The sequence below is a fragment of the Cherax quadricarinatus genome, chromosome 16 (genome assembly GCF_038502225.1).
Source record: "Cherax quadricarinatus isolate ZL_2023a chromosome 16, ASM3850222v1, whole genome shotgun sequence".
Lineage (NCBI taxonomy): Eukaryota > Metazoa > Arthropoda > Malacostraca > Decapoda > Parastacidae > Cherax > Cherax quadricarinatus.
In genome coordinates, this window is record NC_091307.1 from 45,613,022 (window position 1) to 45,685,110 (window position 72,089).

The window sequence follows — 72,089 nt, forward strand, 5'->3', positions numbered from 1 at the left end:
ATTGGGACCACATTTGCTGTCTTCCATGCCTAAGGCAATCTCCCTGTTTCGATAGATGTATTGAATATTGTTGTTAGGGGTACACATAGCGCCTCTGCTCCCTCTCTCAGGACACATGGAGAGATGTTATCTGGCCCCATTGCCTTTGAGGTATCTAGCTCACTCAGAAGCCTCTTCACTTCTTCCTCGGTTGTGTGTACTGTGTCCAGCACATGGTGGTGTACCCCACCTCTCCGTCTTTCTGGAGCCCCTTCTGTCTCCTCTGTGAACACTTCTTTGAATCTCTTGTTGAGTTCCTCACATACTTCACGGTCATTTCTTGTTGTCTCTCCTCCTTTCTTCCTTAGCCTGATTACCTGGTCCTTGACGGTTGTTTTCTTCCTGGTGTGGCTGTATAACAGCTTTGGGTCAGATTTGGCTTTTGCTGCTATGTCGTTTTCATATTGACGGTGGGCCTCCCTTCTTATCTGTGCATATTCGTTTCTGGCTCTACGACTGCTCTCCTTATTCTCCTGGGTCCTTTGCTTCTATATTTCTTCCATTCCCTAGCACACTTGGTTTTTGCCTCCTTGCATCTTTGGGTGAACCATTGGCTCATCCTGGCTTTTTCATTATTCCTGTTACCCTTGGGTATAAACCTCTCCTCAGCCTCCTTGCACATTGTTGCTACATATTCCATCATCTCATTAACTGGCTTCCCTGCCAGTTCTCTGTCCCACTGAACCTCATTCAGGAAGTTCCTCATTCCTGTGTAGTCCCCTTTCCTGTAGTTTGGTTTCATTTGTCCTGGCCTTCCTGCTTCCCCCTCCACTTGTAGCTCTACTGTGTATTCGAAGCTCAAAACCACATGATCGCTGGCCCCAAGGGGTCTTTCACATGTGATGTCCTCAATATCTGCACTACTCAAGGTGAATACTAAGTCCAGTCTTGCTGGTTCATCCTCTCCTCTCTCTCTTGTAGTGTTCCTTACGTGTTGGTACATGAAGTTTTCCAATACCACCTCCATCATCTTAGCCCTCCATGTATATTGGCCCCCATGTGGCTCCAAGTTCTCCCAGTCGATCTCCTTGTGGTTAAAGTCACCCATGATCAGTAGCTTTGCCCTGCATGCATGAGCTCTTCTGGCCACTGCAGCCAGTGTGTCAACCATCGCTCTATTGCTCTCGTCATACTCTTGCCTTGGCCTCCTGCTGTTCTGTGGTGGGTTATACATCACTGCAATTATCACCTTGGGACCACCATAGTGAAGTGTTCCCGCTTTGTAATCACTTTCTTCTCCGCTGTCTCCTCTCTCCAGCTCATCAAAATTTCATCGGTGTTTGATCAACAATGCCACTCCTCCACCCCCCCCTGTTCCTTCTGTCTTTTCTCAGGATCTGGTATCCCGCTGGAAAGATGGCATCTGTTATCATACCTGTAAGCTTGGTTTCTGTGATCGCTATGATGTCTGGTGATGCCTCTTTGACTCTTTCGTGCCACTCCTCCCACTTGTTTGTTATTCCATCAGCGTTTGTGTACCATACCTTCAGTTTCCTTTCCAACACTGTGGTTTGGGGGGCCTGTGGGGGTGGGAGACCTGGTAGCATACTGTGGGATTCTATGGTTGGGGGTTGGGTGGAAGCTGTGGGTATGGATTGTATTGTGTGTTGGGATGGTGTGATAGGTTGTGGGGTTCTGAGGATAGTTGTGTGCGTGCTTGCCCTTGCTGCTCTGTTCTGCTCTGACTGACCTCTGCTGGTTCCATCCTTGTCTCCTTTCCTAGCTCCTTTCGCTTTTTTGTCCTCTCCCTCAGCTGCTGTCTCTCTGTTCATGTTCTGTCTCTGTCTAGGAACACCTTGTACTCTTCCAAGCTTTTCAACCGTGGTTTCTCCTGGAGGATCCTGTTCCGCACTGCTTCTGTCCTGAGAATCAGCTTGATTGGTCGGTTTCTCCCCTTCAAGTACCCCCCTATTCTCTGAAAATTTACAATCTCATCCATGTCTTCTCCCCCTATTTCCGTGATGATTTTCTCAATCTCCTTTCTTTCTTCCTGCCGTCTTTCAGTGTGTGTCCTTTCCTCTCTCTCCCGAAGCCCATGGATAATCACTGATTTTGCCCTTTCCTCCTCCCATTGCCTCTCCCTCTGTGACTCTGGTTCCTGTCTGTATGTGGTCATTTTCTCCATTGATTTTTCCATTGGCTCTTGGTAGCATGGTTGTGCCTCAACATTCAACCTATCTCCCTCTCCATTTGCACCCATCTGCTCTTCCCTTTCACTCCCTGGCCCTTCTTTGCAGGCTGATATGACCTTAGCATAATTCAAATCTCCTTCCTTCCTGTTCAGCCTCTCAGCTTCGTATGGTATGTCTTCTCTGGTTACTACCCCTGAGACTTGCTTCAGCCTGTTTACCTCAAATTCTAGAACCTTTACCCTGGCTACTGCAGTTTCGACTTGTGCCTCCCAATTCTTCATCTCCTTCTCCAACCTCTTTTCCCATTTCACAGAGAGCTCTTTCTCCATTTTTTTCAGAAAGCTCTCCTAATTTTCTCTCCCATTCTTGCTCTATCCTTTTCCACTGTTCCTCCATCCATTCCTCCCTATTAGTACCATTGTCATCTGATCCCTGATTCCTGCGAGTCCCAACCATTTTTTTTTTTTAGTGAAAGAGAGAGAGAAAGAAAAAAAAAGAAAAAGGGGGAGAGAGTGAGAGAGAGGGAGAGAGAGAAGGGGAGCCTAGAAGGAGGGGAAAGGAAGGGTAAAAAGGGGGAGAAAGTGAGAGAGAGGGAAAAGGTAAGAGAGAGGGGGGGAGTGACAAGGGAGGAGAGAGAGAGAGAAAAGAAGAGGAAGAGAGAGAGGGAGAGGGAGAGAGAGAGAGGAAGAGAGAGAAAGTGAGAGGAAGAGAGGAAGAGAGAGAGGATGAGAGAAAGGGAGAGATAGAGAGAGAGAGAGAGAGAAAGAGAGAGAGAGAGAGAGAGAGAGAGAGAGAGAGAGAGAGAGAGAGAGAGAGAGAGAGAGAGAGAGAGAGAGAGAGAGGAGGGAGAGAGATGGGGGGGAAAGGAAGGGTTACAGTGTCACTTCACAGGAAGGTGTGAAATCCTGTATATATGTGTGTTTGTGTTTGTGTGTGTGTGTGTGTGTGTGTGCTACAGCTATTCAATTGCCTAACAGCAGAGTTGTTCTCACCAAGTGTGTGTGGATATGTTTATGTAAATAGTCCTTATTTCCCACGTATGTACTACATATGTATTGTATATGTATCCAATCTCTTGGTTCCCACTGTACTTTTATGTGTTTAAAATTACGTTCAAAAATAAATACACTAGGCTTCGCCTACATGCCGCTACCTCTAAATTCTATTATATACCAGTAAATGTTGCTTATTCTAATTCTGATAGCTCGAGGAGAGTGACCCCCAATTCCAGCTAGAGACAGGTACTATTGACCCCATGCAACTCAAACTAGGTGAATATTACTTGCGGCTGGCAGTGCAGTAATGTTGCTGGTCTGTCCTGTCTCCCAGAAGTTGAAGAAGTTTGATGCTTCTCGGTAATTTTTCCACTAACTTCCTGTATGCACTATAGTCTCTACCTCTTCTAATTTTTTCACTCACTCACTGTATTTACTGACACATCTATACATATCTCTTATCTCCCTGGTCTTGAGTCGCACTTATTCTTCAAATACCCCACTGCATTATTATGGCAACACTATTTAGGCCTGACACAACCGTTCACCCTTCCAACGGCCCCCAATAACACTCAGCCACTAATTTCCTTCGTTTTCTTTTCTGTGATCACTTATATTTCCTTTTTTCGGGGCTTAAGTGATTATATGCACTCTTATGCGTGCACACACCTATATCCCACACTCTATTCCTTACGGCACAGTCAGAAATTACCACCAAAACACGAGCTCAAACCGCGTGACTCCTCCACGAGTGTGTGTGTGTGTGTTTGTGTGTGTGTTTGTGTGTGCGTGTGTATGTGTATGAGTGTGTGTGTGTGTGTGTGTGTGTGTGTGTGTGTGTGTGTGTGTGTATGAGTGTGTGTGTGTGTATGAGTTTGTGTATGTGTGTGTGTGTGTGTGTGTGTGTGTGTGTGTGTGTGTGTGTGTGTGTGTGTGTGTGTGTGTGTGTGTGTGTGTGTGTGTGTGTGTGTGTGTGTGTGTGTGTGTGTGTGTGTGTGTGTGTGTGTGTGTGACTCAACAATCAATATTTGCACCAATAACTCACCTTCAAGGACCATAACATTGTATCAATCGCATCTGCTAGAAAAATGACAGGATGGATAATGAGAACCTTCAAAACTAGGGAGGCCAAGCCCATGATGACACTCTTCAGGTCACTTGTTCTATCTAGGCTGGAATATTGCTGCACTCTAACAGCACCTTTCAAGGCAGGTGAAATTGCCGACCTAGAAAATGTACAGAGAACTTTCACGGCGCGCATAACGGAGATAAAACACCTCAATTACTGGGAGCACTTGAGGTTTCTAAACCTGTATTCCCTGGAACGCAGGAGGGAGAGATACATGATTATATACACCTGGAAAATCCTAGAGGGACTAGTACCGAACTTGCACACGAAAATCACTCACTACGAAAGCAAAAGACTCGGCAGACGATGCACCATCCCCCCAATGAAAAGCAGGGGTGTCACTAGCACGTTAAGAGACCATACAATAAGTGTCAGGGGCCCGAGACTGTTCAACTGCCTCCCAGCACACATAAGGGGGATTACCAACAGACCCCTGGCAGTCTTCAAGCTGGCACTGGACAAGCACCTAAAGTCAGTTCCTGATCAGCCGGGCTGTGGCTCGTGCGTTGGTTTGCGTGCAGCCAGCAGCAACAGCCTGGTTGATCAGGCGCTGATCCACCAGGAGGCCTGGTCACAGACCGGGCCGCGGGGGCATTGACCCCCGAAACTCTCTCCAGGTAAACTCTCCAGGTAAACAGTTGTGACCGGGTGTGGAAGTGTGAATTGCTCATTACTCTAAAATTTGTTCATGATTGTAGCCATGTATAAACGCAAGTAACCATTCTTACAGTATTCATTACCTTTGTAACTTGTGAGTTCATTACCTTGTACCTAGTTCAGCCATCAAAACTTTGGGGCCCAGTCCCTGGACCCATTGTGTACCTCTATAATCTGTTAATACCTTTGTAACTTGTCATGATTGTGACTAGACCTACCTGGAGTTCATTACCTTTGTAAATTGTGAATTCATTACCTCTGTAACTTGCTCAGCCATCAAAACTTTGAGGCCCAGTCCCTGGACCCATTATGTACCTCTGTAATCTTTTGACTACCGCCCACAGTAAGACAAAATTAGTCAATCCCCAGCTGTTGGTGTTGTTAATGTAGTTAATATCATCAGATTTGTATGGTATCGTTGATTGTTTTTCCTATTATGATCAATGTACAGTACCATGCATTGTTCATTGTTCCATTTTTTCTCCTTGATCTATGTATCATATCCTGCATGATCAACTGTTCCCTCTATTTCTTGTACAATGATCCATGCTTGGCACCACTCGCACAATGCGTAGCACCATAATTACCTTATTGCATTGTACCATTCTTGGAACATTGTATACTCCTTTCTCCATACCATCATCTGGGCATGGCGCCATTGTTTCCTTCTTTCCTCTTACCATGAACAATGTAGGTACCATGGTAAATCGTTCCCTCCATTCCTGTTACTTTGATTCATTCATGGCACCATCAACATTCATGGCACCATCAACATTCATGGCACCATCAACATTCATGGCACCATCAACATCCATGGCACCATCAACATTCATGGCACCATAAACATTCATGGCACCATCAACATCCATGGCACCATCAACATTCATGGCACCATCAACATTCATGGCACCATCAACATTCATGGCACCATCAACATTCATGGCACCATCAACATCCATGGCACCATCAACATTCATGGAACCATCAACATTCATGGCACCATCAACATCCATGGCACCATCAACATTCATGGCACCATCAACATTCATGGCACCATCAACATTCATGGCACCATCAACATTCATGGCACCATCAACATTCATGGAACCATCAACATTCATGGCACCATCAACATTCATGGCACCATCAACATTCACGGCACCATCAACATTCACGGCACCATCAACATTCATGGCACCATCAACATTCATGGCACCATCAACATTCATGGCACCATCAACATTCATGGCACCATCAACATTTATGGCACCATCAACATTCATGGCACCATCAACATTCATGGCACCATCAACATTCATGGCACCATCAACATTCATATCACCATCAACATTTATGGCACCATCAACATTCATGGCACCATCAACATTCATGGCACCATCAACATTCATGGCACCATCAACATTCATTGCACCATCAACATTCATGGCACCATCAACATTCATGGCACCATCAACATTAACAGCACCATCGACATTCATTGCACCATCAACATTCATGGCACCATCAACATTGTTGTTCCCTTCACTCCTCTTACTTAGAGGTTATTCAAAAATAATTAATTAAAAATAATTCAGTGATAATTACTGAAAAAAGTCTTATTTTTTTCCCTGGTGATTGTTGCAGTGTTTATATAATGTAACTCTATAAACAAATGTTAATGAAAGTCACACAAGTTATTCTCCAATGAAAGGTCACATACAACAGTAATGTAAACAATGAAAGGTCACCTACCACAGTAATGTAAACCATGAAAGGTCACATATCACAGTAATGTAAACAATGAAAGGTCACCTACCACAGTAATGTAAACCATGAAAGGTCACATACCACAGTAATGTAAACAATAAAAGGTCACATACCACAGTAATGTAAACAATAAAAGGTCACATACCACAGTAATGTAAACAATAAAAGGTCACATACCACAATAATGTAAACAATAAAAGGTCACATACCACAGTAATGTAAACAATAAAAGGTCACATACCACAGTAATGTAAACAATGAAAGGTCACATATCACAGTAATGTAAACAATGAAAGGTCACATACCACAGTAATGTAAACAATAAAAGGTCACATATCACAGTAATGTAAACAATGAAAGGTCACATATCACAGTAATGTAAACAATGAAAGGTCACATATCACAGTAATGTAAACAATGAAAGGTCACATACCACAGTAATGTAAACAATAAAAGGTCACATATAGTAATGTAAACAATAAAAGGTCACATATCACAGTAATGTAAACAATGAAAGGTCACATATCACAGTAATGTAAACAATAAAAGGTCATATACCACAGTAATGTAAACAATAAAAGGTCACATACCACAGTAATGTAAACAATAAAAGGTCACATATAGTAATGTAAACAATAAAAGGTCACATATAGTAATGTAAACAATAAAAGGTCACATACCACAGTAATGTAAACAATAAAAGGTCACATACCACAGTAATGTAAACAATAAAAGGTCACATACCACAGTAATGTAAACAATAAAAGGTCACATACCACAGTAATGTAAACAATAAAAGGTCACATACCACAGTAATGTAAACAATAAAAGGTCACATACCACAGTAATGTAAACAATAAAAGGTCACATACCACAGTAATATAAAAAAATAATAAATATTTAAAATACATGAACAATATTTAATATAAGTTTTAGTTTCTCAGAGACAAAATATCTTGTAAAGTGAATCAAAACTGACGAATTGTTCACTTGTATTATTTTTAAGGTTTGTTAAGTTTTTCAACTTGATGTTGAAAACTATTAATTGTCTAGACAGAGAATGACATTCCAACATTTATATTATTAAAATCAATCAATTAGAGCATAAAAACTTCTCTCTTGCACTAAGACTATGAAAGTTCCCATATATACCTCGCTGTGTTCCTGTATTTTGTAACGTCATGACAAAGCTGATGGAGACTCAGACGTTGCCACAGTAAAATGTTGTGCCATGTTATATATATATTATATATGTTGCAGTGCGACACATGTTGTGATATATCATGTTTCCTTAATTCCCTTTACTGATGAAATTTCCTGAAATATTTGATGATATTCTCATCACTAATAACCCAGGCTAGGCAGGTCCTACTCATGTCCTTCTCACTTATATACCTATAACCTATTTTTTAACATCTTCGTTACTTTAGTTTCAATGAACCAACTAAGCAAAGTGTTTCTGTATTTGAAAACTTTATTCCAGTAGACATTAACTTTGGTAACTATTAAGTAGATGGTAACAGTGGCAAAACTGAAGTAAAGAAAACTGAAGTAGACACATAGAGATTTGTTTAATTGTCTTGTTTACAAGTGCACCTTTCTTGTCTCTTCTTCCCACCTTTACTTCTCTCACTGTCACTGTCTTCACAATACTCTTAATCAACATTTACCATCGATGTGTATGTGTCAGTGTAAGACATAAGTGTTGATGTTACTATGTTTAACTATATTTAAAATGACATAACAGCAAAAGCCGAGGCTGAGACAAAATTATCTGGCAACCACATCAGAAGAAAGACAACAATGAAAAAACAAATAATTTGTGGGATTCTCTGACATTATCACTCCCAGGTCCTTCACATTAGTTTTTCGCTCTATTCTGTGGTTACCTGGAGTTTACCTGGAGAGAGTTTCGGGGGTCAATGCCCCCGCGGCCCGGTCTGTGACCAGGCCTCCTGGTGGATCAGCGCCTGATCAACCAGGCTGTTGCTGCTGGCTGCACGCAAACCAACGCACGAGCCACAGCCCGGCTGATCAGGAACTGACTTTAGGTGCTTGTCCAGTGCCAGCTTGAAGACTGCCAGGGGTCTGTTGGTAATCCCCCTTATGTGTGCTGGGAGGCAGTTGAACAGTCTCGGGCCCCTGACACTTATTGTATGGTCTCTTAACGTGCTAGTGACACCCCTGCTTTTCATTGGGGGGATGGTGCATCGTCTGCCAAGTCTTTTGCTTTCGTAGTGAGTGATTTTCGTGTGCAAGTTCGGTACTAGTCCCTCTAGGATTTTCCAGGTGTATATAATCATGTATCTCTCCCTCCTGCATTCCAGGGAATACAGGTTTAGAAACCTCAAGTGCTCCCAGTAACTGAGGTGTTTTATCTCCGTTATGCGCGCCGTGAAAGTTCTCTGTACATTTTCTAGGTCGGCAATTTCACCTGCCTTGAAAGGTGCTGTTAGAGTGCAGCAATATTCCAGCCTAGATAGAACAAGTGACCTGAAGAGTGTCATCATGGGCTTGGCCTCCCTAGTTTTGAAGGTTCTCATTATCCATCCTGTCATTTTTCTAGCAGATGCGATTGATACAATGTTATGGTCCTTGAAGGTGAGATCCTCCGACATAATCACTCCCAGGTCTTTGACGTTGGTGTTTCGCTCTATTTTGTGGCCAGAATTTGTTTTGTACTCTGATGAAGATTTAATTTCTGGTTTTTATTTCCTCATAACGGAGTAATTTATTTTTTTTCTAATTAAACGTCATACTGTTGTCTTGGTTAATGTTCGCCTGGAGATTTACAGTGTCCTCAATGGCTGACAATGTCTTGCAAATTTTAGTATCGTCAGCAAGAGAAGACACGGTTCTATGGTTTACATCTCTGTGTCAGACATGAATTGAGGACAAGGATGGGAGAAATTACTGTACCTTGTGGAACAGAGTTTTTCACTGTAGCCGCCTCGGACTATTACTCTTTGTCTTTTGTTGGTTAGGAAGTTATAGATCCATCTACCCACTTTGTTCTGTTATTTCTTTATCACGCATTTTGTATGCTATTACACTATGATCACACTTTTTGAAGATTGTTGCAAAGTGTGTGTAATGTGTATACTACATCTGCATTTTGTTTGTTCTCCACTTCATCCAACCCATGTCATAGTGGTCCAGTTCTTCTGAGTGGCAGAAGCCACCTGCTATAAATACATGCTACCCTGGGTAGTGCAATTATTGAGAGTTCAGGTGGTTGGCGATCTTGCTTCTTACAACCCTTTCGAAGATTTTTATGATGCGGAATGTTAGTGCTATCGGTCTGTAATTCTTTGTTATTGCTTTACTGCCACCTTTGTGGAGTGGGACTACATCCGTTGTTAATGTTTGTGAGATGACCCCCGTGTCTAGGCTCCCTCTCAATAAGCTCCACAAACTCTCGTGCTAAGCAGACTTGCTTCTTTCCCTATCTAAGATCTCCCGTGAAGTCTTCTATTCTTTGCCATCCCTGTTTCCAAAATCTTAAGAACAAAATCTTAAGAACACCCTCCGTCCTTTAGATATATAAATGTTGCTGTTTGTTTAACTAATACACTTCGCAGTGTCACTGATGTTTCTGAGACGTCTCTGTGTCGTGTTCCTCTGAGACGTCTCTGTGTCGTGTTCCTCTGAGACGTCTCTGTGTCGTGTTCCTCTGAGACGTCTCTGTGTCGTGTTCCTCTGAGTCGTCTCTGTGTCGTGTTCCTCTGAGTCGTCTCTGTGTCGTGTTCCTCTGAGTCGTCTCTGTGTCGTGTTCCTCTTGTCATCTCTAATACTTTGGCGAAACTCGCCGCTCTCTTTCTGAGGGAATTAAAAACTAAAGATGTTACGTGCACTTATATTATTATCACTATGATTATTTACTTTTGTAAACTTAAGTTTACTGTAAAACATTTATGCAGCAACATAAGAGTGGACAACCTGCATCATCGACCCAACAAGAACATTTGTGAAAATTTGTCTGGGCTGCCTCCAAGTGAGTCGCCTACCCTGGCAAACTCTGTTGACACCGAGCTCTGAGATGGGTACCTCAGCCTCACAAGTGGCTTATAGGACAGATTTTTTTCACAAATGATTGGTATTGCAAGAAACCTCGCCTGCATGCACGTATAAAGGACTAACTTACTTGGTGTTGCAGCATATATCCTGATCTTCAACTTCCTAAGCCTAGCTTTAGCCCCCTTGGACTTCCCCTTGGGAACCACGTGCAACCGGGAGCATTAATTCCTGCAATATTCAATCGTTATTAGTGTCCTGCCTGCACCTCAGAAATTCCTATATCCAAGAGGGTATGTATCCCCTAGTATAACTATGCAGACTCAGACGCTAGCTTCAGACGACTCTGAGACGCTGGTACTTACTGGGCATACTCTCTCTGTAGCACGCCAAGCCCTCAGTTAACTCAACCCACAAATCTCCTAAGTCACTGGCCAGATCCTACGGAAAAAGGTGAATATCTCGTCTTACTGTATGGGCTGATGGAGGAGATCATCTACGGTACATCGAGGTGTCTCTACCAGATTTCCCCAGGTCTCAGATGTGAAGACACGTGGGGGCGCCGCCTGATGTTCACGGCACGTCTTGTCTAGTCGAAGTCTATCGTAAGAAGGACGCTATTCTGTCTTTGTGACCTGCGCCCCGCCATTCAAGCTAGGGCTGCCAGTTCTCCCTAGCTAACTTATCCTAATGTTTGCCTACATTATCGGCCTATTCCTACCTATGTTAAGGTCTTAGGTCTACTCTATCATTATCTACAGATGCCTTAGTAAACCTAATATTAGTGTATTACCAGTAAACCTACCTACTCCTTCCCTGAAGAGTAAATCTATAAATTAAATAAGCTTACCAACCGCCAACCAGAGAATGCCTTGCTTGTTTGGGAGGGTTTAAGGGTCGCTCGGCTCAGACGACCAGACGCTCATGCTGGATCTGAGCTGTGGAACTATTTGGACCAAATAAATTTCCACATCCTCCCGCCGGCGAAGGTAGGCGCTAAGTCTAGATCAAGTCTGCCTCCCGCAGGCCCCCCCAGTGGGCCCTGGACTCGAGCGCCGTTCGACGGGTCGTCCGGCCGCTCAGCTCGCTCAACCTCTGGTCTGATTTCTCATGTCCCGGTCCCACCGTGTGGACCTCGAGAGGCAAAAGCCTGTTGATGGGTCTTACAGTCTCGACACCGTTCATTCTCACTTTCACCATTCTCAACCGCCCAGCCTTGTCTGGGTGGGTTGACACTACCAGGCCAAGAGGCCAGTATGCCCTCGGCGCCTCGGATTCTACCAGCACCAGGTCCCCTTCACTTAGCATCATCTTATTCGCCTCGGGGTCGGCACCATAGAAATGTTCCCGCAAGGTTGTCAAGTAATCCCTGCGCCACACCTGGTTCCATTTGTCCAGGATGTTCACCAGTCTGTTGTGACTCCTGTGCAGTTCTTCATTGATGGGGGGACCATCTGGCCCATAATAATCCAGCTCCTTAGAAGACTGACTCAAAATTGCGGGGAAGGGCTCAATCCTTCTTCCAAACAGCATGTGATTGGGGGTGAGAGCTTCTTGCTCGTCAATCCCATTTTGTACGTAGGTCAGAGGCCTGTTATTAACTCTTGCCTCTATCTCAACTAACACTGTCCTCAGTTCATCACAGCTCACCCTCCTGCCGTGCAAGACCTTCCGAATGCACCTTTTGACTGTGCCCACCATGCGTTCATAGAATCCCCCTTGCCAGGGTGCCCTGGGAGCTATGAACCTCCACTCGCACTCTATTCTCTTCAGGTGTTCTCGTACTTCTCCGTTGTCCCTAAGATTCCTGAAAACTTTATCGGCCGCCCTAAAGCTTGTGCCATTGTCCGAGATAATCAATCGCGGGCACGAGAATCTGGCAGTAAACCTCCTGAACAACTTCACGAAAGTCTCTGTCGTCATATCTTCTGCCAACTCCAAATGCACCGCTCGAGTAGTGGCACAGGTAAACAGGCAGACATATACTTTCTGAGGGCCCTCCTTAACGTCTCCTGGGTTCTTCAATGTGATAGCCCCCGTATAGTCTATTCCTACAGTCTCAAAGGGCCTGTCACTATGTACCCGCTCCTGAGGCAGCGGTGGTGGACCTGGGTAGGGTAGGGTCCTCCCATCGTACCGCCGGCAGACCGTGCAACTCTTTAGCACCCTTTTGACGGCAGCTCGACCCTTCAGTACCCAGTAATTCTGACGTAGGCAGGTGAGGGTATCTCCAAACCCCCCATGTAAGGTCCTCTGATGGGCATCTTGTATCAATAGCTCTGTCGCCCATCCCTCCTTTCCCAGCAGCACGGGATGTTTGGCCCCATAGCTGAGCTCAGAGTTTTGTATTCTTCCCCTGCATCTTATTAGCCCCGCATGATCTAGGAACAATCCCAATGAGTGAACCAATTTGCTGTTCCCTGAGTCGTCATCGTTGGACACGCGTCCTGACGCCATAACCTGCTGCCGGGTCGCAAGTACTTCCAGCACTCCTGGAAACCTCCCCCTTTGGTACTGCCTTATCCAATATTCTCTGGGACCCACTAGAGACAACTGTCGACCCTGGCTTACCTTGTCATGCAGCTTCCTCACGAATCGAAATACCATTTCCGTGACTCCTATAAGTTTTCTCCACGAGGAGTAGCGCCTGGGGTCAAATAATTCAGTGTCGTGTTCCCCCGCGAAATGTACTATGCTGCTGATTGTCTCCACGAATTTCTGCTCCGGCCAGCAATCCCTTGCCGGTAACCAGTCTGGGCCTTTGAACCAAAGCTCGCTTTTACTCAACTTTCTGTGTGTCACCCCTCGGCTTATCAGGTCGGCTGGGTTTTGATCTGTAGGCACATACAGAATTGTTGACGTTGACTGTAGTTCCCGTATCTCCTTTACCCGATTCCTGACATAGGGGAGCTTAGACCTGTCATTCTGGACCCACTGTAAGGCCACCTCCGAGTCTGTCCATACATAGGTGTGTGTCACCCTCAGATTACTTAACACCTCCTCTACGTACTTACCCAGTCTTGCTCCCAGCAACATCGCTGTGAGCTCTAGCTTTGGGATCGAGCAATCCTTCAGGGGTGTCACCCGCGCACGACTGGTGACCAGATTGACTTGGTCCCCGGCCACCAAATACGCTACTGCCCCATAGGCCCTGGAGGAGGCATCACAAAAGACGTGCAAGTCATAATCCCGCCCGGTGCACCCGATGGACCTGGGGAATGTGAACTCGTGCAATTCCGCTAGGTCTTTGTTAACCAGATCCCACTCCTGGCAGACTGTTTCTGGCAGTGGGTCGTCCCAACCTAGGTTCAGCTCCCAGGTCTGTTGTACTAGCATCCTCCCTCGAATGGTGATGGGTGTCAACAAACCCAAAGGATCGAAGGCAGTCTGCACTTTACTCAGCAAAGACCTCCTGGTCAGCTTCCCTTCCCCATCAGGCTTCCTCTTTAGCCTAAGTCTGTCTTCCTTGACTTCCCACTCTAGTCCCAACACCGATGTTACCTCAGGCACTGAGTAGCCAGTATAGTCATGTTCCACCATGCCCCGCAACGTTGGATTGTTTGTCACCCATTCTCTCAATGGCATGTTAGCTGAGAGCATCTCCTGATTAGACTCTCGGTAAATATCCATCAACAGCCTTTCATCTGAGGTGGTACCCTGCATGTTGTCTACATAAAATAGGGTCTTCAGTAATTCTTTAAGCGGGCTGTTACAGTTCACAAGGTGGTAGTCTATGGTAGCCTGTAATAGGAATGGTGAACTAGTGGCACCAAACAACACTGCCCTGAATCTATAGGTATCATACCCTTGCTTGGGCATCTCCCTGTTAGCCAGCCACAAGAACCTTGTGTAGTCCCTATCCTGTGGCTGCAACCCAATACGTAGGAAGGCTTTGCTAATGTCTGCCGCATAGGCGTACTGTTCCGTCCTGAATCTCAACAACACATCTGCTAATTTCTGCGTCAGGGAGGGCCCTGTGAGCAGACAGTCGTTCAACGATGGCTCTCGGGGACTCGCCTGCGAGCTGCAGTTGAAGACTACTCTGATGGGAGTGGTTACCGACTCCTTGGTGACTGCCATGTGTGGAAGATAATGGGTGTTTTCCCCAGGGCTGGCATTGGGCACTTTCTCGATGAACCCAAGGGCCAGCTGTTCCTTAATAATATCATCATATTTCCCCACCAGACCCTTCTTGGTCAGGCTGTTCACCAATGAATTCAACTGACCACGTGCCCTCTTGAAATTAGTGGGCAGCGTTGGGTGGCCCGGTTTCCATGGGAGTCGCACCCAATACTGCCCGTCCCTGAACTGCACATGGTTCAAGTAATCTCGATACGTCTCTTCGTGTTCGGGGGGCGGCTGGTCACCTTTAATCCCTACTACATCCAGGTCCCATAGTTTATGGACCGGCTCACTGTCGGATATGCCAACTTGCGCCTCTGACAGGCCTTCGTGCACACCAATCTGCATCACCAGTACAGCCTCAGTCGCTGTAATACCAGAGCCCTCCTTTCCCGGGGTCGCAGGGAAGTGAGCTGGTATTCTGCCTCCTACGATGTACCCCGCTGGAGTCCTGTACAGGCCCACACCTTCCTTGATAACCCTTCTCGTAGACACGAACTCGTCTAGGTAATCCCCTCCTACCAATATGCCTACATTACTAACATTGTCTGTAGCAATGTCTGGTTCTGCTAGCTTCACACCCAACTCCCTCAAACGTTTGACTGCTTCAGCCAGTCCCCTAGTGGTAATGATATTGGGCAGCCTCTTCACTATCAAGGCTGAAATTTCCCGTCGATGCCCGGCTAACCTGACCGTCACATTGACTACTGGATAAGACCTGCGTGGGACTTCCCCACCAAACCCTTCCACCTTCATGTCAACTTTACCAACTGTCTCCAGCTTCAACCTAGTGGCTAGACTCTCCGCTATGAAGGATCTCTGTGCCCCACTGTCGAAGAACAAACGGGTTGTTTCAGACTTCTTCCCGTTCGCGACCACCGCCATTATGGTGGGCAAGGCCACCGAGCCTTGAAATTGCTCACCAGAACAAATTCTCGGTGCCGTACTCACCACACTCATCGTTACTTCTGACTTGTTCTTGCTCTCCGCCCTTTCTTGCGGTTTGCTCTCCTTAACTTGTGCTAATCCGGCATCATTAGGACACAGTGCACTGTGGTGTTTTCCCTTCCGGCAGCCCCGACACTCCCTGAGCATGGTGTTACAGTCCCTGGCAAAATGTTCTCCACAACACTTGAAACAAAGTCTCAACTCTCTTAGCCGTTGAACCCTTTGGTTATAGGTGGTGAAGCTTGAACACCCTGAACTAGCGTGTTCTTCATCACAAAACACGCACCGTCTCATACTGGCCGCTTTAGTGGCTTCTCCCTTGGCCCTGTGGGTGGAGGACTCGCCCTGGGCATAATACGTGCCTACTTTAGTGGGAGGTGGTTTAGGTCTATCTCTCGAATGTCTGGGGAAGTCGACCGACTTCTCCTTGGTAGGTAATTTCTCCCCCTGACCTATGCTCAGGTGAGATATGAGATCCCCTAACCCTTCAATAATTTGGCTTATCGTGAACCTATTCGTCCGATATTTTAAGTGTAACTCATGCACTGTCGTGCTAGCCAGTTTCCTCTGAATCACCTGGCTAAGGATCCATTTTGAATCATTCTCATCATGCAAATCTCTGAAACTATTGGACAAGCTCATAACCTCAATACGGAACTTCTCTAGACTTTGACGGTCATGTCGGCAAGCCTCTAGATCCAACAACCGATAAAGTATAGCTACCTTTATCTCCTCAGTGTTGCCAAACATGTCTTCTAATTGGTCTTTGGCATGTTGGTAATTAGCGTCAGTAATCGGGTAGTGCCGGACCAGATCTAAGGCTTTACCCTTGAGCTGCGACCGCAAATACTGCAACTTGACGGCATCTGACAAATCATTTCTGTCATCTATCTGGGCTCTAAACTGATCCCAGAAACCAATGTACTCTGTTAAGGTTCCGTCAAACGTTGGTAAATTCAGCTGGGGCAACTTGGGCAACATATTGACAGGTGTGTGGTTGTTTGGGGTACCTGCGGTGTTCAACACCATCCTTGGAATACTAGCCTTTAATGTACTTAACTTATCTTTGTACATATTCATCTCCTGATGACAATCTACATCATCCTTAGTGAATTCGTCCATAGCCTGCTGAAGACTTCCCTGGGATTCCTCATCCTCAATAGCCTGTAGCTCATATGCTGAGAATGCTTGTTCATAGGCTTCCCACTTTTCCCCCAAACTCTTCAAGCAGTTCTGCAAATCATCGCAGTCTACATTACTGCGTTGGCAAGTAGCCTTGCACCTGTTACGCGTTCTGTTCAGATGCCCTTTGTATGCTGCTACTGATCGTTTTAATTTTGTTAGCACTGAACCAGACTCTCCTGAACCCCCATCTGCCATTGTCGAAGTTTAATGAGGAGTGTGACACTAATTGTACTTTACCCAGTCCACCCCACAGCACGTCACGGTGTTAGGTAAGAATGAACGAGTCTTAAGGCTTCTCAACAAGCTTAACAATTCCCTTTGTTATATTGACTCTACTATGAATCAAAAATGTACACTGTTAGCTCTCAAATCCCAATCAAAATGTGTATCGATGTGAAAGCTTAACCTAGCACTTAACTGTACAATGCCAGCAAATAATTACAGGACTTAACCTAGTCTCAGGTATAATTCACAAATCCCACATTAACATGAATCAAAGATGATGAAAATCACAATAAAAGTGCAGTGTACAAATTAAATCACTTGGTTAACACAAGCAAATTCAACAATTCAACTTGTGAAACAGTAAATAAATAATGTATGTAAACAGCTTGGCCTAACTGTGCCCAGCTTACTCTGTTTAGCGTGGATGGTTGGATAAGGTAAATCCTAACCTAGCTAGTGTGCTATAACTTAAACCTGGCTTTATAACTCCCTGTAAATAATAACTAGGTTAAATCTGTCCTAGCTACTATAACCTTTTGTAAATATTGCACAAGCCTAGCCTAACTGTGGCTACCTTGCAAATCCACTGTAAGTAATTAACACACAAGTCTCCTACTCTGGATTACTTGTAATCACTGTAAATAATTAAATTCACAAGCTTCTCTAGCCTACCTGGCCTGCCTGTAAATTACTGCAAATAACAACTTCTGTGTATAGTCAGCTTGGCCTAGCCTCTGAGTAACTTTGACCTAGGTGTGCTAACTTAAACCTAACTTTTTTAAACTGGTTCCTAACTGTGGCCTAGCTATGATAGCTTAACCTGTGGCCTAGCTATGATAGCTTAACCTAACTTTGTTAAACTGGTTCTTAACTGTAGCCTAGCTATGATAGCTTAACCTAACTGTGGCCTAGCTATGATAGCTTAACCTAACTCTGTAAAACTGGTTCTTAACTGTAGCCTAGCTATGATAGCTTAACCTAACTGTGGCCTAGCTATGATAGCTTAACCTAACTCTGTAAAACTGGTTCCTAACTGTGGCCAAGCTATGATAGCTTAACCTAGCTATTCCACATCCGGTTTTCGAAGGACCACTTTTTGAAAATTTGTCTGGGCTGCCTCCAAGTGAGTCGCCTACCCTGGCAAACTCTGTTGACACCGAGCTCTGAGATGGGTACCTCAGCCTCACAAGTGGCTTATAGGACAGATTTTTTTCACAAATGATTGGTATTGCAAGAAACCTCGCCTGCATGCACGTATAAAGGACTAACTTACTTGGTGTTGCAGCATATATCCTGATCTTCAACTTCCTAAGCCTAGCTTTAGCCCCCTTGGACTTCCCCTTGGGAACCACGTGCAACCGGGAGCATTAATTCCTGCAATATTCAATCGTTATTAGTGTCCTGCCTGCACCTCAGAAATTCCTATATCCAAGAGGGTATGTATCCCCTAGTATAACTATGCAGACTCAGACGCTAGCTTCAGACGACTCTGAGACGCTGGTACTTACTGGGCATACTCTCTCTGTAGCACGCCAAGCCCTCAGTTAACTCAACCCACAAATCTCCTAAGTCACTGGCCAGATCCTACGGAAAAAGGTGAATATCTCGTCTTACTGTATGGGCTGATGGAGGAGATCATCTACGGTACATCGAGGTGTCTCTACCAGATTTCCCCAGGTCTCAGATGTGAAGACACGTGGGGGCGCCGCCTGATGTTCACGGCACGTCTTGTCTAGTCGAAGTCTATCGTAAGAAGGACGCTATTCTGTCTTTGTGACCTGCGCCCCGCCATTCAAGCTAGGGCTGCCAGTTCTCCCTAGCTAACTTATCCTAATGTTTGCCTACATTATCGGCCTATTCCTACCTATGTTAAGGTCTTAGGTCTACTCTATCATTATCTACAGATGCCTTAGTAAACCTAATATTAGTGTATTACCAGTAAACCTACCTACTCCTTCCCTGAAGAGTAAATCTATAAATTAAATAAGCTTACCAACCGCCAACCAGAGAATGCCTTGCTTGTTTGGGAGGGTTTAAGGGTCGCTCGGCTCAGACGACCAGACGCTCATGCTGGATCTGAGCTGTGGAACTATTTGGACCAAATAAATTTCCACAACATTTGTCAACAATATCATTGTTACCAGAGCAGAAAAAAATTCACGGAATAAGCAAGGTACTTTTTATTTTAAGTTTTGTTTCATGCATTGTTAACTATTCATGACTAACTTTCAGTTTATGTTTATTACTGTTAATATGTATGTATCTGTTCATATGTATGTATCTGTTCACGTATGTGTTATCTACCCATGAGTGTATGTGTTACATTTCCATGTGTGTTACCTGTTCATGTGTTTGTGTGTGTTACCTGAACAATTGCCGAGGCAGTTCGTAGCCACCTTGAAAAGCATAAATTAATCAACGAATCTCAGCATGGTTTTACAAAGGGGCGTTCCTGCCTTACGAATTTATTAACTTTTTTCACTAAGGTATTTGAGGAGGTAGATCATGGTAATGAATATGATATTGTGTATATGGACTTCAGTAAGGCTTTTGACAGGGTCCCACATCAGAGACTATTGAGGAAAATTAAAGCACATGGAATAGGAGGAGAAATTTTTTCCTGGATAGAGGCATGGTTGACAAATAGGCAGCAGAGAGTTTGCATAAATGGGGAGAAATCAGATTGGGGAAGCGTCACGAGCGGTGTTCCACAGGGGTCAGGGTTGGGCCCCCTGCTGTTCACAATCTACATAAACGACATAGATGAGGGCATAAAGAGCGACATCGGCAAGTTTGCCGATGACACCAAAATAGGCCGTCGAATTCATTCTGACGAGGACATTCGAGCACTCCAGGAAGATTTGAATAGACTGATGCAGTGGTCGGAGAAGTGGCAGATGCAGTTTAATATAGACAAATGCAAAGTTCTAAATGTTGGACAGGACAATAACCATGCCACATATAAACTAAATAATGTAGATCTTAATATTACGGATTGCGAAAAAGATTTAGGAGTTCTGGTTAGCAGTAATCTGAAACCAAGACAACAGTGCATAAGTGTTCGCAATAAAGCTAATAGAATCCTTGGCTTCATATCAAGAAGCATAAATAATAGGAGTCCTCAGGTTGTTCTTCAATTCTATACATCCTTGGTTAGGCCTCATTTAGATTATGCTGCACAGTTTTGGTCACCGTATTACAGGATGGATATAAATTCTCTGGAAAATGTACAAAGGAGGATGACAAAGCTGATCCCATGTATCAGAAACCTTCCCTATGAGGATAGACTAAGGGCCCTGAATCTGCACTCTCTAGAAAGACGTAGAATTAGGGGGGATATGATTGAGGTGTATAAATGGAAGACAGGAATAAATAAAGGGGATGTAAATAGTGTTCTGAAAATATCTAGCCTAGACAGGACTCGCAGCAATGGTTTTAAGTTGGAAAAATTCAGATTCAGGAAGGATATAGGAAAGTACTGGTTTGGTAATAGAGTTGTGGATGAGTGGAACAAACTCCCAAGTACCGTTATAGAGGCCAGAACGTTGTGTAGCTTTAAAAATAGGTTGGATAAATACATGAGTAGATGTGGGTGGGTGTGAGTTAGACCTGATAGCTTGTGCTACCAGGTCGGTTGCCGTGTTCCTCCCTTAAGTCAATGTGACCTGACCTGACTAGGTTGGGTGCATTGGCTTAAGCCGGTAGGAGACTTGGACCTGCCTCGCATGGGCCAGTAGGCCTTCTGCAGTGTTCCTTCGTTCTTATGTTCTTATGTTCTTATGTGTCTGTGTTACCTGTCCATGTGTGTGTGTTACTTGTACATGTGTGTGTGTTACTTGTCCATGTATGTGTGTGTGTTACTTGTCCATGTATGTGTGTGTGTTACCTGTACATGTGTCTGTGTTACCTGTCCATATGTGTTTGAAGCTTTGTATGGTCTTTGCCATACAGATAATCAGATTTACAACACACACATAAATATTTTCTCACATATTTACTCATTTTAACATACGCAGCCTACACATGGATCGTCACTCACGCATGTACGTACATGCATACACGCACAGATACACATGATAACGACATATAAAATACTGAGAGTAATCGACAAGATTACTCGACAGGATGTAATCGACAGGATGTTCCAGAGATGGGACACAGAAACAAGGAGTCACAATTGGAAGTTGAAGATTCAGATGAGCCACAGGGATGTTAGGAACCATTTCTTCGGTCATAGAGTTATCAGGAAGTGGAATAGTCTGGAAAGTGAGGTAGAGGAGGCAGAATCTATACATAGCTTTAAGAATACATATGATAAAGTTTACGGAGCAGGGACAGAGTGACCTAGTAGCGACCAGTGAAGAGGCGGAGTCAGGAGCTATGACTGGACCCCTGCAACCAAAAACAGGTAAGTACAGACACACACACATACAAACTCAATTCTGCTTCACACATATATCCCATAATACACACTACGCTCTCTTCTCACCGTAAGATGTGTCTAAATATCTGTACACACGCATACATACATAGGTTTTAGAGGTATTTTTGAGGAGATATGTACCAGACCTTGTGTTCCTGCAGGAACATAATTATAAATCATTGGATGAGTTGTTGATTACCGGATATGAGGTGTATATGGGTTGTTCTGCACGACTGAAAGGTGGTGTGGCGTTGTTAATTAAAGAAGCTAGCCCATTTCTTATGCAAAGATGTGAGGTAGGGGAGGAGGGGCGGGTGGTTCGGGTGGATGGTACGTGGGGTGGGGTTCATGTGGGTTTCATTGGGGTGTATGGGCCTTCGGAAGGAGACATGGGCGTTAAAAATAGGTTCTTTAGGGACGTCCTTGTTTACCATTTAAGATTGCTGCCAGTCATTACGATTATAGAAAGTGATTGGAACTGTGTTGTAGGACGTAAGGACGTAGAACCTAGAGGGAAGATTTTTTCCGGGGTATTTAGGGGATCTGTTGCGAGGTGTGAATGTAGTGGATGTGGGAGGGGAGGAAGTGGGTGGGGTGATGCATACATTTATTAACCGCGATTACGTGGCAAGGCTTGATCGAATCTAAATCTATGTATCTCGGGGGGTGAGGGTGAGCAGTGTGTGTGCATTGAATGCAAGTTTCTCTGATCATAGAGGGGTTCTGATGGACTTGAATTGGGAGGGACTGCCAAAGCATTTTAGGGGTTATTGGAAGTTGAATATTGGGTTATTGCACAAAAGGGGGAAGGGAATCTTTTGAGAGCGCTTGGAGGAGGTGGTGGGCTGACGGCTGGGGAAGGGTTGATGTCCTTGGGCGATGGGACACGGTCGGTAAGGGTAAGGTGAGGGATTTTTATCAGAAGCGGGGAAGGGAAGAGCGGTGGTTTCAATATGGGGCTTTACATTACCTTGAAGGCCAACACAGGAATGCTATGTGGGGGGGGGACGTATCTGGTGGGTGAGACTGAGGGTTTAAAACAACTGATTAGGGATATTCAAAATCGTAATTTTGATGCGGCGCAGGTTGCGGGAGGACTTGATGAGGTCTTATGGGGTGACTGTCCTTCGGCGTATGTCTTGCGAGAGCAGGGGAAACGTCGCAGGGCAACGGAAATGATGAGCTTGCGGGTTCAGGAGCAACTGGAGGGTATCATCAGGGGCAGGTGCTTATGTCAACGGAGGGTATGGGTTGTTATGTGGATGCGTGGTATGAGACACATGGTAAAAATGTGGGGGTTAATTGTGAGGCGCTAGGTGGACTGGGTGAATGGGTATGTTGTAATCTAGTGTATAAGGATCGGCTGAATTTGAGTTGGCCTGTGAGTGAGGAGGAGATTAGGATGGCAGTGGAGGGAAAGAGTGTGGGAAAATTGCCGGGTATTGACGGTATCCCTTGCGACTTTTATAAGGAAAACTGGGAATGTTTGCATGAATTTTTAGTGGTTTTATTTAATGCCGTGAAAACCCTGGGCAGGTTGGAGGAACAGCAGAAAACGGGTGTGGTGGTCATGATCCCTAAAAAGAAGTCTTGTGAATGGAGTTTACCTGGAGAGAGTTCCGGGGATCAACTCCCCCGCGGCCCGGACTGTGACCAGGCCTCATGGTGGATCAGAGCCTGATCAACCAGGCTGTTACTGCTGACTGCACGCAATCCAACGTACGAGCCATAGCCCGACTGGTCAGGTACCGACTTTAGGTGCTTGTCCAGTGCCTGCTTGAAGACAGCCAGGGGTCTATTGGTAATCCCCCTTATGTATGCTGGGAGGTAGTTGAACAGTCTCGGGCCCCTGACACTTATTGTGTTGTCTCTTAACGTGCTAGTGACACCCCTGCTTTTCACTGGGGGGATGTTGCATATGTTGAATATGTGCATGATTACCGATCGATTATCTTAATGTGTGGTGATTACAAGATCTTTGCTAAAGTGTTAGGAAATAGGATGAAAGGAGTCCTTGACAGAGTTTTGGATGAGGGTCAATATGGGATGCCTGGGCGTTCGATGTGTGTGGGGCAAGGGATCATACGCAGGTTTATAGATGAAAGTGGGGGGGGGGGATTAGCGTTAGATTGGCATGCGGAGTATTACTGTATGGAGCATGAGGCGCTGTGGAAGTTTAGGTAATGGCAGGAGTTTGGGAGGGAAATCGTCAGTTGGGCTAAGGTGTTATATGAGCAGGCTATGGTAAGGGTAAACCATACCCCCGGCCGGGATTGAACCCGCGGTCATAGAGTCTCAAAACTCCAGCCCGTCGCGTTAGCCACTAGACCAGCTAGCCACAATAAGATTCATCCAACTAGGTATATTTCTACACCATAGGAAGGTTAGCACAGGCACCTCTGTGACCACAAATGCAAGTTTTTACAGACGAATCTCCAGCTAGCGTGGCCGTGACGAACTCTAGCTCAAGTCCCTTCACTGCCGTCAACATGACTTAAGAAATCGTAATGACACGATTGCAAGTTATGGTAAGGGTACAAGTGAATGGTAGGCTAGGGAAACTTGTTACGATGGAACAGGGCTTGCGGCATGGATGCCCTGTGTCGCAGCTTCTCTTTGCATTGCTCCAGGACCCGTTTTATAGGGATGTGCGATGGGTTGTAAGGGATGGAGTGGAGAGGGATGGGGTGTCTGTGGAACCGGGGATCGTGGGTTACGTAGATGACACCATGGTTCTATTCAGAAGGTCTGAGAATTTACAAAGGGTGGGTGAGTTGGTGGAGAGATTTGGCGTGGCAACGAGAAAGAAGATTAATAGGGGAAAGTCTATGCTTATGAGAGTGGGGGACAGAGTGGGTGGGGCATTCCAGCAGGGAGACGGTTGGCCCCTGGTTAGTCAAATTAAGGTGTGTGGGGTTGTTCACATGGGAAATCTTCAGGAGGCGCGGGAGGTGAATTCGAAAGAAGCAGTGGATAGGGTTTTGGGTAGATTGGTGGGATTGTGTACAGGGGGTTGGATGCTACACTAGCATGTTATTGTGGTGAATGTGATATTGTATGGTAAGCTGTGGCATGTGGCAGGTATATCCCTTGGAAACATGTGATGAGAAGCGTCTGTTGAAGCATGTGTATCGATATATTTGGGGTTCGGGCTGTGACTGGTTGTCGAGAGATAGGTGTCTACGGGTACGCCAGGGAGGGCTGGGGTTAATGGCGCTGCATCGAAGGTTGTTGGGTATGTATGTTAAACACAGTTATTTGAGGAAGGGTAGGATTGCAGGCACAGGCTTGGCATGGGTGAGAACGGATTTGGGGCGTTGGGTGAAGGGTAGGGATGTCCAGGTGTGTGAGGATATGTTGAGGTTATTGATTTTTGCAAGGGACCCACGCAGTGTCAAGATAGGAAGACTGGCTCAGGTGGGTGGTGGGGAGGTGGGTTGAAGGTATATATCCTATGTATGCATGGAGTGACATATGGTGGTGCTTGAAAGGGCGCTTGAAGGCTATGGTGAGGGAGGTCATGTTCAAATTTCTTCACAATATATTGCCGTCTTGGGAAGTGTTGGGTAATAGTCGTGTGCAGGAGGGTGGGGAGTGTTGTGTGTGGGGATATTGACACTGTTTTTCATGCGGTATATTTTTGTACGAGGTTGGAACCAGTAAGAGAGTGATTTAGCAGGGTTTTACGTTTGGTGGATGGGGGTGGGATTAGTGTTTTAAGGGCATTAAGCTTAGATGTGGGGGTCGTGGGAGTGCCGGTGCAGAATGCAATGGGTTATCTTGTCACGGACTTCGTATATACTTCGTGGGTGTTAAGACGTGCGCCTGTAAGGGAGCGAATCAGGACACTGGCAGCGATATTTTATGGGACGCAACAGCGGAATAAGGACATCACCGGGAACAGATGGTATTTCAGATTTTCGGAGGGATAGCATAGCATCCGCGCCAGGGACTTATGGGCGTTACAGTTTTAAGGGAAAATAATAAAGCTAGCTTCTTGAGGAATGAGCGGACGTGAGTGGTGCATTTGGTGAAGCAAGGTGTGATGTTAGATGTGTGGGGTTGGTGAGTGTCTTGGTGTGATGTTAGATGTGTGGGGTTGGTGAGTGTCTTGGTGTGATGTTAGATGTGTGGGGTTGGTGAGTGTCTTGGTGTGATGTTAGATGTGTGGGGTTGGTGAGTGTCTTGGTGTGATGTTAGATGTGTGGGGTTGGTGAGTGTCTTGGTGTGATGTTAGATGTGTGGGGTTGGTGAGTGTCTTGGTGTGATGTTAGATGTGTGGGGTTGGTGAGTGTCTTGGTGTGATGTTAGATGTGTGGGGTTGGTGAGTGTCTTGGTGTGATGTTAGATGTGTGGGGTTGGTGAGTGTCTTGGTGTGATGTTAGATGTGTGGGGTTGGTGAGTGTCTTGGTGTGATGTTAGATGTGTGGGGTTGGTGAGTGTCTTGGTGTGATGTTAGATGTGTGGGGTTGGTGAGTGTCTTGGTGTGATGTTAGATGTGTGGGGTTGGTGAGTGTCTTGGTGTGATGTTAGATGTGTGGGGTTGGTGAGTGTCTTGGTGTGATGTTAGATGTGTGGGGTTGGTGAGTGTCTTGGTGTGATGTTAGATGTGTGGGGTTGGTGAGTGTCTTGGTGTGATGTTAGATGTGTGGGGTTGGTGAGTGTCTTGGTGTGATGTTAGATGTGTGGGGTTGGTGAGTGTCTTGGTGTGATGTTAGATGTGTGGGGTTGGTGAGTGTCTTGGTGTGATGTTAGATGTGTGGGGTTGGTGAGTGTCTTGGTGTGATGTTAGATGTGTGGGGTTGGTGAGTGTCTTGGTGTGATGTTAGATGTGTGGGGTTGGTGAGTGTCTTGGTGTGATGTTAGATGTGTGGGGTTGGTGAGTGTCTTGGTGTGATGTTAGATGTGTGGGGTTGGTGAGTGTCTTGGTGTGATGTTAGATGTGTGGGGTTGGTGAGTGTCTTGGTGTGATGTTAGATGTGTGGGGTTGGTGAGTGTCTTGGTGTGATGTTAGATGTGTGGGGTTGGTGAGTGTCTTGGTGTGATGTTAGATGTGTGGGGTTGGTGAGTGTCTTGGTGTGATGTTAGATGTGTGGGGTTGGTGAGTGTCTTGGTGTGATGTTAGATGTGTGGGGTTGGTGAGTGTCTTGGTGTGATGTTAGATGTGTGGGGTTGGTGAGTGTCTTGGTGTGATGTTAGATGTGTGGGGTTGGTGAGTGTCTTGGTGTGATGTTAGATGTGTGGGGTTGGTGAGTGTCTTGGTGTGATGTTAGATGTGTGGGGTTGGTGAGTGTCTTGGTGTGATGTTAGATGTGTGGGGTTGGTGAGTGTCTTGGTGTGATGTTAGATGTGTGGGGTTGGTGAGTGTCTTGGTGTGATGTTAGATGTGTGGGGTTGGTGAGTGTCTTGGTGTGATGTTAGATGTGTGGGGTTGGTGAGTGTCTTGGTGTGATGTTAGATGTGTGGGGTTGGTGAGTGTCTTGGTGTGATGTTAGATGTGTGGGGTTGGTGAGTGTCTTGGTGTGATGTTAGATGTGTGGGGTTGGTGAGTGTCTTGGTGTGATGTTAGATGTGTGGGGTTGGTGAGTGTCTTGGTGTGATGTTAGATGTGTGGGGTTGGTGAGTGTCTTGGTGTGATGTTAGATGTGTGGGGTTGGTGAGTGTCTTGGTGTGATGTTAGATGTGTGGGGTTGGTGAGTGTCTTGGTGTGATGTTAGATGTGTGGGGTTGGTGAGTGTCTTGGTGTGATGTTAGATGTGTGGGGTTGGTGAGTGTCTTGGTGTGATGTTAGATGTGTGGGGTTGGTGAGTGTCTTGGTGTGATGTTAGATGTGTGGGGTTGGTGAGTGTCTTGGTGTGATGTTAGATGTGTGGGGTTGGTGAGTGTCTTGGTGTGATGTTAGATGTGTGGGGTTGGTGAGTGTCTTGGTGTGATGTTAGATGTGTGGGGTTGGTGAGTGTCTTGGTGTGATGTTAGATGTGTGGGGTTGGTGAGTGTCTTGGTGTGATGTTAGATGTGTGGGGTTGGTGAGTGTCTTGGTGTGATGTTAGATGTGTGGGGTTGGTGAGTGTCTTGGTGTGATGTTAGATGTGTGGGGTTGGTGAGTGTCTTGGTGTGATGTTAGATGTGTGGGGTTGGTGAGTGTCTTGGTGTGATGTTAGATGTGTGGGGTTGGTGAGTGTCTTGGTGTGATGTTAGATGTGTGGGGTTGGTGAGTGTCTTGGTGTGATGTTAGATGTGTGGGGTTGGTGAGTGTCTTGGTGTGATGTTAGATGTGTGGGGTTGGTGAGTGTCTTGGTGTGATGTTAGATGTGTGGGGTTGGTGAGTGTCTTGGTGTGATGTTAGATGTGTGGGGTTGGTGAGTGTCTTGGTGTGATGTTAGATGTGTGGGGTTGGTGAGTGTCTTGGTGTGATGTTAGATGTGTGGGGTTGGTGAGTGTCTTGGTGTGATGTTAGATGTGTGGGGTTGGTGAGTGTCTTGGTGTGATGTTAGATGTGTGGGGTTGGTGAGTGTCTTGGTGTGATGTTAGATGTGTGGGGTTGGTGAGTGTCTTGGTGTGATGTTAGATGTGTGGGGTTGGTGAGTGTCTTGGTGTGATGTTAGATGTGTGGGGTTGGTGAGTGTCTTGGTGTGATGTTAGATGTGTGGGGTTGGTGAGTGTCTTGGTGTGATGTTAGATGTGTGGGGTTGGTGAGTGTCTTGGTGTGATGTTAGATGTGTGGGGTTGGTGAGTGTCTTGGTGTGATGTTAGATGTGTGGGGTTGGTGAGTGTCTTGGTGTGATGTTAGATGTGTGGGGTTGGTGAGTGTCTTGGTGTGATGTTAGATGTGTGGGGTTGGTGAGTGTCTTGGTGTGATGTTAGATGTGTGGGGTTGGTGAGTGTCTTGGTGTGATGTTAGATGTGTGGGGTTGGTGAGTGTCTTGGTGTGATGTTAGATGTGTGGGGTTGGTGAGTGTCTTGGTGTGATGTTAGATGTGTGGGGTTGGTGAGTGTCTTGGTGTGATGTTAGATGTGTGGGGTTGGTGAGTGTCTTGGTGTGATGTTAGATGTGTGGGGTTGGTGAGTGTCTTGGTGTGATGTTAGATGTGTGGGGTTGGTGAGTGTCTTGGTGTGATGTTAGATGTGTGGGGTTGGTGAGTGTCTTGGTGTGATGTTAGATGTGTGGGGTTGGTGAGTGTCTTGGTGTGATGTTAGATGTGTGGGGTTGGTGAGTGTCTTGGTGTGATGTTAGATGTGTGGGGTTGGTGAGTGTCTTGGTGTGATGTTAGATGTGTGGGGTTGGTGAGTGTCTTGGTGTGATGTTAGATGTGTGGGGTTGGTGAGTGTCTTGGTGTGATGTTAGATGTGTGGGGTTGGTGAGTGTCTTGGTGTGATGTTAGATGTGTGGGGTTGGTGAGTGTCTTGGTGTGATGTTAGATGTGTGGGGTTGGTGAGTGTCTTGGTGTGATGTTAGATGTGTGGGGTTGGTGAGTGTCTTGGTGTGATGTTAGATGTGTGGGGTTGGTGAGTGTCTTGGTGTGATGTTAGATGTGTGGGGTTGGTGAGTGTCTTGGTGTGATGTTAGATGTGTGGGGTTGGTGAGTGTCTTGGTGTGATGTTAGATGTGTGGGGTTGGTGAGTGTCTTGGTGTGATGTTAGATGTGTGGGGTAGGTGAGTGTCTTGGTGTGATGTTAGATGTGTGGGGTAGGTGAGTGTCTTGGTGGACAGCAACATTTCATGTAATGTGTTAACTGGGGATGGAAGTACAAACCTGGTTGAGGGTAAGCGTAAAATGGAGCTCTCTTTTAAGCATATATGTTTTCTTGTATTTTTATACAACAGTGAGCCTCTTATATGATTGCATGTTAGTATAATGTACCTTGTGGTATGATGTATGAGTCTCTGTATTTCTTATGTGGAATTACAAATGTATTGTCTCTATATTTATCACTAGGGTAAGCTTTTACCACATGATTAGGTTACGCGAGGAGCTGTTATATTTACTGTTTCTGTATTGTACAATCTTGTTTGTGGACGCTGCCCGTAGGCACGTGTTTGTTGCGCATTGAGTGCAGCTTGGGTACTGATTCCACACACGAGGGTGTGGCGTGGGTAATGTGTAGGTCAGGGCACATGTGTGTGTCCAGGCCACGAGGGTGTGGCGTGGGTAATGTGTAGGTCAGGGCACGTGTGTGTGTCCAGGCCACGAGGGTGTGGCGTGGGTAATGTGTAGGTCAGGGCACATGTGTGTGTCCAGGCCACGAGGGTGTGGCGTGGGTAATGTGTAGGTCAGGGCACGTGTGTGTGTCCAGGCCACGAGGGTGTGGCGTGGGTAATGTGTAGGTCAGGGCACGTGTGTGTGTCCAGGCCACGAGGGTGTGGCGTGGGTAATGTGTAGGTCAGGGCACATGTGTGTGTCCAGGCCACGAGGGTGTTGCGTGGGTAATGTGTAGGTCATGGCACATGTGTGTGTCCAGGCCACGAGAGTGTTGCGTGGGTAATGTGTAGGTCAGGGCACGTGTGTGTGCCCAGGCCACGAGGGTGTTGCGTGGGTAATGTGTAGGTCAGAACACAGTCATATGTGTGTCCAGGCACTAGAGGTACAACTTGTATTATGACGTAAGGTGTAAAAGTTAGTTCTCCAGTGTTATGTGACACTTTGTTAAATATCTGATTGTATTGATACCTTTGGGATAAATACCGTCATTATTATGTAATGTGTAATGTACGCCGTAAGTGGCAATGTTATGGTTAGGAAGCCTTGAGTGGAAGGCATTTGGGGGGAGGTGGTCAAGGTGGTGGAAGATTAGAGGTGAATTGCATAAAACGGACCAATGTGTAGTAGGATGGTTGGGTTAGAAGGTTCATTGGACCTCGTGTATTATCATTCTGTGAGAGTTACGGTACACGGGAAATGTTTAGTCCAGGTATAAGGATACATGTTTGAATGGTACTTATATTATTTGTGAATTGATGTTTTGAAACATTATTTCTTGTCATAATATTTTAAGTATTATAAAATATGTTCCTAAACACACAGGCGATAGATCGAGCTATGTGATTATTTGGGATCCATTGTGGTGGAGGAGGTAGGGGTATATGATTTATTATAGCATGTCTTTCGGTGTATTTTTGTGGTACGATGACATTGGACCACGAAGCTCTTAACTGATGTTTACTTATGTATGGATTATGAACATCTCAGGCGGCGCGATGTGTATATAGCGACTGTGAGAATATCGCACAATTTATATGGTGTACTGTGCTTGTGAGTTCTATTTTGCATACCTGTTTGATAAGGGATGGAGGCTTTCTATATATTTATTTATTGTGTTGTAATATGGAGTTCTAAATAAAATGTAAAAAAAAAAAAACACTAATACAACACTGTAACATCACTACTGCAACTACTACCACAACACTGTACCATCACTACTACCATTACTACCACAACACTGTACCATCACTACTACAATTACTGCGTCAACACTGTACCATCACTACTACCATTACTACCACAACACTGTACCATCACTACTACAACTACTACCATAACACTGTACCATCACTACTACAACTACTACCATAACACTGTACCATCAATACTACAATTACTGAGTCAACACATCAGAACATTCACCACTACAACTACTACCACAACACTGTACCATAACCACTTCAACTACTTCCACAACACTGTACCATCACTACTACAACTACTACCACAACACTGTACCATCACTACTACAACTACTACCACAACAATGTACCATCACTACTGCAACTACTACCACAACACTGGTGGCTAACGTTCTCGCTTCACACGGCGAGGGCCTGGGTTCGATTCCCAGCCAGAGTAGAAACATTGGACGTGTTTCTTTCCACCGGTTGTCTATGTTCCCCATCAGTAAAATGGTTACCTGGGTGTTAGTCGACTGGTGTGGGTCGCATCCTGGGACACTGACCTAATTTGCCCGAAATGCGGAGCATAACAAGGGACTTTCTATATAGTAGTATGTCATTGTTGTCAGCTAGGACTGTATACCTTGTACATGTACTTGTAGTAAATAAAGATATTATTATTATTATTATTATTATTATTATTATTATTATTATTACTGCAACAGCTAACAGTGTACCATCACTACTATAACTACTAACACTGTACCATCACTAGTACAACTACTACCACAACACTGTACCATCACGACTACAACTACTACCACAACACTGTACCATCACTACTGCAACTACCTTCACTTACCTTCATCACCACCATAACTATCGTGAGAGCTTCCGTCCTTCTACCAAAATTACACATTATTTTCAATTCCAGTATTGTTACAATCCCTACATCACCACTACAATTAGAACAACTTTCAGATCTACAACTACTATTAACATCATCTCAACTACTACCCTCACTTCGTCTACTACAATTACACAACAATTATCACCTTGTTAAACCACGCAACCATCACTGTCCACCGCTATTATTACTATCACCACCACCACTACAACCACCACTACCACAACCTTCTCTGTAATTTCACTGTAGCCCCACTACAGGAGATGTATCGCACAGTAATATTATTCAATAATAACATTAATCGAAAATATTCTTTAGTTATTCTAACCTAACTATATTTATGGTGACTGTGATAAATTGAGAACTTCAGATAGGTAGAGCTCAGTAAAACTCAAAGTTTCGTTCATCAGTTTTCTCTGCTGGAGCTTCACTATAACTATATTTATAGTGACTGTGATAAACTGAGAACTTCAGATAGGCAGAGCTCAGTAAAACTCAAAGTTTCGTTCATCAGTTTTCTCTGCTGGAGCTTCACTATAACTATATTTATAGTGACTGTGATAAACTGAGAACTTCAGCTAGGTAGAGCACAAGTACAACTCATAGAGTATCGTTCCTTCTTTTTGTGGTACATCTCTGCTAAGGAATATATAAACATGGCAAGCTTCTCTTATTCCAAGGAATCTTTCCAAGACTATTTGGTTACCTATGATGAATTGTTTGATTTGTGTGATCTGGACAACAGGAAGAGGCTAGGAAGCGGAGTGTCTGCTACAGCATATAAAGTGATTTTCAACGGTAAATACGCTTGTCTCAAACTTGGAAAATGTTTGGAGGATCAAGAGGCATTTGATTATGAAGCTGCCACTTTAGCCGAGCTGCAGGGAGCTGGTGGAGCTCCACTACTGCACTGTGTATGCCACAACTTCCCTGCTATTGTTATATCCTTCAGAGGCGGTACTACCTTGTATAATTATTGCAAGAATAACTACGACTTAAAGCTACAAACTTTGTTGCTGATATTCCTTCAGGTGGCACTTAATCTGGAGGAGATTCACCAGCGAGGATTTACCCACAATGATTTAAAGGCAGACAATGTCCTCATTCATGAAGCAGAGGACGCCCTCGAAGTTAATGTAATTGATTTTGGGCACAGTACAAAAGTGGGAGAGCATATGGGCTGGGATTATACCCCTGAAGAGCATGAAGATTACCCACACTATGCTCCTGAGGTATTTCTTTGTGGTCCATGCACCCCTAAAGGTGATGTGTATTCCCTAGGACACATGATGTTTGAACTCTTGGGCTCTTACTTTAGACAGAGGAAAATTCCTGGCCCCTTGCATCTAATTAAATTGATAGATTTTATGATGGACCCAGAAAGGTCTAGACGGCCATCCATCCTTCAAGTGATTCAAATACTTGAGGAAACAGTAAAACAGCTGCTGACCAATGCCACACCACAGGTCGACGCCCCAGCAGATGTCCCATCAGATGCCGACGCCCAGTCAGAAGCCGATGTCCCATCAGAGGATGATGTCCCATCTGGGGCTAGTGCCCCTCCAGAAGCCGATGCACCATCAGAAGCCGACGACCCATCAGAGAATGATGCATTGCCACGGACCTACACCATGCCACAGGACGACTTGCCATCAGTGACTGACGCCTTATCAGAGACTGACGCCCCATCAATGGTCGATGCTCCACCAGTGGCCAACTCCCCATCTGACACAGACGTCCCACCACGGGGTGATACATTAGCTGCAGGATATTCTATAAAAAATATGACAAAAGGTCTAGCCCTACACTATGTCTTGTACATGGCGCTCTCTTGTATGTATGGTAATAATTATTACCCAACATATAACGCTGTAGAGTGAGGTCCTGGTAGTGTAGTCGTCTCTGTATATTCTTCTCTACTCACTCACATTATTAATGTAATTTAAATACAATGAAATTATTTTGTTTTCATTAATAAAAACGAATCTTATTTAAAAAATAAATTTGTTTTATTTGAAAGAATATTTTGTCTTACTTAAAAAAGATTATTTTGTTTTAACAAAAAACAAGAAATTTTATTTATATAAAAAAAAAAAAGGAACTCGAGGAGCAGCCACCTCCACGTGGTGAGTTCTGGGTATTTTGTAACTGGATTAAAATCTCTTACAAAATAGCTGAGAGCTGCTCATAGTCTGTTGTGTATATGTGTACAAACTACACATATATACAAGCAGAGTGAACCTAGTAGCGACCAGCCAAGAAATGGGACCAGGAGCTATGACTCGACACTGCAACCAAAATATTTGTAGTAGTGATACTTGTAGTTGTGGTACATGTAATGGTGATACTTATAGTGATGATACTTATAGTTGTGGTGCTTGTAGTGGTGATACTTGTAATGATACTTATAGTGGTGATACAGTGGTGAGTGATACGTGTAATTGTGGTACTTGTAGTGGTGATACTTGTAGTGGTGATACTTGTAGTGGTGATACTTGTAATACTTGTAGTGATACTTGTAATACTTGTAATGGTGATACTTGTAATACTTATATCATCAGCAAAACTAACCATATAATGATGGGGCTGGCTAGGCATAGCATTAAGTAAGGCATTAATCAGAATATTGAAAAGGGTGGGTCTAAGCACACCTCCCGGTGGGGTTCCTAATTCAAAATCTTGAGTTACACTTCTATGTCCCTGGAACAACACAGAAGACTTTCTGTTGGACAGATAATCTTTAATCCAGCGGAGAAGCCATCCTCCAACATCCATTCTGGCAAGTTCACTAATGATTACATGTCGGTTGGCTACATCAAAAGCGGATTTAAGGTCAAGGAAGGTAGTGTATGAGCTATCAGTGTGCAGAGTGAGAAAGGTGGTAATGCAATGATGCACACTCCTTCCATGCATGAAGCCATGCAACTGGGGAGACAAGAATTGCTTAATTTTGTGCATAAGACGATTAGGAATCATCCTTTCGAATGTTTTACACAAGCAGCTAGTAAGGGATATTGGACGAAATGAGTTTTGTTGATTGGGCTTCGGAATGGGAATAATGAGGCTGTTGGTCCATGATTTAGGGAGCGCATGATAGTGGCTATCTTTGTACTTAGCAAATCAAAATTATAATTACACATTGTAACCTTTACAAAGTAATAAAGTTTATTATTATTATTATTATTATTATTATTATTATTATTATTATTATTATTATTATTATTCCCATTGTGCTTCTAGACTTATTTCCATTGTGGTCCTTGACTTATTTTCATTGTGGTCCTTGATTTCTTTCCATTTGGGTCCTTGACTTATTTCTATTGTGGTCTTTGATTTATTTTCATTGTGGTACTTGACTTGTTCCCATTATGGTCCTTGACTTATTCCCATTGCGGTCCTTGATTTATTTTCATTGTGGTCCTTGACTTATTCTGATTGTGGTCCTTGAGTTATTTCCATTGTGGTCCTTGTTTTGTTTCCATTTGGGTCCTTTACTTATTTCCATTGTGGTCTTTGATTTATTTTCATTGTGGTACTTGACTTGTTCCCATTGTGGTCCTTAACTTAATCCCATTGTGGTCCTTGATTTATTTTCATTGTGGGTCTTGATTTGTTCCCATTGTTGTCCTTGACTTATTCCCGTTGCAGTCCTTGATTTATTTCCATTTGGGTCCTTGACTTATTTTCATTGTGGTCCCTGATTTATTTTCATTGTGGTTCTTGACTTAATTTCATTGGGGTCCTTGACTCATTTCCACATGAATGGAAATAAGTCACTTTGACTTTTTTAGGTTATCCTAGGTACTGTAAACTTATACTGTTATGTAGGGAGGGAACAAGACAACCCAAAAAAAGTGACTTGTTTACATTTTACTCCCATATTTACCCCCATTGTAGCCCTTGACTTATTTCCATAAAATCAATACAACATCTAGGACACAATGGAATTAATTTTAGAGTAGATATCACGATCTCCCCCCCCCTGATTTTTAGATTTTGCCACCGAAGTGGCTAGTTTATTGTGCACCCCATATCCATCCTGTGGACGGTAGCGCAAGAGCATATGGATACACAAAAGGCCTAGGAACTAGGCCCCAAAGGGTTAACAGGAATACATATGGATTTACATCTACATATCTATAGTTCACTTATCTGTTACAAGTCTTCTTCTTCTTCTGATGACCAGAGCTTTGGTAAGATGGGTAAGGAAGAAGGATGGGTAAGGATGGAAATATTGGAAAAGGGTGGGAGGGGGGGGGAGAGGTAGGATATAAAAGGTAAGTGGCCCAACCACTTTGGTATATTTTAAAAAGTGTATGTGAATTGATAAGATATTCTTTAAGGGGTATAATACTAACCCATCAGAGTCACATAGATATAATAGGTATATAAGTACATGACTCTGAATTGGTAGTAGTTATACAAGTTGCAATTGCTTTTTTTTTTTTTTTTTTTTTTTTTTTTTTTTTTTTTTTTTTTTTTTTTTTTTTTTTTTTTTTTTTTTTTTTTTTTTTTTTTTTCTCGCGATTGCACAACGGATATTTATACGACAAGAAAGGCATTAATTTTCTGGCCAGTTTATAAGTTCGTGACAATAGCTTCTTAATGGTGGTGTCCAACAATAGTCAATAGCATAATTTTACATTAGAAAGTTATTTAAGATGTCTCCCTAATTGGGGGCGATGATTTTCTTGGTATACATAGAAGGGTTCTGGTGGTATCCAATCTTCTTCATCAGGTAAGTTGCTCAAAATCATGGATCGAGGGTAATCATCTTTATGAATAAAACGACGAACCCTCTGTGGGAGAGTCATTCTTTGAGTCCTGTGAGGTGGAGTATTGATGGTGTAATCGGTGGTATTTATCACTTGTATAGGATGTTCTCTATCTGGCATGTATAGTTCTTGCATTGTATAAAGTTGTTTCTTTTTTAGGGTGTCAAGGCGTACATTTATGGCAGTAATATCTTGTTGTGTGTGTAAATCTGCCATTTTAACTCTGTCTCTCCTCCTGGTATCGGTAATAAAGCGAAGAGCACTATTCTGGACCCTTTGTAACCGTAGCATGTTGGTCTTTGTTGTTAATGACATTGGGACACAAGGGTATTCGAGTATAGGTCTTATTATCATTTTATACAGATGTTTTTTGACATGTTGAGGGGCTTGATTGAATCGAAAGAGTCTGCTAAGACCGGCTTTGGCTGTGTTGATCTTTTTAGTTACATGAGATGTTGAGTGGAGCAGCCTGTCTATTTCATATCCCAAGATCTTGTTAGGGTTTCAAGTACAAGTAAATTTACGAAATTTGCTTAGTATATCTGGTATCTTATTTTCATTAATAAGATATCTTGACATGTCACATAGGTTATTATACTGTCTGTCTCTGTATTCCTCAATAAGTGGACAATTAAGCACATAGTGTTCAAGAGAGTGACCATATGTCTGATCACATAATTTACATTTAGTTTAATCATCATGTGTGTGTCTGCCAGACTGGTGAGAGTGGTGGCTGTGGTGGCCCTTCAAGCATCAACAACATTGTCAGGCTGGACACCATCATCCTGGCAGTTATTTTACTGGTTTATTGCGGGTTTTTGTGTCATTTTTGGTGGGAGGAGATGGAGACGTCGCCCAAAAATGAGTGTGGAGAAGCCAGAGGTATTTTGTAGACATATTTGAGGTGTATTAGTGGAGATAATAGTGTGAGAAGTGACGGGTGTTGCAGGTGTTTATCTCCACACTTGTTCTCTCATGTATTGAAGATGTTTTATCACTTGTCATAGATGAGTGGCCCATACGGGTTTACCGCGGCTTTGTAGGTGGTAATGATTGTTTATGGCAGGATAATGATGATTTATATAACATAACATTGTTGTGTCACTGCTGACACTTTACCTGGAGAGAGTTCCGGGGGTCAACGCCCCCGCGGCCCGGTCTGTGACCAAGCCTCCTGGTGGATCAGAGCCTGATCAACCAGGCTGTTGCTGCTGGCTGCACGCAAACCAACGTACGAGCCACAGCCCGGCTGATCAGGAACTGACTTTAGGTGCTTGTCCAGTGCCAGCTTGAAGACTGCCAGGGGTCTGTTGGTAATCCCCCTTATGTGTGCTGGGAGGCAGTTGAACAGTCTCGGGCCCCTGACACTTATTGTATGGTCTCTTAACGTGCTAGTGACACCCCTGCTTTTCATTGGGGGGATGGTGCATCGTCTGCCAAGTCTTTTGCTTTCGTAGTGAGTGATTTTCGTGTGCAAGTTCGGTACTAGTCCCTCTAGTTTAGTGACACTGTCAGCAGTTTAGTGACACTGTCAGCAGTTTAGTGACACTGTCAGCAGTTTAGTGACACTGTCAGCAGTTTAATGACACTGTCAGCAGTATAGTGACACTGTCAGCAGTTTAGTGACACTGTCAGCAGTTTAGTGACACTGTCAGCAGTTTAGTGACACTGTCAGCAGTTTAGTGACACTGTCAGCAGTTTAGTGACACTGTCAGCAGTTTAGTGACTCAGCAGTTTAGTGACACTGTCAGCAGTTTAGTGACACTGTCAGCAGTTTAGTGACACTATCAGCAGTTTAGTGACACTGTCAGCAGTTTAGTGACACTGTCAGCAGTTTAGTGACACTATCAGCAGTTTAGTGACACTATCAGCAGTTTAGTGACACTGTCAGCAGTTTAGTGACACTGTCAGCAGTTTAGTGACACTCAGCAGTTTAGTGACACTGTCAGCAGTTTAGTGACACTGTCAGCAGTTTAATGACACTGTCAGCAGTATAGTGGCACTGTCAACAGTTTAGTGACACTGTCAGCAGTTTAGTGACACTATCAGCAGTTTAGTGACACTGTCAGCAGTTTAGTGACACTGTCAGCAGTATAGTGACACTGTCAGCAGTTTAGTGACACTGTCAGCAGTATAGTGACACTGTCAGCAGTTTAGTGACACTGTCAGCAGTTTAGTGACACTGTCAGCAGTATAGTGACACTGTCAGCAGTTTAGTGACACTGTCAGCAGTTTAGTGACACTGTCAGCAGTTTAGTGACACTGTCAGCAGTTTAGTGACACTGTCAGCAGTATAGTGACACTGTCAGCAGTTTAGTGACACTGTCAGCAGTTTAGTGACACTGTCAGCAGTTTAATGACACTGTCAGCAGTATAGTGACACTGTCAGCAGTTTAGATACACTGTCAGCAGTTTAGTGACACTGTCAGCAGTTTAGTGACACTGTCAGCAGTTTAGTGACACTCAGCAGTTTAGTGACACTGTCAGCAGTTTAGTGACACTGTCAGCAGTTTAGTGACACTGTCAGCAGTTTAGTGACACTATCAGCAGTTTAGTGACACTGTCAGCAGTTTAGTGACACTGTCAGCAGTATAGTGACACTGTCAGCAGCTTAGTGACACTGTCAGCAGTTTAGTGACACTGTCAGCAGTTTAGTGACACTGTCAGCACTTTAGTGACACTGTCAGCAGTTTAGTGACACTGTCAGCAGTTTAGTGACACTGTCAGCAGTTTAGTGACACTCAGCAGTTTAGTGACACTGTCAGCAGTATAGTGACACTGTCAGCAGTATAGTGACACTGTCAGCAGTTTAGTGACACTGTCAGCAGTTTAGTGACACTGTCGTCAGTTTAGTGACTCTCAGTTCAGTTTAATATCTTCATTATGCCCCCCATACCCATCCTGTGGGTGGTAGTCAAAAGATTACTGAGGTACATAATGGGTCCAGGGACTGGACCCCAAAGTTATGATAGCTGAACTAGTTACAAAGGTAATGAACACCAGGTAGATCTGGTCACAATCATGGAAAGTTACAAAGATAATGAATCAGCCTCACTCCTATACATGGTTACAGTCATGAACAAATTACAAAGTAATGAGCCACTGATACGTCCACACCTGGTCACAGTTGTAATGAGTTATAAATACATGTACAAATATTAAGTGGGTCATACACCCACACGAGCACGCGCGCACACACATACACACGAGGGTGCATGCACAGACGCATGCACACGAGCATACAAATATATGCACATACACAAGCATCCCCCCCCCCACACACACATGTGGTAATGCTTTATTTACAGCTAGTAAAGTCAGGGTATTTCTCCAAATGGTCTATAATATACCACTGTGGATAAAATACTTTGCCGTTTCTTGAACATTTCTGAGTAAGTTGTCTCTAAATTCAATAATTTGATCGCACTCCAGTATATAATGACGCAGGATGTGACAATAGTCCATATGGCAAAGTTTACATTTCGTTTGGTCTACATCTGGTGGTGGTGATTTAACCTGCCATAGATACTTGTAACCCAGCCGGAGCCGGGCGGTAGTGACATCCAAGAGTCTGCTTATCTTGTTGGATGCACCATAGACATGTGGCTCCTTCGGCATGTTGGAATGATGATAAATTGACTGACCGGTGTCAGTCTCCCTAAGTCTTAAGTCAGTGAAGTTCAGTTGAAGTTCTTTTTGTATTATTGTTCTCAAACTGCTGACAACCCAAGATTGTAATCTACTCCCACTTTGAAAGCATACAGCTTAGCCAATTCATTAGTTCTGTCATGCATCTGAAGACCAATGTGAGATGGAATCCACAGCATGTGCACTCTGACTCCACTGTCCACAATCTTATACCTATGTCTGGCTTCTGACAAAAGCATGCCACAATTTATACTTAATGAGTTGAGAGCATTTATGGATGACAGAGAATCAGTTACAGTTAAAGTGTCAATCTTAGATACATGGATGCATATGAGTGCAAGGAGTATGGCAAACTGTTCTATTTGAAGGGTAGAGGCCCAGTTATTGATGCGTGCTCCAATTTCTTTATGAGAGTTATCAGTCTGTATGACAACAGCAGCGCTACCAGCTGCACCAGTGGACTGATGAGCAGAATCTAGTGTCACTGTCAGCAGTTTAGTGATGCTGTCAGCAGTATAGTGACACTGTCAGCAGTTGAGTGACACTGTCAGGAGTATAGTAACTCTGTTTACGGCAGGATAATGATGATTTATATAACAGATTAACATTGTTGTGTCACGTCTGTCATCCTTTGTTGCTCCAGAGCTCTTGATCCAAGGTGTTGGACCTCTCCTCTCCCTTGGATCAAGCCCTTATTATTCCCCTTTTACCCAAGTGCTACTTGGCCTTTGTGGGTTTAATGCTTCACTATAAATTTAATAATAATTATAATGGAGCCTCCAGGGAGACGATTTGATCCTGGTAAAGAGCTTTTGATCCAAGGTGTTGGAGCTCTTCTCTCCCTTGGATCAAACATCTATTATTTACCTTTTTCCAAGTGTTACTTAGCCTTGTGGATTTAGTGCGTCAGTATTAATTTAATAATAATACAGTGGACCCCCGCATAAATATATTAATCCATTCCTGAGAGCTCATTGTTATGCGAAATTATCGTTATGCGAATGAATTTTCCCCATAAGAAATAATGGAAATCAAATTAATCCGTGCAAGACACCCCAAAGTATGAAAAAAAAAATTTTTACCACATGAAATATTAATTTTAATACACACAAACTGAAAAAGGCATGCACAATTACATGACACTTACCTTTATTGAAGATCTGGTGATGATTGATGGGATGGGAGGAGGAGAGAGTCTTAGTGTTTAGAAGGGGAATCCCCTTCCATTAAGACTTGAGGTGTCAAGTCCTTTTCTGGGGTTACTTCCCTTCTTCTTTTAATGCGACTAGGACCAGCTTCAGAGTCACTGGACTTCTGTCGCACAACATATCTGTCCATAGTGGCCTATACCTCTCGTTCCTTTATGACTTCCCTAAAGTGTTTCACAACAGTGTCAGTGTAATAGTCACCAGCACGGCTTGCAATAGCTGTGTTAGGGTGATTGTCATCAAAAAAGGTTTGCACTTTAAGCCACATTCCACACATTTCCTTAATCTTTGAAGTAGGCAACTTCTTCAATTTCTCTCTCCCCTCCTCCGAAGCAGTTTCCTCAGGTCTGGCCTCTTGCTGTTGAAGTTGATCTAGCAGCTCATCAGTGGTTAGTTCTTCATTGTCCTCCTCCACTAACTCTTCCACATCATCCCCACTAACCTCCAACCCCAAGGACTTTCCCAATGCCACAATGGATTCCTCAACTGGCATACTCCTCTCAGGGTTAGCCTGAAACCCTTCAAAATCCCTTTGGTCTACACATTCTGGCCACAGTTTCTTCCAAGCAGAGTTCAAGGTCCTCTTAGTCACTCCCTCCAAAGCCTTACCTATAAGGTTTACACAATTGAGGATATTAAAGTGATCTCTCCAAAACTCTCTTAGAGTCAATTGAGTTTCTGAGGTCACTACAAAGCTTTTGTGTACAGAGCTTTTGTGTACAGTTTTTTGAAGTTTGCAATAACCTGCTGGTCCATGGGCTGCAGGAGAGGAGTGGTGTTAGGAGGCAAAAACTTCACCTTAATGAAGCTCATGTCCCCATAAAGTCGCTCTGCCACGTCTGTAGGATGACCAGGGGCATTGTCTAACACCTGGAGGCACTTAAGGTCTAATTTCTTTTCAGTTAGGTAATCTTTCACATTGGGGGCAAATGCATGGTGCAACCAGTCATAGAAAAAGTCCCTAGTGACCCATGCCTTACTGTTTGCCCTCCACAGCACACACAAATTAGCCTTGAGGATATTCTTTTGCCTGAACGCTCTGGGAGTTTCTGAGTGATACACTAATAAAGGCTTCACTTTGCAATCACCAGTAGCATTGGAACACATCAACAGAGTAAGCCTGTCTTTCATAGGCTTATGTCCTGGGAGTGCCTTTTCCTCCTGAGTAATGTAGGTCCTGCTTGGCATTTTCTTCCAAAACAGGCCTGTTTCATCACAATTAAACACTTGTTAAGGTTTCAGTCCTTCACTGTCTATGTACTCCTTGAATTCCTGCACATATTTTTCAGCTGCTTTGTGGTCCGAACTGGCAGCCTCACCATGCCTTATCACACTATGTATGCCACTATGCTTCTTAAATCTCTCAAACCAACCTTTGCTGGCCTTAAATTCACTCACATCATCACTAGTTGCAGGCATTTTTTTAATTAAATCCTCATGCAACTTCCTAGCCTTTTCGCTTATGATCACTTGAGAGATGCTATCTCCTGCTATCTGTTTTTCATTTATCCATACCAATAAGAGTCTCTCAACATCTTCCATCACTTGCGATCTCTGTTTCAAAAACACAGTTGAACCTTTGGCAAGAACAGCTTCCTTGATTGCCGTTTTGATGCCCACAATAGTAGCGATGGTTGATTGGGGTTTATTATACAACCTGGCCAGCTCGGAGACACGCACTCCACTTTCATACTTAGCAATGATCTCTTTCTTCATCTCTATAGTAATTCTTACCCATATTGCTGTAGGGTTGGCACTAGAAGCTTTCTTGGGGCCCATGGTCACTTATTTTGCAGATAAAATCACCAAAAACACTATAATAATACGAAATGTTCCGATTGTATGCTTGGATGTTACCGCGGAGGCTGGCTGGTAAACAATGCCACTGGCGGAACATGTGAGGCTGGCTCAGGCCGCACATTAGATGCGTCTCGGACGAACAGCGTTGAGTGGGTTTTTTAGCGGTATGCGAGGCAAAATCTTAGCGATAAAATGTATCGGTATGCGGATTTAACGTTATGTAATGCCAACGGTATGCGGGGGCTCACTGTATAATACTGGAACCTCAAGGGTAAAGAGCTCTTGATCCATGGCATTGGAACTGCCCTTCCTGCCCTTGGATCAAACACGAGGTCAATATATACATTGTTCTTAGGACAGAAATCCATTAACATCATATATAATAAATAACTGTTATTTTTCACCAAAAAAATCATTTTTTTTGTAGATTTTTGAAGATTTTTTAAGTTAATTGGTTAAAAAAATGTATCATTTATTATGTAAATTATTAACTGGGTTGTACAATGGTTATATTTTAAGTGGGTTGTACAATAGTTATATTTTAAGTGAGTTGTACAGAGAACCTTCACAGCGCGCATAACGGAGATAAAACACCTCAATTACTGGGAGCGCTTGAGGTTCCTAAACCTGTATTCCCTGGAACGCAGGCGGGAGAGATACATGATTATATACACCTGGAAAATCCTAGAGGGACTAGTACCGAACTTGCACACGAAAATCACTCACTACGAAAGCAAAAGACTTGGCAGACGATGCAACATCCCCCCAATGAAAAGCAGGGGTGTCACTAGCACGTTAAAAGACCATACAATAAGAGTCAGGGGCCCAAGACTGTTCAACTGCCTCCCAGCATACATAAGGGGGATTACCAACAGACCCCTGGCAGTCTTCAAGCTGGCACTGGACAAGCACCTAAAGTCGGTTCCTGACCAGCTGGGCTGTGGCTCATACGTTGGTTTGCGTGCAGCCAGCAGCAACAGCCTGGTTGATCAGGTTCTGGTCCACCAGGAGGCCTGGTCACAGACCGGGCCGCGGGGGCGCTGACCCCTGGAACTCTCTCCAGGTAAACTCCAGGTAAATAAGAAACAAGCTTTATTTTGATAGGTAAACCCAACCGACCCTAGACCACTGATAAATGGTACAGTGGTACCGACAGGATGTGATAAAAGGCATTTATATACAATAGACCCCCTGTATTCACTGATTCAGTTATCCACAGTTTACTGTGGCCCAAAAACACCTCTTAATTTTTGCATAATAATGAACTCCAAATCATGAAAGTAGAGAAGCTGGCAGTTCTTCAAGGCCTAAAAGAAGCCTTGAAGTGCTTCTCATCACTGAAAAATGACAATTCTCCACTTGCTGCGCATAATTTATGAATTACAGTGGAACCCCAGTTTTCGAACTTAATCCATTGTAGAAGGTCGTTCTAATACCGAAACGTGCGAAAACTGAATCAATATTTCCCATAAGAAATAATGTAAATATAATTAATCTGTTCCAGACAGGACAAAATACTCCTTCAATATGATGCTAATGTCAACTCTATGGCTTATTTATCTATCACAATTGATCTAATATGACATAATGAACAAATAAACATATTAAACAGGTCCCGGTGGACTGGTGGCTAAAGCTCTCGCTTCACACATGGAGGGCCCAGGTTCGATTCCCGACAGGATGGAAACATTTTGACGTGTTTACTTACATCTGTTGTCATGTTAACCTAGCGGCAAATAGGTACCTGGGTGTTAGTCGACTGGTGGGTTTCATCCTGGGGGACAAGAGTGAGGACCCCATTGGAAATAAGACAGTTAGTTTAATATCTTTATTATGCACCCCATACACATCCTGTGGGCGGTAGTCAAAAGATTACAGAGGTACATAATTGACCCAGGGACTGGACTCCAAAGTTTTGATAGATGAACAAGTTACAAAGGTAACTAAGTAGATCTGGTCATAATCATGGCCAAGTTACAATGATAATGAGCTCCAGGTACAGCTGGTCACACTCATGACAAGTTACAAAGGTAATGAATCATAAAAATGTCCGTACATGAACAGACAGTCCTTGATGACGCACTGACTTTCTTGGGTTATCCTGGATGGCTAACGCTCTGGGGGTAAAAATCCAAAGAAAATCTTTTCAGAAACCTGAAATACACTCTAGAATGAATAAAATATGTCATTATGTATGTGGCTAGTAGTGTCGGAGGTGGAGAGTTTATTTGGAGTCGGGACAAAATACTCCTTTAATATGACACTAATATCAACTTTAAGGCTTATTTATCTATCACAATTAGATTTTGCCACCGAAGTGGCTAGTTTATTGTGCACCCCATATCCATCCTGTAGACGGTAGTGCAAGAGCATATGGGTACACAGAAGGCCTAGGAAATAGGCCCCAAAAGGGTTAACAGGTGTACATATGGGTTTTTATTTATCTACAGTTCACTTATCTGGTACAAGCAAATTTAGTTAGTATATCTGGTATCTTATTTTCATTAATAAGATATCTTGACATGTCACATGTCTGTCTCTGTATTCCTCAATAAGTGGACAATTAAGCATATAATGTTCAAGACAGTGACCATATGCCTAATCACATAATTTGCATTTAGTTTGATCATCATCTGTGTGTCTCCCAAACTGCCAGAATTACTTGTAACCAAGCCTAAGCCTGGCCACTAGAACATCAGTCAGTCTGTTCACATTGCAAGTTTCTCCATAAACATACTTATCCATGTTCATGTTATCATAGTGGGTTATAGATCTACTCAGGCTTCTAACTGCATTCCTATAACAATCATTTTCATTATTTACTTCTCTCCTAATATTATTCCTAATGCTAGACACAGATATACCAAAGTTATATTCTACATTCTCCTTTATCATGAAGGAGTAATCCAATGTGTAATGAAATTCAGAGCAATTGTACATTAATTCCTCTGTCCGGATTTTTGAGTATCTATACCTGGCTTCTCCAATGAGCATGTTGTTGGAGTCATTATATGAGTCAGGAGCCTTCCATGATGACATAGAATCAGTAATGATGATAGAGTCAAGCTCAGTCTCATAAGTTAGCTTTAGTGCCATTAGGATTTATCTGATATGACATAATAAACAGTATTAATAACATAGAAACATGATATATACTCTAGAATGAATAGAATATGTCATTACATATGTGGAGTGGTAGTATAGCTCTTGTTGGGTTTATAAGGGCCACTGACAGCATAAGCTGTACATATAGCGGTGGTAGTGGCAGCAGTGTTGTCAGTGGGCCCTATATACCTCGAACAACAATGGAGGAGTTAGTTTCATGCCATCATTTTTCTATTGCTTAATCACTTACGTGCTGCACTGTTAATGCTACACTTTATCGCTGGCTGGTGCTATAGCCTTTATCAATTCTTGCTGCTTTAGTATCATACATATCGTAGAATCACTGAAGAAGGCACATTCTCCCCCTCTCTCAGGCCTTTACCAAAGGACTGGCTCACACTAGGAACTTTCTTTCGGCCCATGGTGGCTTATTTTGCAGTCACAATTAATAAACATGCACCAAAAACAAGGGATTATTACGAAATGTTTTGGAATGTGCAAAGTAATGCTCTTTTGACCAGTGGCAGAGGCAGAGTGAGGTAGTGGCGGTGTCCCTGGGCAGGCAGATGCTTATCATACATCCAATAACGATGGGCTCTCACGAACAGATTAATATTGTAAGTCAGGGATCCACTGTATAGTAGTTCTTGTCATTTCATAACCAATCTCTGTTCTGACACTAGTACAGTGGACCCCCGCCTTACGAATGCATTGCGTTATGTTAAATCTGCCATATGAAGCATTTGAAAGCAAAACTTTTGCCTCGCCTCACAATAAAAAACTCGCCTTACGTGATTCATCCGGGACGCGTCCCACGTGTGGCCTCAGCGCCAGTGTTTACAAGCCAGCCAGTGAGGTCACATCTACGCATACATTCGGTACATTTCACATTATCCTAGTGTTTTTAGTGCTTGTAACTGCAAAATAAGTCATCATGGACCCTAAGAAAGCTTCTAGTGCCATCCCTGTAGTAAAAAGGGCGAGAATTAGTATGGAATTGAAAAAAGAGATTAAGGAAATGTGTTCAAAGTGGGTTGAACTGCAAACCTTTATGGATGAAAATCACCCTGAAACAGCTACTGCAAGCCGTGTTGACAACCTGTACAATGAGTGTTATGGCCCATTTTAGGAAAGTCTTAAAGGAACTGGAGGTACAGAGCTCTATGGACAGATTTGTTGTGCGACAGAGGTCCAGTGACTCTCAAGCTGGTCCTAGTGGCATTAAAAGAAGAAGGGAAGTAACCCTGGAAAAGGACTTGCTACCTCAAGTCTTAATGGAAAGGGATTCCCCTTCTAAACAATAACTTCCACACTCTCCCCTCCTCCCATCTCATCAATCATCACCAGATCTTCAATAAAGGTAAGTGTCATGTATTCTTTTCTTAGTAGAGTAGTAATTGTGCATGTCTTCTTCAGTTCGTGTGTATTAAAATTAATATTTCACAAATAACAAAAAAAGGCACAATACCGTGACTTTGTAAATGGTCCAAGCCAGGCCAAAACGTCGTGTAGTAAGCTTCTCTCTTCTATGTGCGGGTTATTTGTGTATTGTGTAATATTTCACGTGGTAAAAAAAATTTTTTTTTCATACTTTGGGGTGTCAGGAATGGATTAATTTGATTTCCATTATTTCTTATGGGGAAAATTAATTCGGCTAACGATAATTTTGGCTTATGATGAGCCCTCAGGAACGGATTAATATCGTAAGGTGGGGGTCCACTGTATTAGGTACTGAAACTGTACTCAAATTGTCACACACAGGTGGACATTTACACCTGCCTTGGCCATTTAGTATTGTCTTGGAATATATACAAAGTATTTATAGGTCCAAGCAATGTTATGGACATGTGGGAGTATAGAAGAAGAAGAAGAAGAAGAAGCAGTAGAAGTAGAAGTAGAAGTAGTAGTAGTAGTAGTGGTAGTAGTAGTAGTAGTACTAGTAGTAGTTGGTTGTTGTTGTTGTGGCCTTGAAGCATGTAAAACAAGCCTCAGTCCACCCCTGACAGTGAAGTGATACGATGAAATAACATTAGATAAGAGCTGACATTTGATGAGCATAAGCGAGGGTGCAGTGATAAGACTTGATAAGATAAGATTAGAGGTGACATTTGATGAGCGTCGGCCCTCACTTTGTTTTTGCTGGTACACAAACATGTCTGTCTGTATTTGGCTGTCTGTCAAGCTCCCTGTCTATCTGTCTATCCATCTAGCTCTTTGTCTCAGAGAGAGCCACAAGACTGCATCATCACGTTTACTCAAATCTTCAAGCAGAACATAGCACTTTGTCTTGATTTTTTAGGTTATCCTAGGTAATTTACACTATGTATACTTGTACAGTAGGGCCTCGCTTTATGGTGTTCCGCTAATACTGTCATTTCAAATTATGACCAAAACTCGCTATACGGCTCCCCCACATGACTTTCTAATATGGTCACCGCACCCCACCCAGTTTGTTTACATTCCCTGTGAGATCCGTAAGCACTAAGTCTCTCCATTATGTCTGGAAACTCCAAAATTTCAAGTGTTTTTAAAAGTTATTTTATGTTTTATATATACTCTGATAATTACACTTATGTATACCTGTACCTAAATAAACTTACACACTGTGCTGGCGTGCAGGTACACATTAAAATCAGTGTCTTATGTCTCAAGACGTCATATTAGTAATAATAATAATCACTGAGTCTCATTTAAATGTATATTAACGTAATATACATTTAAATGAGACTCAGTGATTATTATTATTACTAATAATGTTCCAGAATTGTTTCTCCTTACTTAGGGCATAGGTTATAAGACATTCTGAAAGGGGGTTGCGCAAATATTGCACATGGGATATTATCAAGGTTTTTTGATATTTCCTTGACCATTAATGGCCATATCCACCTCAAAGCCACTAAACTCGGGGTCAGAATCACTTTCCTCTTAAAATGGGAGAGTTAATTTATTTATTTATTTATTTATTTAAAAATTTGAGCACACATACAGAGGTACAACAAATACAGGTAAGAGCAGTATGCCAAAGCCACTTATACTATGCATAGCATTACGGGCTGGCTTAAAATTAACTTAAGATTAACTAAGCAATGATGAAATCAGTGATAAAACATTAATGTAAACAGGTTACTATAAAGCACAAGTGAGTATTACAAAGACAGGTCATATGGTTGTATGCATTGTTGTACATTCAGTAGAATGGAGTATTCTGTTAGGTAGTGTATTTAAAAAATAATAAAGTTAGATTGGGTTTTAGGTTTAACATTTATGATATAATTGTGAGAAACATTTAAGATATACAATTTATAAGGTTCAGTTATTCAGTATTTATTTGGTTTTGGGTGAGTAAGTGATCTTTGAGAAGAGACTTGAATTTATAAACAGGTAGTGTTTCTTTTATATTTACAGGTAATGAATTCCAGATTTTAGGGCCTTTTATGTGCATTGAGTTTTTACATAGTGTGAGATGGACACGAGGAACATCAAAGAGTGATCTGTGCCTTGTGTTATGGTCATGTGTTCTGTTGAGGTTGGCAAGGAGATGTTTGAGGGGAGGGTTAATATCAGAGTTAAGTGTTCTATGTATGTAATAGGTGCAGTAGTAAGTATGGATGTTTTGTATGGTGAGGAGGTTTAGTGTATTGAATATTGGTGGAGTGTGCTGCCTATAGTGAGAATTTGTTATCATTCTAACTGCAGCCTTTTGTTGGGTAATTAGTGGTCTGAGATGGTTACTTGTTGTTGAGCCCCATGCACAAATTCCATAGGTGAGATAGGGGTAAATAAGAGAGTGATATAGGGCCAGGAGGGCTGACTGTGGAGCATAGTACCGTATCTTCGATAGTATGCCTACAGTCTTGGAAATTTTCTTAGAAATTTGTTGTATATGTGTATGAAATTTGAGTCTATTATCAAGGTGGATTCCTAAGAATTTTCCCTCTGTTAGCTTTGTGATAGGTGATCCGTTTATCATTATGTTAAGAGGGACATCTGTAGCTCTGTTACCAAACTGAATGAAGTAGGTTTTGTCAATGTTTAGTGTAAGTTTGTTAGTTCTCATCCAGGTAGATATTTTCTGTAATTCGGTATTTACAGTATTGGCTAGCGTGACTGGGCTCGGGTGGGAGAAGACGTATGTAGTGTCATCTGCAAATAGTGTGGGTTTGAGTAATTGCGAAGCATTTGGTAGGTCATTTATGTATAGGAAATCGGTGAATCCCAGGTGTTTGCCACGCTATTTGCTCTAGCTGGCACTCATTTAAACTGGTGCTCCCACAAGGTAATAAGTGATCCCAGATTTTTTTAATACAGTGCACACTGAGTGTTAAGACCCATTCTATGCTGACAAGGCATCTCAGGCCAATCGTGCCAAATTTGAAGGCAGGAAAAATAAAATGTTTATATATGTTTGGGGCACTAGCGGTAATAATGTATATATACGTTTGGACCGTTTATGGGTTAAAAAATGTATTTTTTGTTTATATTTTTGGGTGTCTGTAATGGATTAATTGTATTTGTGTGTGTGTGTGCAGCGGCAGCGGCAACAGGAACCTTGTCCTCTATTTTTACTTCTACCTGAGGTTCCCAGCAGCCCAGTGATGACCTAATCAAGACCCACATAACACTAACATGTGTGGATACCCAGAATGATATAAATCAACTGCAGAAATCACCCAAAAGTTCACAAATTACCAACTAATAGGACTCGTACTACCACGTCCTACCCCGCTGCCACTGAAGTGATACTCCACAACATTCACCCATTGCCTATTATTCATCTGAAGCCACAACCAATGGACAAGGGTCAGAGCAATAAAAGAAGATCCAGTAACCAGCTAAGGACTCCTAACATCAAAGGTGAGAGCAGTAATAACACGAGGAAAACTTGTGGTACTGCCAGCCAGGACACAACCCTCATCACCCACCGGCACCACCACAACACACGACAGACAACAACAAACATGGCCGCCGTCACAGTCCAAGATAACTCCTTCCCAATATTTGATGTCAAGAAGATCACCGACCCAGAAATAGCTAAACTCCTTACGATTCAGAACCAAACGATCACCTAACTAACTCAAATGCAGGAACTAAAAGCTAGCAATGCAGATTACCTCAACAAGATCACTGCTCTAGAACATAAACTAGACACACTGGAACAACAAAGCAACACCCACACCCAGTCCCTAGACACCATCAACACACTAAAAGACCAAGTCACCCTACTTACTACCAACATTACAGAGGAAAGATCAAGAGTGGACCAACAACTTGCCAATGTCATAACCAACTTCCAAGACCATAATGACCAACAGCAGCTATTTGACGCTGTTGTAGTTAACAGCAAACATCTCCCACCCACAGTCACCCAAGAGACCTGCATGGAGACCACCTTGCAGCTTATCAAGGACCACCTTCGCCTTAACATACGTAGTGATGACCTAAAGGATTGCAAACTGATGGGCTACCAAGCAGGTAAAAAAACAGTGCTGTTAAAATTCCAAACTAGCCTACAAAGAAACAACCTACTAAAAACATCTATTTCTATGAAAACTGATGTTTACGTCAATGAGTGCCTTACCAAAATAAGACAAAACCTCCTTTATCGGCTAAGAAAATTACGCTATGCCCAAAAAATCCACCAGTGCTTTGTGAGGGATGGAAAAATCTCAGTTAGGAAACAGCCCACTGGGAAGAGATACTTCATCTCTACAGAACATGACCTTAAAACATTCCTAAGTGAGGCTGGACTAACAGAATCAGAGTAAAGTGCAGATAATACCCACAGTCCACAGTTAGTGTTATATTGTCATAAATTTGTGCCCCCCTAAAATTCTAATACCCCAACTACTTTTGATTGTCATTGTTGTATTCAACGACCATTCTACCTCATAGTCTTAATTTGTTTAATACCTACAGATTCTATGTCCTTTTTTTTACAACTTAACGCATCACTGTTCCATCTTATTTTATTATAAACTAGCCATAACTTGTCCTCAATAATTCTACCTCACTTTAAGAAATACTCAATTTCCCAATTTTATTCTAAAATCCCTATTATTGCCCAATTTTGCTTTAAACTATATTGATCAAACTTATTGTAAACTTCTTTTATTGACCATTTTATTCTATACTTTTTTAAACTAGTATTTTCAACTACAACTACATTTTTCTTAACAAATTACTTAGACTATACAACAAACATTGTCCTATAAAAACAAAACAGATCACAAACAAACGGCTTGGTTGCCCATGGCTAACCAGCACCATTCTGAAATCCATTGACAAGAAACACCAATATGAAAAGCAATATAGACAGGGCTTAATACACAAAGATATTCTTAAACACTATTCATCAGTTCTCACCAAAGTAATAAAGAAAGCCAAACAACTATACTACTCCAGTAGATTCACAGACACTAGAGGAGATATAAAAAAGACCTGGAAAACACACTCTCAGATTCTAGGGACCCACAAACTGAAAAAAAACAAGAATATTGTCCTAACTAAACCTAATGAAACACCACTACATCCCACTGACACAGCTAACAAGATAAACGACTTCTTCTCAACCATAGGATCTAATCTTGCCAATAAAATCCCACATACCAATGCCCATGCTGGGGACTACCTAGATGGGAATTTCCCAAATTCCTTCTATCTTGCACCAACTGAGCCCTCGGAAGTCACCGAGATTATAAAGTCACTTAAAAACAACTCAGGGAATCTGTCTAATGTCCCACCATTACTGTACAAGCGAGCGGCCCATATCCTTTCGCATGCTATTTCATTACTTTTTAACCCTTTGACTGTTTCCGACGTATAAATACGTCTTACGAGCCAGTGTTTCTGACGTATTTATACGCATAAATTCTAGCAGCTTCAAATCAAGCAGGAGAAAGCTGGTAGGCCCACATGTGAGAGAATGGGTCTCCATGGTCAGTGTGCACCATATAAAAAAAATCGGGGAGCCAGTGGTGCATTGTGGGAATGCCATTTCAGTTGTCCTTTTTCAGCATGTCTAGCGGTAAGAAATATGTGATACCCCAGCAAATCTGGGACTCTTCTCTTCCCAAGTGATGCTCTAACACAGATGGAAGTGTCAGTGAAGATCAATTTCATGATTTGGAGGAGTTTGAGACCAAAAGCAATGGAGGAGGAGGAGGGGAGGAAGAGGAGGAGGAGGAGGAGGAGGAGGAGGGGAGGAAGAGGAGGAGGAGGAGGAGGAGGAGGAGGAGAAGAGGAGGAGGAGGAGGAGGAGGAGGAGGAGGAGGAAGAAGAAGAAGATGTAATAATATTGTTCCCTTGAAGCAAGAAAAAAAAAGTCCACCCCATGACAGTGACAAGATAAGGGGAGATAACATCTGATAAGAGCTGACTTTGATGAGCGTAAACAAGGGTAGAGCTGATAAGGAAATTTTACATGACCATCGCCCTCCCTTTGTTTTTGCTGGTACACAAACATTTCTGTCTGTCTATTTGTCTGTCTGTCAAGCTCTCTGTCTGTCCATCTAGCTCTCTGTCTCAGAGAGAGCCACAAGACTGTGTCATCACGTTTACTCACATCTTCAAGCAGAGTATAGCACTTTGTCTGGATTTCTTGGGTTATCCTAGGTAATTTACACTATGTATACTTGTATTTATGTGTACCTGTGAGACAGAGATAGGCAGACAGATAGAAAGAGAGACAGATTGAAAGATATAGAATGAGGGAGAAAGATAATTAGATAGAATGGAGGAGGGGAAGCAGCATCCGACCTCATTGTTTTGACAGGCAGGAGGGGGAGTGACTAATGAGACAATATGTCACTTTGACAGCTGCCGACTTCTGACTCAAAACAATTATAAGCCACACACTCCCACACAAGACAAGGAGGAGGAGAAGGAGGAGAAGGAGAAGGAGGAGGAGAAGGAGGAGGAGGAGGAGAAGGAGGAGAAGGAGGAGGAGGAGAAGGAGGAGAAGGAGGAGGAGGAGGAGAAGGAGGAGGAGAAGGAGGAGGAGAAGGAGGAGGAGGAGGAGGAGGAGGAGGAGGAGGAGGAGGAGAAGGAGGAGGAGAAGGAGGAGGAGAAGGAGGAGGAGGAGAAGGAGGAGGAGAAGGAGGAGGAGGAGGAGGAGGAGGAGAAGGAGGAGGAGAAGGAGGAGGAGGAGAAGGAGGAGGAGGAGGAGGAGGAGGAGGAGGAGGAGGAGGAGGAGGAGGAGAAGGAGAAGGAGGATGATTGTTTGTTTGTTTTTGTAAACAAGTTTTGTAAACAATATATTGATAATTATGTTTGTGTGCTTATTGTGTTGTATACAACGAGTGTATATATGTACATTGCACCTTACTTTGGTCTCATAGGCCACATAAGTTATGTGAAAAAATAAAATAGTGAAAAAAACAAAAAACCTTCAATTACAAGTAAACTAAAGTTTACCGGGTGAGCGGCAGTCGCCACTGTTGCCATACGCGGCTCATTTTCTGCGAACTTCATCGCTCTATATCTCCGTAAGTACCGATGGCAAAAATTTTTTTTTTGGACTAAAACACTCAGAAAAATAATCATAACATTTTCATAAGAAAAAATAATTTTTTTTTTTTTGAATATTTGGCGACATAGAATGACAGTTTCAGAGAGGGGCCTGAAACAGTCAAAGGGTTAACAAGTCACTAGAAACTAGCACCTTCCCAAAACTACTCAAGATGGCAAGGGTTACACCAATACATAAAGGTGGTGACCCTACAGACTTAAACAACTATAGGCCAATATCAAACTTACCATTGCTATCCAAAATCTTTGAGAAACTCGTGCACAGGAGACTATATTCATTTGTAACAGCACAAAACATACTCAACCCCTGCCAATTTGGATTCAGGAAAAATAAAAGCACTAATGATGCAATCATAAAAATGCTAGATCTGCTTTACACAGCATTGGAAAATAAGGAACATCCACTAGGAATTTTTATTGACCTAAGAAAAGCTTTTGACACAGTAGACCATGACATCCTACTCCACAAACTTGACCATTACGGTATAAGAGGCCATGCGCTTGCTTATTTCAAATCTTACCTTACTAATAGGTATCAGTATGTTACCATTAAAGACACAGCATCAACAACACGGCCACTTGATACTGGAGTTCCGCAGGGAAGTGTCCTTGGTCCCCTGCTCTTCCTCATATACATCAATGATCTTCCAAACGTATCCCAACACCTGAAACCCATTCTCTTTGCTGACGACATGACTTATGTCATCTCTCACCCTAATCTTGCCACTTTCAACACCATTGTTAATGAGGAGCTGATCAAAATATCGACTTGGATGACAGCCAATAAACTTACGCTTAACACTGACAAAACCTACTATACAGTGGACCCCCGGTTAACGAACTTTTTTCATTCCAGTAGTATGTTCAGGTGCCAGTACTGACCGAATTTTTTCCCATAAGGAATATTGTGAAGTAGATTAGTCCATTTCAGACCCCCAAACATACACGTACAAACGCACTTACATAAATACACTAACATAATTGGTCGCATTCCGAGGTGATCGTTAAGCGGGGGTCCACTGTATTATGTTTGGTAGCAGAGCAGGATATGCACAAATTAACATTAAGATCGACAACACTCTAATTACCAGACATAATGAGGGCAAATTCCTAGGCCTATACCTTGACAACAACCTGAATTTCAGCACCCATATCCAACACATAACCAAAAAAGTATCCAAAACGGTTGGGATCCTCTCCAAGATACGATACTACGTGCCGCAAAATGCTCTTCTCACACTATGTGCTTGGGGATCAACTGCAGCAACACACCTAAAGCCAATAATAACCCAACAAAAAGCTGCAGTAAGAATAATCACTAAATCCCATCCCTGGCAACACGCCCCCCCACTCTTCATAGATCTAAACTTACTCCCTGTTCAGTACATCCACACTTACTACTGTGCAATCTACATCTACAGGACCTTAAACTCCAATATCAACCTTGACCTAAAACGCTTTCTTGATAGTTGTGACAGAACCCACAGGCATAACACCAGACACAAACATCTCTACGACATTCCCCGTGTCCGACTAAACCTTTACAAAAATTCAATGTATGTCAAAGGCCCTAAAATCTGGAACACCCTACCTGAGAACTCTAGAACTGCAGACACATTCATCACCTTCAAAACTACCATTAGAAAACATCTTATCTCCCTGATACACCCCATCAACTAACTACACGAATACCACCTGGTGGTTCACACTTACACTTGGTTTTGTGAATTGCGATGTTGTACACAGGCATTCCTTGTATCGTCAGTCCTGCTTGCATATTGGTGTTCTGAAATACGTGTTTGGAGGTCTCTTGATGTTTCACCCACATATAATTTGTTGCAGTCATTACAAGGGATTATGTATACCCCTGCAGAGGATGGAGGCTTGTCCTGTCTACTTCTGGTGATGTCCTTGATGGTCGTGGTTGTGGAGGTATCCACTATCCTCGTCACTTCATCAGAGACTGCAGACGGCGGGCATTAAACATCTTCAACACACCCAGAGAAGACACTGCCGAGAAGAGATACATAGTCCTCCCCACCAACTCCATTGCCAAACATGTTTCCAACATCTTTTCCAATACATCATTCCAAGTATCTACCTCCACAACCACGACCATCAAGGACATCACCAGTAGTAGACAGGACAAGCCTCCATCCTCTGCAGGGGTATACATAATCCCTTGTAATGACTGCAACAAATTATATGTGGGCGAAACATCAAGAGACCTCCAAACACGTATTTCAGAACCTCAATATGCAAGCAGGACTGACGATACAAGGAATGCCTGTGTACTGCATCGCAATTCACAAAATCATTTAATTAACTACAGAAACTCAAGACTTATCGCCACAGAAGACAACACTCAATACCGAAGAATCCTGGAATCATCGCTTATCTCTATAACCAACAATTTCAACCAGAACAACGGCTTCCATAACGTAGCTGAACCACTCGCCAAGAAACTTCTTCATCGCTATCCCACATAAGAACATAGAACACTACAGAAGGTCTACTCACAACTTGTCCAATACCCCTGCCAAGCTACCCAAGACTCTATAACTCCACCCGGTAGATCATCAGATGCAGCATTCTCCACCTGACCTCACCATTCTGAACATGACTATAAATACTCCCGTACCTTCCACCCCAGGTAGATCTGTGTGTGACTTGAAAAAGCCCACTGTGTGGGTGAAACATTGTCAATAAAGGATCACATTATACTGCATATGTGTTTATATTTCCACTGTGTCGGTATTTGATACCATTTATTTCCAGCTAAATTTATGCAAAGTCTTGCTAGTAAATAAATTTATTTTGCTACAGGTACACATAAATACATTTATACATATTTAGGTGACTGTAATTATCATACATAGTAACATATGCAATAAGATCAGAGTAAACAGGTGATATAATTTTCAAAATAACCACTCTGAAAAAATAGTGAATTTTCAAGCAGTTTTGTGACTTTTCTCACATTATCAAGGACCTGTTCCTTAGTAATGTTATCAAGGACCTGTTCCTTGATAATGTGAGAAAAATCACAGTCACTTGCAAATTCATTATTTTTACATAAGAACATAAGAAAAGAGGAACACTGCAGCAGGCCTGTTGGCCCATACTAGGCAGGTCCTTTACAATTCATCCCACTAACAAAACATTTGCCCAACCCAATTTTCAATGTTACCCAAGAAATAAGCTCTGATGTGCAAGTCCCACTCAAATCCAACCCCTCTCGACTCATGTATTTTTCCAACCTAAATTTGAAACTACCCAAAGTCCTAGCCTCAATAACCCAACTAGCTAGACTGTTCCACTCATCAACTACCCTATTTCCAATCCAATACTTTCCTATGTCCTTTCTAAATCTAAACTTGTCTAATTTAAATCCATTACTGCGGGTTCTCTCTTGGAGAAACATCCTCAAGACCTTATTAATATCCCCTTTATTAATACCCATCTTCCACTTATGCACTTCGATCATGTCTCCCCTCATTCTTCGTCTAACAAGTGAATGTAATTTAAGAGTCTTCAATCTTTCTTCATAAGGAAGATTTCTAATGCTGTGTATTAATTTAGTCATTCTACGCTGAATGTTTTCTAACGAATTTATCTCCATTCTGTAATATGGAGACCAGAATTGAGCTGCATAATCTAGGTGAGGCCTTACTAATGATGTATAAAGCTGCAGTATGACCTCTGGACTTCTGTTGCTTACACTTCTTGATATAAATCCCAGTAATCTATTTGCCTTATTACGTACGCTTAGGCATTGCTGTCTTGGTTTAAGGTTGCTGCTCACCATAACCCCCAAGACCTTTTTGCAATCTGTATGGCTAAGTTCACGTCATTTAACTTATAAGTGCTATGGTTATGGACACTCCCGAGCTTCAGAACCTTGCATTTATCTACACTGAACTGCATCTGCCACTTTTCTGACCATGAATAGAGTTTGTTTAAATCCTCCTGAAGTTCCCTAACATCTACATTTGAATCAATTATCCTACCTATCTTTGTGTCATCGGTGAATTTGCTCATATCACTAGTAATTCCCTCATCGAGATCATTGATATAGTATATTATAAACAACAATGGGCCCAAGATTGATCCCTGTGGAACGCCACTTGTTACAGATCCCCACTCGGATTTAACCCCATTTATGTACACTCTCTGCTTCCTGTCTTGTGAACCATGACTTGATCCACTAGAGTACTTTTCCCCCAATGCCATGAGCTGCCACTTTCTTTAACAGTCTTTGGTGCAGAACTCTATCAAAAGCCTTACTAAAATCTAAGTAAATAATATCAAATTCTTTATCGTGGTCAACAGCCTCAAAAGCTTTACTGAAGAAAGTTAATAAATTAGTTAGATAAGACCGGCCTCTTGTGAATCCATGCTGAGTATCATTAATCAAGCTATGCTTATCGAGATGGCTTCTTATAATCTCAGCTATAATTGATTAGCAATTTGCCTACAATTGAGGTCAGCCTTATTGGGCGGTAATTTGATGGTAACGACTTGTCCCCTGTTTTAACCCTTTGAGGGTCGACAGGCCCTCTCCGAAACTCGTTCTCAGGGTCGGCCAAATTTCAAAAAAAAAAAAAATTATTTTTTCTTATGAAAAAATAGAGTTTTTTTTTCTAAACATTATAGGATAAACAAAAAAAATTTACCATCAATACTTACGGAGATATGGATGCATGAAGTTTGCAGAAAATGAGCCGCGTATGGCAACAGCGGCGACTGCCGCTCACCCGGTAAACTTTAGTTTACTTGTATTTGAAGGTTTGTTGTTTTTTCACTATTTTATTTTTTCACATAACTTATGTGGCCTGTGAGACCAAAGTAAGGTGCAATGTACATATATACACTCGTTGTATACAACACAATAAGCACACAAACATAATTATCAATATATTGTTTACAAAACTTGTTTACAAAAACAAACAATACAAAACATTGTTTATTATTATTGTTCTATAATATATATACCAATATACAGTCACTGAACATATTCCTATTAGTTCTGCAGCTTGTGGAACTCTGAAACATGGTGTCATACACAATGGTGTTTTATCTTTCTCCCTCATTCTATCTCTTTCAATCTGTCTCTCTCTTTCTATCTGTCTATCTCTGTCTCACAGGTACACATAAATACAAGTATACATAGTATAAATTACCTAGGATAACCCAAGAAATCCAGACAAAGTGCTATACTCTGCTTGAAGATGTGAGTAAAAATGATGACACAGTCTTGTGGCTCTCTGAGACAGAGAGCTAGACGGATAGACAGATAGACAGGGAACTTGACAGACAGACAAATAGACAGACAGAAATGTTAGTGTACCAGTACCAGTGTACTAGTGTTCCACCCTCCTCCTCCTCTTCTTCCTCTTCCTCCTCTTCCCCCTACTCTTCCTCATACTCTTCCTCTTCCTCCTCTTCCTCTTCCTCCTCTTCCTCTTCCTCCTACTCTTCCTCTTCCTCCTCCTCCTCTTCCTCCTCCTCCTCTTCTTCCTCTTCCTCCTACTCTTCCTCCTCCTCCTCTTCTTCCTCTTCCTCCTCTTCCCCTAATCTTCCTCGTACTATTCCTCTTCCTCCTCCTCTTCCTCTTATTCCTCTTCCTCCTACTCTTCCTCTTCCTTCTCCTCCTCTTCCTCCTCCTCCTCTTCCTCCTCCTCCTCTTCTTCCTCTTCCCCCTACTCCTTCTCCTCCTTGTCCATAGTGTAAATTACAAGGAGTCCGCAGCTGTCAAAGTGACATATTGGCTCATTACTCTTTCCCCCTCGGCCTGTCAAAACAATGGGGTCGGATGCTGCTTCCCCTCCTCCATTCTATCTAATTATCTTTCTCCCTCATTCTATCTGTCTGTCTATCTCTGTCTCACAGGTACACATAAATACAAGAATACATGGTATAAATTACCTAGGATAACCCAAGAAACCCAGACAAAGTGCTATACTCTGCTTGAAGATGTGAGTAAAAGTGATGACGCAGTCTTGTGGCTCTCTGAGACAGAGAGCTAGATGGATAGACAGGGAGCTTGACAGACAGGCAAATAGACAGACAGAAATGTTAGTATACCAGCAAAAACAAAGGGAGGGCGATGTTCATCTCATCTTTTGGCATCAGCTCTACCCTCATTTACCCTCATCAAACGTCAGCACTTATCAGATGTTATCTCCCCTTATCTTGTTACTGTCATGGGTGAACATTTATTATTACATATTATTATTATTACCTATTATTATTATTATGTATTATTATTATTATTATTATTATTATTATTATTATTATGTATTATTATTATTATGTATTATTATTATGTATTATTGTTATCATTACGTATTCTTCTTCTTCCTCCTCCTCCTCCTCCTCCTCCTCTTCCTCCTCCTCCTCTTCTTCCTCCTCCTCCTCCTCCTCCTCCTCCTCTTCTTCCTCCTCCTCCTCCTCCTCCTCTTCCTCCTCCTCCTCTTCTTCCTCCTCCTCCTCCTCCTCCTCTTCTTCTTCCTCCTCCTCCTCCTCCTCCTCCTCCTCCTCCTCCTCCTCTTGCCTCCTCCTCCTCTTGCCTCCTCCTCCTCTTGCCTCCTCCTCCTCTTGCCTCCTCCTCCTCTGCCTCCTCCTCCTCCTCCTCCTCCATTCTTGGAACAAGTTTGAAGATCTTGTAGTTCATAATCACTATCATTATCATCACCAATGCTCACATCTGAGTCTGGGATTTTGGGAAATAGGAGTTTCCTCTTTGATTCTGGTACAACTGAACGACGGCCCAGCACCAGAGGTGGAAGGCTGTGGGTTGTCTGGGTTTTCCTCACTATTACCCATATTATGGTCATTAGTTTCGGTCAAAACCTCACCAGAACCTTGAAACTCATCTTCACTGTCACTTCCATCTGTATTAGAACTGTCACTGGGGAACAAAAGTGTCCCAATTCGCCGAGGAGTGAGGAACTTCTTACAACAGGGCACGGTGGAAATTGTGTACTATGATGGCATTCCCACAATGCACCACTGGGTCCCAGATTTTTTTCCTACTGCGCACACCCACCACACAGACCCATTCTCTCACATCTAGGCTTATCAGCCTTTTCCTGTGAGATTTGAGGCCGCTAGAATTTATGCGTACTAGTACGACAAAAACCCCTACGCGTAAGACGTACTAGTACGACGAAAACCCTCAAAGGGTTAAAAATAGGAATTACATTAGCCATCTTCCACATATCAGACACTACACCTGTTTGAAAAGATAAATTAAAAATATTAGTTAATGGTTCACAGAGTTCCATTTTGCATTCCTTAAGAACCCTTGAAAAAACCTCATCAGGACCCGGCGACTTATTTTGCTTCAGTCTGTCTATCTGCTTCACAACCATTTCACTAGTGACTGTGATGTTACATAATTTATCTTCTTCTGGCCCACTATAAAAATTAATTACTGGAATATTGTTAGTGTCTTCCTGTGTAAAAACCGAGAGAAAATAATTATTTAAAATCGAGCACATTTCATTCTCTTTGTCAGTAAGATGCCCATAGTTATTTTTAAGGGGACCTATCTTATCTCTAACTTTTGTTCTATAGACCTGCAAAAAACTTTTTTGGGTTAGTTTTAGAATCTCTAGTAACTTTAATTTCATAGTCCCTTTTAGCTCTCTTTTAGTTCTCTGTCAAAACATATTTTTACTAAAAAAAATTGAATTTTTTAAAAAAATCTTTGAAAAATCCTTGACTCGTCGAAATATGCGAGAAAATATGACTTTCGATGATTTTTCAACATTTGTATATACGTATATGGCCTGGGGACCTTTTCGATGTCCCTCTTAATGTCAATATACTGATTCATAAGATGACCCTCACCTCTTTTGATACGCCTATAAATTCCTTTCTTATGCCCTAGTAGATATTTCATCCATTTTGGGTCATTTCTATTTGATCTAATTTCTTTATACGGGATAAACGTTCTTTGAGCAGCATGTATAGTGTTCAGAAAACTGCCATATTGATAGCTCTCTTGGTTACCCCAGTTAACAGATGATAAGTGTTCTCTAAGCCCATCGTAATCTGCTAAGCGAAAATCTGGGACTGTTACTGAGTTATCCCTACTATCGTACTTCCATTCAATGCTAAATGTAATTGATTTGTGGTCGCTAGCACCGGGTTCCTCTGAAATTTCTAAATTATTAACAAGGGATTCATTGTTTGCCAGAACTAAGTCAAGCAGGTTATTACCCCTTGTAGGTTCTGTCACAAAATGCTTCAAAAAACAATCCTGAACTACAGTGGTCCCCCGCTTTTCGTAGTTCCCGGCAATCGTAAAATTCGCCAATCATAGGGGCATTTTCGTATAAACATGGACTCGCTTTTCATAGGTTGACTCGCGAGTCATAGTTCGTCCGGGACGCGTACGCACGGCGTGAGCCAGGGCGGCAGCCAGTCTGGCATTGTTTACCAGTGAGCGAAGGTCCCCTCGCGTGCTCCAGCGAAATATTTCATAATATTCCATTTATTTTAGTGCTTGCAAGTACTAAATAAGCTACCATGGCTCCAAAGAAAGCTCCTAGTGCCAAGCCTGTGGTAAAGAAGGTGAGAAATACGATTGAATTTAAGAAAACCATCATTGAACTATATGAAAGTGGTACAAGTGTGGCCGAACTGTCCAGGATGTATAAGAAACCCTACACAACCTTATTTTCCATAGTGGCCAAGAAAAATGAAATGAAGGATGCTGTTGTTGCAAAGGGAGTAACTATGCTGACAAAAATGAGATCACCGGTACTGGAAGAGGTTGAGAAGTTATTATTGGTGTGGATAAATGAGAAACAATTAGCAGGAGATACTCTTATGACTTTGTTTATTTGTGAAAAGGCTAGGCAGTTGCATGAAGATTTGGTAAAGAAATTGCCTGCAAATAGTGGTGAAGTGAGTGGATTTTAGGCCAGCAAAGGCTGGTTTGAGAGATTTAAGAACCGTACTGGCATACACAGTGTGGTAAAGCATGGTGTGGCTGCCATTTCGGACCACAAGGCGGCTGAAAATTTATTTTATTATCACACTTGCCGATTCCCACCAAGGCAGGGTGGCCCGAAAAAGAAAAACTTTCACCATCATTCACTCCATCACTGTCTTGCCAGAAGGGTGCTTTACACTACTTTACACAGTACTTCCCATCTCCAGGACTCAAGTCCGGCCTGCCGGTTTCCCTGAATCCCTTCATAAATGTTACTGAAAAATATGTGCATGAATTCCAGGAGTACATGAACAGTGAAGGACTGAAACCTGAACAAGTGTTCAATTGTGATGAAACAGGCCTCTTTTGGAAGAAAATGCCAAAGAGGACCTTCATTACACAAGAGGAAAAGGCAATGCCAGGACATAAGCCTATGAAAGACAGGCTGACGCTAATGTTCTGCGCTAATGCTAGTGGGGATTCCAAAGTGAAGCCATTACTAGTGTACCATTCTGAAAATCCCAGCGTGTTCAGGAAAAACAATGTTATGAAGAGTAAATTGTGTGTGTTTTGGAAATCTAATAGTAAGGCATGGGTCACGAGGGAAATTTTCGTCGAGTGGTTCAATGAAGTGTGAAGGAGTGAAGGAGTATCTCCTGGAAAAGAAATTGGATCTCAAGTGCGTGCTAGTAATGGACAATGCGCCTGCTCATCCTCCAAACTTGGATGACCTAATTTTCGAGGAGTTTGGGTTCATCACAGTAAAGTTCTTGCCCCCGAATACCACTCCTCTCCTCCAACCCATGGACTAGCAGGTTATTGCAAACTTTAAAAAACTCTACACAAAAGCAATGTTTCACAGGTGCTTGACTGTGACCACAGACACTCACTTGACCCTAAGGGAATTTTGGAGAGAACACTTCAGCATCCTCCACTGCATAACCCTTATAGGTATGGCTTGGGAGGGAGTGACTACCAGGACTTTGAACTCTGCCTGGAGAAAATTGTGGCCAGATTGTGTCGACAAAAGGGATTTTGAAGGATTTGGGACTGACTCTAATGAGCCTGTGTCTGTTGTAAAATCAATTGTGGCACTGGGGAGTTCCATGGGGTTGGATGTGAGTTTGGAGGATGTGGAAGAATTGGTGGAAGACCACAATGAAGAACTCACCACTGAGGAGCTGGAAGAGCTTCAGCAGGAAGAGCAACACATCGCAGCTCAGAATCTTGCTGCAGAGGAGGAGGAAGAGAGATGGAAGAAGGTGCCTTCTTCAGAAATTAAAGAGATTTTTACTATGTGGGGTAAGATGGAAAGCTTTATGGAGAAACATCACCCTAACAAAGTTGTTGCAAGCCAGGTTGGCAACATGTACAGTGACAAAGTCTTGGGCCATTTTAGGGAAGTGTTAAAGAGACGCCAGAAACAGAGCTCTCTCCACAGTTATTTTGTGAGACAGGACTCCAGTGACTCTCAATGTGGTCCTAGTGGCATTAAGAAACAGAGAAGAGAAGCAACCCCAGAAAAGCAAATGGTACCTGAGGTGTTGATGGAAGGGGATTCCCCTTCCAAACTATAAACAATCCACTCTCTCTCCTCCTCCAGTGTCCCATACACTAAGAAGAATCTCCAGTAAAGGTAAGTGTTATGCTGTTAATGTTTCATTCATCATTTCCCATTGTATTGTTTATGTACTACATGTATATTTCATGTTAAAATTTTTTTTGTTTTCATACTTCTGGGTGTCAGGAACGGATTAATTGTATTTACATTATTTCTTATGGGGAAAATTGATTCGTTAATCGTAAATTTCGTTTATAGTAACGGCTCCAGGAACGGATTAATTACGAACAACGAGGGACCACTGTACTTCTAAGAAGTCGTATGATTCTAAATTCCCAGTCAAGAAATTCCAATCAATATGACTAAAATTAAAGTCTCCTAGAATTACTACATTATCGTGCCTTGTGGCCCTAACAATTTCCTCCCATAGTAGTCTCCCCTGGTCCCTATCTAAGTTTGGGGGGTGGTATATCACACTTAAAATCAATTTTTCATGCCCCTCTGAAAATTCTATCCAAACAGACTCTGTATGTGTTACTTCAGACTTAATACCCATTTTTATGCAACAGTTCAAGTGATCTTGGACATACAATGCCACCCCACCCCCCTTCCCGATACCTCTATCTACTTGGAACAGTTTAAAACCCTGAATGTGACATTTCGCAGGCATGTCCCGATTTTTCACATTGAACCACGTCTCAATTAAGGCAAATACGTCAATGTTACCTGCACTAGCAACTAGTCTCAACTTGTCCATCTTATTCCTAGCACTACGACTATTTGTGTAATATATATTTAAGGACCCTCCTTTCTCTTTACCCTTCCTGCTCCTTTCTGTTATTCCGCTAAACTTATTACTGTCCTTGTCACCTAGTGCCACTGGCTTTCCAAAATCCACCTCATTTTGCCTATTACTAGTTCTCCTAGTACTCATATTACTACACTGCGACTTCACTGTTTTCCTGCCAAAACCCATACCACTAACTATTCCTAGTTTAAAGACCTAATAGCTCCCTCCACTGTGTTGGCCAGCACTCCCACCCCACACCTAGATAAGTGAACCCCATCCCTGGCATACATGTCATTTCTGCCATAGAAGAGGTCCCAGTTGTCAATGTTACCACATTTTCCTTACAGTATTTGTCCAGCCAGCAATTGACACCAATTGCTCTGGACAACCATTCATTTCCAACTCCTCTCCTTGGCAAAATACCACATATGACAGGGTTCCCACCCTTCCTCCTAATTATCTCTATTGCTGACCTATACCTGCTAATCAGGTCCTCACTCCTACGTCTGCCAACATTGTTGCCTCCAGCACTGAGACAAATAATAGGATCACTCCCATTACCTCTCATGATGTCATCCAGATGGCTAACAATATCCTTCATCCCAGCCCCAGGAAAACACACACACTGCCTCCTACTCCTATTTTTCAAGCAGAATGCTCTATCCATGTACCTAATCTGGCTGTCCCCAACAACAACAATGTTTTTACCTTCCTTGGCGACGTCCGTCGTGATGTTCGCAGTAGTCACTTCACATTCGTTAGGTAGCACTACACCTTCACTTGTGGAATTCGTCAAGACGTTCTCGATGGTTTTCGTTGGGGTGTCTAGGGATGTCTCACTCACATCAGCCAATGCTTCTTTGGTGCTCGTTGTGACATTCCCAGTAGAACACCCACATTCGTCAGGTAGCACCGAAAATGGGTTGGAAGTTTCCACAATAGTCTTCTGGGTCCTCGTTGTTTCTGCCTCTCCAACAGTCTTCTTGATCCTCAGCTTGGTTCCATGTTGCCCGGCCACTGACCAAGCTCCCCTCTTAACCTGGGGACTCACAACAGGAGGATTACTTCGAATCCTCTTGTTCTCCTCCGTTAATCGCCGTATCTCCTGCTTAGCAACTCTAAGCTCTTCTTTCAGCTGCTGGTAAAGTTGCTCAAGAGAGGGCATCCTGGTTCAGATTCACAGATTTAGTGATTTTTTTTTTTTTTGCCTAGTAACATGTGTAAATTGCCCACCAGAATAAGAACATAAGAAAGGAGGAACACTGCAGCAGGCCTGTTGGCCCATACTAGGCAGGTCCTTTACAATTCATCCCACTAACAAAACATTTGCCCAACCCAATTTTCAATGCTACCCAAGAAATAAGCTCTGATGTGCAAGTCCCACTCAAATCCAACCCCTCTCATTCATGTATTTATCCAACCTGAATTTAAAACTACCCAAAGTCCTAGCCTCAATAACCCAACCCAAAAATTACTCAAAGTAACTTATTTTAAGAGAGATTTTTATGACATTAACCCTTTCATGGTTGAGAGGCCCTCTGTTATGCAGGGTTCTGCATGACATTGTAATGTACATATAGTGGAGAAGTGTGCCATAATAGTATGAATGTTATAATTGTAAAGAATAATTTTATAATTCATAATGTGCATTTGGGGGCACTGTAAAGTACTCTAACTGTAATTATAAGGAAATCCTGCTAGGTAGTTATTTTCCAACGGTGTTTGGGTACGCGGAGTAAGCGTGGCTTGGGGCAGTCACATAGAGTCAGCATGGTGTGGAGGCTGGCGTTGGAGATGCTGTGTATTTAAGCTAAGTTTGTAGTTGTGTACTCCTTTTGTTTAGCTAACCCAAGCCATAGGCTCTTCTATGGCTTACCTGTATGCCCACCTAGGCTCTGACATGGTCAGGGTGCTGTGGGATGAGTGAGGAAATAAGGAATGAGGTTGGGAGTGGAGTAGAGTCGGCCTGGCGTTGACTAGGTAGTGTTATGGTAACTGGACCACCAGCCACCTGCTTCTTGTGCCCGCTATGTGGGCGTTTTGGATGGGAGATACATGAAACTATTTTCTAGAGTGTGTGTATAGTGTTATATTGAATAAATAGATGTATTTTCCTAACTAGGATTTTTGCCTAACCCTCTGTTAACCAACCCATTGAAGTAACAAATACTGGTTTAGCGCTTTCTGTTTTGACTGTGTTGCAACCCCTGAATGGGTTGCAATGTATATTATGTATATATATTACATGTATGTTACCTTTTCATATAATTTTATATTGCTTATATTTGCTATAATAGCTAAATCATGAATATATTGCTTTATATTATTATTTGACTTAGTTAAATTTTGTTAGGTAGGATGTAACATATTATGTGCTCAGTTCAAGTCTTGATTGTTTAACTACTGTAATTATCACTCTTTGCTCGTTACTCTGCCGGCTTCTCGTTGTTGCTAAGCAGCAGCTGTCCACGGAGCTATCACGTGATCGAGGGGGGGGGGTGTTCTCACTTCGCCTGAAGTATTCAGTCTGGTCTAGACCCGCTGGGTGGTTGGACGTATTCCATACAAAAAGTGCCTAAATCTCCCTCATAGGCCCTTGTTGGAAGATCGTCTCTTGTCTCATTGCTGTAGGTTCTGTGGGACTCTGTTCACAGAACATTGTATAGACTTAGTGATTTTCGACGTTGTACTGAGGTTGTGTGTCGCATAGACACTCTGAGCAACTCAGGTCCTGAGCTGTAGCTTCTGACCTAACTTGTACTGGTTTCTGTGTACTATCACAGTCGGGGATTTTCTTATGTTGAACTTAGCTTCAGTAGTATGGGAGCTTTGTGACTTTTGTGGAGGATCTGCTGATGATCCCTACTTAGTGTCGTTATATTATCTCCTTGATCCTGATTGTGTCACAGTTGCTTGTTATATTGCTATTGGGCTTAGCATTCTTTTTATTGTTCAAGCAGACTGTTCTGATTGCCAGTTGGTCAAGAAGTTAGTTTATGAGAGAACTTTGTCAGTCACTTGTATAAGTCTAGTTGAGTCGTGAGACATAGCGAACTACTTAGAGCACTTACACACATACACACACTTGTACATATTTGTAATATCTTATTAAATGTTAATGTACCAGACGGTACTTAAGACTTATAAATGTGATATGTGCATACAGCACAATACTATTGTATACGAGAGAAGTGATTATTATTAATTTGTTTGAATTGATTAATTTAATTTAATTTGATGATATACCTCTAGACGATACTTAATAAATTTATTAAATTTTAATTTCTCTAGTTAGTAGCCTACCAGTTGTAATCCTGAAGCACTATTGAATCATACTGAATTCTAATGGATAATTGGACAAGGATACTGACTAATTGTTACGAAAACCCAGTAACAGGCTGGATGCTAGAAGGGCAGTCCTTTCTAGTATTCACTGGAGATCTCTAAGCTTTTAGAATCGTGTTTTTTTGTAACAACTGGGATAGCCCTGGGTGGCCTGTTTATGCTTGAGATGTGTGCAACTTTTACCTTTGCCCTTAGACAAGGCTCTAGCCCCCAGGTATCCCACATTTCTGTGTAACACCCTCTCCTAAACTTGTTCTCAGGGTTGAAAACTTTAAAAAAAAAAAAAAAAAATTCTTAACCCCTTGACTGTCAAAACCTCAAATCCTGAGGTGTCTCCTGGTGTTGAAAAATTTTTGAAAAAAAAAAAAAAAAAGAATTTTTTTCTTATGAAATGATAATCTTTTCCCAATGGTTTTGACACTAAAAGAACAAAATTTGATGGAAAACCTACGAAATTATGCTCTCACGAAGTTAGCAACCTTGGCGATATTTATGAATTAGCGATTTTGTCCACTTTGAGCCCTATTTTCAGCTAATTCCACTGTTCCAGTCAACCAAGCTCATAGCTATTTCTTTAGAACTCCATTTGTTCTATCGACTGAGTACAAGAAAATGCCCATTTACCAATTTCAGCTACCCAATAACGTGGTCAGAAATTTGCAATTTGGCCAATTTCATGCAAATTAAAAAAATATGCCAGTTTCAAAATAGGGTCCAGAATGAACAATCCAGACATTCCTGGCTCTAAAATAACATTTTCTTTGTTCATCAGTCATGTCTCCAGGCCCTTCTGATATTGATAAATTAGACACGTGTGCAACTCAACGTGTCGGTTCTCTGAACCATTCATCTACAACCCTTCTGATATTACTCTTGCTTTCTATTTTGAATTTTTATTCAAACAAAAAATAGGAGATTTACTGTTATGCAGACTACTGCAATATTGTAATAATTGCATAAATAATGTCAACTCATTCGTGACTGCATATTAGAATGAGTAGTTGGACATTTATTGGACAATGACATCATTTGTTTACTTTTAAACATTGGCAAAAATCAAACATTTCCCCTACTTTGAGCTCTATTTCAAGGTTCTTTTCATAGCAAGACCAATCAAAATCACCTCCATTTCTATAGTATTTTTTTCCATTCTATCAAATGAGACCAAGAAAATGAGAATACAACCATAAATACTATATGAAAATACACCACAAAATTGGCATTTTAATCCAAAAAAAATGGTCAGTTTTTTTCTCATTATGCACTGCATGTTGCAGGATTTTTTATATGGTGCACAACGACCACATAGACCCATTCTCTCACATGTGGGCAAACCAGCTTTCTCCTGCTTCATTTGAAGCCGCTAGAATTTTTGAGTATATATTCGTCAAACACAGTGGCTCGTAAGATGTATATACAGTGGTCCCTCATTTATCGTATTTAATCCATTCCTGGAGGTGCTACTATTATTGAAATCTACGATTTTCGAATCAATTTTCCCCATAAGAAATAATGTAAATACAATTAATCCGTTCCTGACACCCAGAAGTATCAACAATTTTTTTTTACCTAAAGATAGATTTACATGCACAAAAGAATGAACATTCAACATGACAGTTACCTTTATTGAAGGCTGTTGTTGATGAATGGAAGACAGGGAGGAGGAGAGTGGGAAGAGAGGTTATTGTTTGGAGGGGAATCCCCCTCCATAAGGACTCTAGGTCACTTCAGGGGTCACTTCCCTAGTATAAATATAGATTTACATGCAGAAAAGAATGCCAAATAAATGTAAAGCACTAATAAAATGTATAAATGAACATTGGGAATAGGGGTAGTTTTATGAGTAGAATGGTCTGCCTAGTAGGGTGATCAAAGCTAAAACATTGGGTAGTTTCAAATTTAGGTTGGATAAATACATGAGTGAGAGAGGTTGGATTTGAGTCAGACTTGCACCTGAGCTTATTGCTTGGGTAGCATTTGTTCTGTTAGTGGGTTGGATTTGTGAAGGACCTACCTAGTATGGGCCAGCAGGCCTGTTGCAGTGTTCCTACTTTCTTAAGTTCTTAAGTTGTTATTTAACATCACACTTACTAGTAGGGTGATCGAGGTTTGGACCTTGGGTAGCTTTAAGATGAGATTGGACAGATATGTGAATGGGAGGAGCCGAGTTTGATTTGTGTCATTGGGCACGGGAGTAAATTCTTGGGTAGCTTTGCGTAGAGGTCATTTTGATAAGGGCCTGCCTTGTATGGGTCAGTAGACCTGCAGTGTTCTTCCATTGTTATGTTCTTAGTGGGAAGGATTGTAAAGGACCTACCTAGTATGGGCCAACAGGCCTACTGCAGTGTTCCATCTTTCTTATGTTCTTATTGGAGACTTGTTTATGTGAGGGAGGGATGGCAAGTTTATTGTTGGAGAATATGACACTAATATCAACTCTGCAGCTTATTTATCTA

General features: G+C 42.6%; 1 long non-coding RNA gene across 1 annotated transcript; it reads left to right on the forward strand.

The window, feature by feature from the left end:
- The first annotated feature begins 37,435 nt into the window (after positions 1 to 37,435).
- On the forward strand, positions 37,436 to 57,716 carry LOC138852774 (uncharacterized). The gene is made up of 2 exons (XR_011392079.1): positions 37,436 to 37,585; positions 57,323 to 57,716. It is a non-coding gene; the product is annotated as an uncharacterized lncRNA (long non-coding RNA).
- Positions 57,717 to 72,089: the final 14,373 nt, after the last annotated feature.